The following is a 66,859-nucleotide window of genomic DNA, read 5'->3' on the forward strand; positions in this document are numbered from 1 at the left end:
CCCGGCTGGCAGCCTTGCTGAGGCTTCCGCCCCACCCTGCCGCGGCCCAGCTCTCTCTCTTCGCCAAAGAGGCCTGCACGCGGAAGGCCGCTCGGCGTCAGGCTTGCTTCCCGGCGGTGAGGCTGTGGTGCTCACTCGAGGTGAACAGGCTCAGCGCCGGGGAGGCATCCTTCTCCGGGGAGCGCCGTGTGTGTGGACGGGGACGGGGGATGGCATTCCACCCTGCCTGGTTTCTCACAGGGAGGTCGAGGGGCCTGACCTACCACGTCCCCACCCAAGGCGAGTCAGCCAACCGCTTCCCCGCGGAGGACGCCAGGCGCCGGCCCGGGAGAAGCCGGCCCCACAGCCTGGGCGCCCGGGCCTCCCGAAGCGCGCCCTGCCTCTCTCCTCCCGGCTTCCCTCTTCGCACTCGTCTTTCCCTGGGCGGACGTTCTCCCCGGAGCACGCTGGGGCTCGGAATGGAGGGACCTGCGGTCTCCTTCGGTTGCCAGGCCCAGGCGTGGGACGCCCCGGTCTCCCCGAAGCCGCTGCCGGCCCGGGGGTGCTGGCGGCACGCGCAGGTCCCTGCGGTGGAGGCCCAAGCCGGCAGGGTGCATCGCTCTCAGCGCCCGAGAGAAGGCCTGCTGCTATAGGGGATTGTGGAGCTGACAGAGCCCCCTCCGGGAAGCGCGTTCAAGAGCTGAGGGCCGGGCGCCTTGCTCCGTGCTTCGAACGGGTCACAGCCGCTTCTCTCCTCCCGGGACGGAGTGGGGCTTGCTGGGCCAATGCGTCCTCCGGAAGCAATGCCACGGCAGGGGCTCGGCCCTTCGCCCGTCCGCTTCGGGCTGGCCTCCCCGCTCCGGGCGTCCCCAGAGAGGTGGGCCTGCAGGCCGGCGTCGCCCTCCCGACCTCCCCGCGAGCCGGGTGTGCAGCACGGTGCCCGCTGAACGCCGGCCCCGCTGGGCTCGACTGCGGGCGGGCGCCCGGCTCAGCGAAGCGGGGCTGCTGTCAGAAGGCCTCCCGCAGCCTCAGACCGTGTGTGTTCGCTCTGCTGGGGGTCCGGCCTCTCGGTCCCCGCAGAAGCTGCTTCCCACGTGCTCGCGTGTGCTTCGCCGAGGCCGAGGTCGGAGGCCCCCTTCTAGGACGGCCCCCCACCCGAGGCCCGGCTGGCAGCCTTGCTGAGGCTTCCGCCCCACCCTGCCGCGGCCCAGCTCTCTCTCTTCGCCAAAGAGGCCTGCACGCGGAAGGCCGCTCGGCGTCAGGCTTGCTTCCCGGCGGTGAGGCTGTGGTGCTCACTCGAGGTGAACAGGCTCAGCGCCGGGGAGGCATCCTTCTCCGGGGAGCGCCGTGTGTGTGGACGGGGACGGGGGATGGCATTCCACCCTGCCTGGTTTCTCACAGGGAGGTCGAGGGGCCTGACCTACCACGTCCCCACCCAAGGCGAGTCAGCCAACCGCTTCCCCGCGGAGGACGCGAGGCGCCGGCCCGGGAGAAGCCGGCCCCACAGCCTGGGCGCCCGGGCCTCCCGAAGCGCGCCCTGCCTCTCTCCTCCCGGCTTCCCTCTTCGCACTCGTCTTTCCCTGGGCGGACGTTCTCCCCGGAGCACGCTGGGGCTCGCAATGGAGGGACCTGCGGTCTCCTTCGGTTGCCAGGCCCAGGCGTGGGACGCCCCGGGCTCCCCGAAGCCGCTGCCGGCCCGGGGGTGCTGGCGGCACGTGCAGGTCCCTGCGGTGGAGGCCCAAGCCGGCAGGGTGTCTGCATCGCTCTCCGCGCCCGAGAGAAGGCCTGCTGCTATAGGGGATTGTGGAGCTGACAGAGCCCCCTCCGGGAAGCGCGTTCAAGAGCTGAGGGCCGGGCGCCTTGCTCCGTGCTTCGAACGGGTCACAGCCGCTTCTCTCCTCCCGGGACGGAGTGGGGCTTGCTGGGCCAATGCGTCCTCCGGAAGCAATGCCACGGCAGGGGCTCGGCCCTTCGCCCGTCCGCTTCGGGCTGGCCTCCCCGCTCCGGGCGCCCCCAGAGAGGTGGGCCTGCAGGCCGGCGTCGCCCTCCCGACCTCCCCGCGAGCCGGGTGTGCAGCACGGTGCCCGCTGAACGCCGGCCCCGCTGGGCTCGACTGCGGGCGGGCGCCCGGCTCAGCGAAGCGGGGCTGCTGTCAGATGGCCTCCCGCAGCCTCAGACCGTGTGTGTTCGCTCTGCTGGGGGTCCGGCCTCTCGGTCCCCGCAGAAGCTGCTTCCCACGTGCTCGCGTGTGCTTCGCCGAGGCCGAGGTCGGGGGCCCCCTTCTAGGACGGCCCCCCACCCGAGGCCCGGCTGGCAGCCTTGCTGAGGCTTCCGCCCCACCCTTCCGCGGCCCAGCTCTCTCTCTTCGCCAAAGAGGCCTGCACGCGGAAGGCCGCTCGGCGTCAGGCTTGCTTCCCGGCGGTGAGGCTGTGGTGCTCACTCGAGGTGAACAGGCTCAGCGCCGGGGAGGCATCCTTCTCCGGGGAGCGCCGTGTGTGTGGACGGGGACGGGGGATGGCATTCCACCCTGCCTGGTTTCTCACAGGGAGGTCGAGGGGCCTGACCTACCACGTCCCCACCCAAGGCGAGTCAGCCAACCGCTTCCCCGCGGAGGACGCCAGGCGCCGGCCCGGGAGAAGCCGGCCCCACAGCCTGGGCGCCCGGGCCTCCCGAAGCGCGCCCTGCCTCTCTCCTCCCGGCTTCCCTCTTCGCACTCGTCTTTCCCTGGGCGGACGTTCTCCCCGGAGCACGCTGGGGCTCGCAATGGAGGGACCTGCGGTCTCCTTCGGTTGCCAGGCCCAGGCGTGGGACGCCCCGGGCTCCCCGAAGCCGCTGCCGGCCCGGGGGTGCTGGCGGCACGCGCAGGTCCCTGCGGTGGAGGCCCAAGCCGGCAGGGTGTCTGCATCGCTCTCCGCGCCCGAGAGAAGGCCTGCTGCTATAGGGGATTGTGGAGCTGACAGAGCCCCCTCCGGGAAGCGCGTTCAAGAGCTGAGGGCCGGGCGCCTTGCTCCGTGCTTCGAACGGGTCACAGCCGCTTCTCTCCTCCCGGGACGGAGTGGGGCTTGCTGGGCCAATGCGTCCTCCTGAAGCAATGCCACGGCAGGGGCTCGGCCCTTCGCCCGTCCGCTTCGGGCTGGCCTCCCCGCTCCGGGCGCCCCCAGAGAGGTGGGCCTGCAGGCCGGCGTCGCCCTCCCGACCTCCCCGCGAGCCGGGTGTGCAGCACGGTGCCCGCTGAACGCCGGCCCCGCTGGGCTCGACTGCGGGCGGGCGCCCGGCTCAGCGAAGCGGGGCTGCTGTCAGAAGGCCTCCCGCAGCCTCAGACCGTGTGTGTTCGCTCTGCTGGGGGTCCGGCCTCTCGGTCCCCGCAGAAGCTGCTTCCCACGTGCTCGCGTGTGCTTCGCCGAGGCCGAGGTCGGGGGCCCCCTTCTAGGACGGCCCCCCACCCGAGGCCCGGCTGGCAGCCTTGCTGAGGCTTCCGCCCCACCCTGCCGCGGCCCAGCTCTCTCTCTTCGCCAAAGAGGCCTGCACGCGGAAGGCCGCTCGGCGTCAGGCTTGCTTCCCGGCGGTGAGGCTGTGGTGCTCACTCGAGGTGAACAGGCTCAGCGCCGGGGAGGCATCCTTCTCCGGGGAGCGCCGTGTGTGTGGACGGGGACGGGGGATGGCATTCCACCCTGCCTGGTTTCTCACAGGGAGGTCGAGGGGCCTGACCTACCACGTCCCCACCCAAGGCGAGTCAGCCAACCGCTTCCCCGAGGAGGACGCGAGGCGCCGGCCCGGGAGAAGCCGGCCCCACAGCCTGGGCGCCCGGGCCTCCCGAAGCGCGCCCTGCCTCTCTCCTCCCAGCTTCCCTCTTCGCACTCGTCTTTCCCTGGGCGGACGTTCTCCCCGGAGCACGCTGGGGCTCGGAATGGAGGGACCTGCGGTCTCCTTCGGTTGCCAGGCCCATGCGTGGGATGCCCCGGGCTCCCCGAAGCCGCTGCCGGCCCGGGGGTGCTGGCGGCACGCGCAGGTCCCTGCGGTTGAGGCCCAAGCCGGCAGGGTCTCTGCATCGCTCTCCTCGCCCGAGAGAAGGCCTGGTGCTATAGGCGAATGTGGAGCTGACAGAGCCCCCTCCGGGAAGCGCGTTCAAGAGCTGAGGGCCGGGCGCCTTGCTCCGTGCTTCGAACGGGTCACAGCCGCTTCTCTCCTCCCGGGACGGAGTGGGGCTTGCTGGGCCAATGCGTCCTCCGGAAGCAATGCCACGGCAGGGGCTCGGCCCTTCGCCCGTCCGCTTCGGGCTGGCCTCCCCGCTCCGGGCGCCCCCAGAGAGGTGGGCCTGCAGGCCGGCGTCGCCCTCCCGACCTCCCCGCGAGCCGGGTGTGCAGCACGGTGCCCGCTGAACGCCGGCCCCGCTGGGCTCGACTGCGGGCGGGCGCCCGGCTCAGCGCATCGGGGCTGCTGTCAGAAGGCCTCCCGCAGCCTCAGACCGTGTGTGTTCGCTCTGCTGGGGGTCCGGCCTCTCGGTCCCCGCAGAAGCTGCTTCCCACGTGCTCGCGTGTGCTTCGCCGAGGCCGAGGTCGGGGGCCCCCTTCTAGGACGGCCCCCCACCCGAGGCCCGGCTGGCAGCCTTGCTGAGGCTTCCGCCCCACCCTGCCGCGGCCCAGCTCTCTCTCTTCGCCAAAGAGGCCTGCACGCGGAAGGCCGCTCGGCGTCAGGCTTGCTTCCCGGCGGTGAGGCTGTGGTGCTCACTCGAGGTGAACAGGCTCAGCGCCGGGGAGGCATCCTTCTCCGGGGAGCGCCGTGTGTGTGGACGGGGACGGGGGATGGCATTCCACCCTGCCTGGTTTCTCACAGGGAGGTCGAGGGGCCTGACCTACCACGTCCCCACCCAAGGCGAGTCAGCCAACCGCTTCCCCGCGGAGGACGCCAGGCGCCGGCCCGGGAGAAGCCGGCCCCACAGCCTGGGCGCCCGGGCCTCCCGAAGCGCGCCCTGCCTCTCTCCTCCCGGCTTCCCTCTTCGCACTCGTCTTTCCCTGGGCGGACGTTCTCCCCGGAGCACGCTGGGGCTCGCAATGGAGGGACCTGCGGTCTCCTTCGGTTGCCAGGCCCAGGCGTGGGACGCCCCGGGCTCCCCGAAGCCGTTGCCGGCCCGGGGGTGCTGGCGGCACGCGCAGGTCCCTGCGGTGGAGGCCCAAGCCGGCAGGGTGTCTGCATCGCTCTCCTCGCCCGAGAGAAGGCCTGCTGCTATAGGCGAATGTGGAGCTGACAGAGCCCCCTCCGGGAAGCGCGTTCAAGAGCTGAGGGCCGGGCGCCTTGCTCCGTGCTTCGAACGGGTCACAGCCGCTTCTCTCCTCCCGGGACGGAGTGGGGCTTGCTGGGCCAATGCGTCCTCCTGAAGCAATGCCACGGCAGGGGCTCGGCCCTTCGCCCGTCCGCTTCGGGCTGGCCTCCCCGCTCCGGGCGCCCCCAGAGAGGTGGGCCTGCAGGCCGGCGTCGCCCTCCCGACCTCCCCGCGAGCCGGGTGTGCAGCACGGTGCCCGCTGAACGCCGGCCCCGCTGGGCTCGACTGCGGGCGGGCGCCCGGCTCAGCGAAGCGGGGCTGCTGTCAGAAGGCCTCCCGCAGCCTCAGACCGTGTGTGTTCGCTCTGCTGGGGGTCCGGCCTCTCGGTCCCCGCAGAAGCTGCTTCCCACGTGCTCGCGTGTGCTTCGCCGAGGCCGAGGTCGGGGGCCCCCTTCTAGGACGGCCCCCCACCCGAGGCCCGGCTGGCAGCCTTGCTGAGGCTTCCGCCCCACCCTGCCGCGGCCCAGCTCTCTCTCTTCGCCAAAGAGGCCTGCACGCGGAAGGCCGCTCGGCGTCAGGCTTGCTTCCCGGCGGTGAGGCTGTGGTGCTCACTCGAGGTGAACAGGCTCAGCGCCGGGGAGGCATCCTTCTCCGGGGAGCGCCGTGTGTGTGGACGGGGACGGGGGATGGCATTCCACCCTGCCTGGTTTCTCACAGGGAGGTCGAGGGGCCTGACCTACCACGTCCCCACCCAAGGCGAGTCAGCCAACCGCTTCCCCGCGGAGGACGCCAGGCGCCGGCCCGGGAGAAGCCGGCCCCACAGCCTGGGCGCCCGGGCCTCCCGAAGCGCGCCCTGCCTCTCTCCTCCCGGCTTCCCTCTTCGCACTCGTCTTTCCCTGGGCGGACGTTCTCCCCGGAGCACGCTGGGGCTCGGAATGGAGGGACCTGCGGTCTCCTTCGGTTGCCAGGCCCAGGCGTGGGACGCCCCGGGCTCCCCGAAGCCGCTGCCGGCCCGGGGTTCTGGCGGCACGCGCAGGTCCCTGCGGTGGAGGCCCAAGCCGGCAGGGTGTCTGCATCGCTCTCCGCGCCCGAGAGAAGGCCTGCTGCTATAGGGGAATGTGGAGCTGACAGAGCCCCCTCCGGGAAGCGCGTTCAAGAGCTGAGGGCCGGGCGCCTTGCTCCGTGCTTCGAACGGGTCACAGCCGCTTCTCTCCTCCCGGGACGGAGTGGGGCTTGCTGGGCCAATGCGTCCTCCGGAAGCAATGCCACGGCAGGGGCTCGGCCCTTCGCCCGTCCGCTTCGGGCTGGCCTCCCCGCTCCGGGCGCCCCCAGAGAGGTGGGCCTGCAGGCCGGCGTCGCCCTCCCGACCTCCCCGCGAGCCGGGTGTGCAGCACGGTGCCCGCTGAACGCCGGCCCCGCTGGGCTCGACTGCGGGCGGGCGCCCGGCTCAGCGAAGCGGGGCTGCTGTCAGAAGGCCTCCCGCAGCCTCAGACCGTGTGTGTTCGCTCTGCTGGGGGTCCGGCCTCTCGGTCCCCGCAGAAGCTGCTTCCCACGTGCTCGCGTGTGCTTCGCCGAGGCCGAGGTCGGGGGCCCCCTTCTAGGACGGCCCCCCACCCGAGGCCCGGCTGGCAGCCTTGCTGAGGCTTCCGCCCCACCCTGCCGCGGCCCAGCTCTCTCTCTTCGCCAAAGAGGCCTGCACGCGGAAGGCCGCTCGGCGTCAGGCTTGCTTCCCGGCGGTGAGGCTGTGGTGCTCACTCGAGGTGAACAGGCTCAGCGCCGGGGAGGCATCCTTCTCCGGGGAGCGCCGTGTGTGTGGACGGGGACGGGGGATGGCATTCCACCCTGCCTGGTTTCTCACAGGGAGGTCGAGGGGCCTGACCTACCACGTCCCCACCCAAGGCGAGTCAGCCAACCGCTTCCCCGCGGAGGACGCCAGGCGCCGGCCCGGGAGAAGCCGGCCCCACAGCCTGGGCGCCCGGGCCTCCCGAAGCGCGCCCCGCCTCTCTCCTCCCGGCTTCCCTCTTCGCACTCGTCTTTCCCTGGGCGGACGTTCTCCCCGGAGCACGCTGGGGCTCGGAATGGAGGGACCTGCGGTCTCCTTCGGTTGCCAGGCCCAGGCGTGGGACGCCCCGGGCTCCACGAAGCCGCTGCCGGCACCGGGGTGCTGGCGGCACGCGCAGGTCCCTGCGGTGGAGGCCCAAGCCGGCAGGGTGTCTGCATCGCTCTCCGCGCCCGAGAGAAGGCCTGCTGCTATAGGGGATTGTGGAGCTGACAGAGCCCCCTCCGGGAAGCGCGTTCAAGAGCTGAGGGCCGGGCGCCTTGCTCCGTGCTTCGAACGGGTCACAGCCGCTTCTCTCCTCCCGGGACGGAGTGGGGCTTGCTGGGCCAATGCGTCCTCCTGAAGCAATGCCACGGCAGGGGCTCGGCCCTTCGCCCGTCCGCTTCGGGCTGGCCTCCCCGCTCCGGGCGCCCCCACAGAGGTGGGCCTGCAGGCCGGCGTCGCCCTCCCGACCTCCCCGCGAGCCGGGTGTGCAGCACGGTGCCCGCTGAACGCCGGCCCCGCTGGGCTCGACTGCGGGCGGGCGCCCGGCTCAGCGAAGCGGGGCTGCTGTCAGAAGGCCTCCCGCAGCCTCAGACCGTGTGTGTTCGCTCTGCTGGGGGTCCGGCCTCTCGGTCCCCGCAGAAGCTGCTTCCCACGTGCTCGCGTGTGCTTCGCCGAGGCCGAGGTCGGGGGCCCCCTTCTAGGACGGCCCCCCACCCGAGGCCCGGCTGGCAGCCTTGCTGAGGCTTCCGCCCCACCCTGCCGCGGCCCAGCTCTCTCTCTTCGCCAAAGAGGCCTGCACGCGGAAGGCCGCTCGGCGTCAGGCTTGCTTCCCGGCGGTGAGGCTGTGGTGCTCACTCGAGGTGAACAGGCTCAGCGCCGGGGAGGCATCCTTCTCCGGGGAGCGCCGTGTGTGTGGACGGGGACGGGGGATGGCATTCCACCCTGCCTGGTTTCTCACAGGGAGGTCGAGGGGCCTGACCTACCACGTCCCCACCCAAGGCGAGTCAGCCAACCGCTTCCCCGCGGAGGACGCCAGGCGCCGGCCCGGGAGAAGCCGGCCCCACAGCCTGGGCGCCCGGGCCTCCCGAAGCGCGCCCTTCCTCTATCCTCCCGGCTTCCCTCTTCGCACTCGTCTTTCCCTGGGCGGACGTTCTCCCCGGAGCACGCTGGGGCTCGGAATGGAGGGACCTGCGGTCTCCTTCGGTTGCCAGGCCCAGGCGTGGGACGCCCCGGGCTCCCCGAAGCCGCTGCCGGCCCGGGGGTGCTGGCGGCACGCGCAGGTCCCTGCGGTGGAGGCCCAAGCCGGCAGGGTGTCTGCATCGCTCTCCTCGCCCGAGAGAAGGCCTGGTGCTATAGGCGAAAGTGGAGCTGACAGAGCCCCCTCCGGGAAGCGCGTTCAAGAGCTGAGGGCCGGGCGCCTTGCTCCGTGCTTCGAACGGGTCACAGCCGCTTCTCTCCTCCCGGGACGGAGTGGGGCTTGCTGGGCCAATGCGTCCTCCTGAAGCAATGCCACGGCAGGGGCTCGGCCCTTCGCCCGTCCGCTTCGGGCTGGCCTCCCCGCTCCGGGCGCCCCCAGAGAGGTGGGCCTGCAGGCCGGCGTCGCCCTCCCGACCTCCCCGCGAGCCGGGTGTGCAGCACGGTGCCCGCTGAACGCCGGCCCCGCTGGGCTCGACTGCGGGCGGGCGCCCGGCTCAGCGCATCGGGGCTGCTGTCAGAAGGCCTCCCGCAGCCTCAGACCGTGTGTGTTCGCTCTGCTGGGGGTCCGGCCTCTCGGTCCCCGCAGAAGCTGCTTCCCACGTGCTCGCGTGTGCTTCGCCGAGGCCGAGGTCGGGGGCCCCCTTCTAGGACGGCCCCCCACCCGAGGCCCGGCTGGCAGCCTTGCTGAGGCTTCCGCCCCACCCTGCCGCGGCCCAGCTCTCTCTCTTCGCCAAAGAGGCCTGCACGCGGAAGGCCGCTCGGCGTCAGGCTTGCTTCCCGGCGGTGAGGCTGTGGTGCTCACTCGAGGTGAACAGGCTCAGCGCCGGGGAGGCATCCTTCTCCGGGGAGCGCCGTGTGTGTGGACGGGGACGGGGGATGGCATTCCACCCTGCCTGGTTTCTCACAGGGAGGTCGAGGGGCCTGACCTACCACGTCCCCACCCAAGGCGAGTCAGCCAACCGCTTCCCCGCGGAGGACGCCAGGCGCCGGCCCGGGAGAAGCCGGCCCCACAGCCTGGGCGCCCGGGCCTCCCGAAGCGCGCCCTGCCTCTCTCCTCCCGGCTTCCCTCTTCGCACTCGTCTTTCCCTGGGCGGACGTTCTCCCCGGAGCACGCTGGGGCTCGCAATGGAGGGACCTGCGGTCTCCTTCGGTTGCCAGGCCCAGGCGTGGGACGCCCCGGGCTCCCCGAAGCCGTTGCCGGCCCGGGGGTGCTGGCGGCACGCGCAGGTCCCTGCGGTGGAGGCCCAAGCCGGCAGGGTCTCTGCATCGCTCTCCTCGCCCGAGAGAAGGCCTGCTGCTATAGGCGAATGTGGAGCTGACAGAGCCCCCTCCGGGAAGCGCGTTCAAGAGCTGAGGGCCGGGCGCCTTGCTCCGTGCTTCGAACGGGTCACAGCCGCTTCTCTCCTCCCGGGACGGAGTGGGGCTTGCTGGGCCAATGCGTCCTCCTGAAGCAATGCCACGGCAGGGGCTCGGCCCTTCGCCCGTCCGCTTCGGGCTGGCCTCCCCGCTCCGGGCGCCCCCAGAGAGGTGGGCCTGCAGGCCGGCGTCGCCCTCCCGACCTCCCCGCGAGCCGGGTGTGCAGCACGGTGCCCGCTGAACGCCGGCCCCGCTGGGCTCGACTGCGGGCGGGCGCCCGGCTCAGCGAAGCGGGGCTGCTGTCAGAAGGCCTCCCGCAGCCTCAGACCGTGTGTGTTCGCTCTGCTGGGGGTCCGGCCTCTCGGTCCCCGCAGAAGCTGCTTCCCACGTGCTCGCGTGTGCTTCGCCGAGGCCGAGGTCGGGGGCCCCCTTCTAGGACGGCCCCCCACCCGAGGCCCGGCTGGCAGCCTTGCTGAGGCTTCCGCCCCACCCTGCCGCGGCCCAGCTCTCTCTCTTCGCCAAAGAGGCCTGCACGCGGAAGGCCGCTCGGCGTCAGGCTTGCTTCCCGGCGGTGAGGCTGTGGTGCTCACTCGAGGTGAACAGGCTCAGCGCCGGGGAGGCATCCTTCTCCGGGGAGCGCCGTGTGTGTGGACGGGGACGGGGGATGGCATTCCACCCTGCCTGGTTTCTCACAGGGAGGTCGAGGGGCCTGACCTACCACGTCCCCACCCAAGGCGAGTCAGCCAACCGCTTCCCCGCGGAGGACGCCAGGCGCCGGCCCGGGAGAAGCCGGCCCCACAGCCTGGGCGCCCGGGCCTCCCGAAGCGCGCCCCGCCTCTCTCCTCCCGGCTTCCCTCTTCGCACTCGTCTTTCCCTGGGCGGACGTTCTCCCCGGAGCACGCTGGGGCTCGGAATGGAGGGACCTGCGGTCTCCTTCGGTTGCCAGGCCCAGGCGTGGGACGCCCCGGGCTCCACGAAGCCGCTGCCGGCACCGGGGTGCTGGCGGCACGCGCAGGTCCCTGCGGTGGAGGCCCAAGCCGGCAGGGTGTCTGCATCGCTCTCCGCGCCCGAGAGAAGGCCTGCTGCTATAGGGGATTGTGGAGCTGACAGAGCCCCCTCCGGGAAGCGCGTTCAAGAGCTGAGGGCCGGGCGCCTTGCTCCGTGCTTCGAACGGGTCACAGCCGCTTCTCTCCTCCCGGGACGGAGTGGGGCTTGCTGGGCCAATGCGTCCTCCTGAAGCAATGCCACGGCAGGGGCTCGGCCCTTCGCCCGTCCGCTTCGGGCTGGCCTCCCCGCTCCGGGCGCCCCCACAGAGGTGGGCCTGCAGGCCGGCGTCGCCCTCCCGACCTCCCCGCGAGCCGGGTGTGCAGCACGGTGCCCGCTGAACGCCGGCCCCGCTGGGCTCGACTGCGGGCGGGCGCCCGGCTCAGCGAAGCGGGGCTGCTGTCAGAAGGCCTCCCGCAGCCTCAGACCGTGTGTGTTCGCTCTGCTGGGGGTCCGGCCTCTCGGTCCCCGCAGAAGCTGCTTCCCACGTGCTCGCGTGTGCTTCGCCGAGGCCGAGGTCGGGGGCCCCCTTCTAGGACGGCCCCCCACCCGAGGCCCGGCTGGCAGCCTTGCTGAGGCTTCCGCCCCACCCTGCCGCGGCCCAGCTCTCTCTCTTCGCCAAAGAGGCCTGCACGCGGAAGGCCGCTCGGCGTCAGGCTTGCTTCCCGGCGGTGAGGCTGTGGTGCTCACTCGAGGTGAACAGGCTCAGCGCCGGGGAGGCATCCTTCTCCGGGGAGCGCCGTGTGTGTGGACGGGGACGGGGGATGGCATTCCACCCTGCCTGGTTTCTCACAGGGAGGTCGAGGGGCCTGACCTACCACGTCCCCACCCAAGGCGAGTCAGCCAACCGCTTCCCCGCGGAGGACGCCAGGCGCCGGCCCGGGAGAAGCCGGCCCCACAGCCTGGGCGCCCGGGCCTCCCGAAGCGCGCACTGCCTCTCTCCTCCCGGCTTCCCTCTTCGCACTCGTCTTTCCCTGGGCGGACGTTCTCCCCGGAGCACGCTGGGGCTCGGAATGGAGGGACCTGCGGTCTCCTTCGGTTGCCAGGCCCAGGCGTGGGACGCCCCGGGCTCCCCGAAGCCGCTGCCGGCCCGGGGTTCTGGCGGCACGCGCAGGTCCCTGCGGTGGAGGCCCAAGCCGGCAGGGTGTCTGCATCGCTCTCCGCGCCCGAGAGAAGGCCTGCTGCTATAGGGGAATGTGGAGCTGACAGAGCCCCCTCCGGGAAGCGCGTTCAAGAGCTGAGGGCCGGGCGCCTTGCTCCGTGCTTCGAACGGGTCACAGCCGCTTCTCTCCTCCCGGGACGGAGTGGGGCTTGCTGGGCCAATGCGTCCTCCGGAAGCAATGCCACGGCAGGGGCTCGGCCCTTCGCCCGTCCGCTTCGGGCTGGCCTCCCCGCTCCGGGCGCCCCCAGAGAGGTGGGCCTGCAGGCCGGCGTCGCCCTCCCGACCTCCCCGCGAGCCGGGTGTGCAGCACGGTGCCCGCTGAACGCCGGCCCCGCTGGGCTCGACTGCGGGCGGGCGCCCGGCTCAGCGAAGCGGGGCTGCTGTCAGAAGGCCTCCCGCAGCCTCAGACCGTGTGTGTTCGCTCTGCTGGGGGTCCGGCCTCTCGGTCCCCGCAGAAGCTGCTTCCCACGTGCTCGCGTGTGCTTCGCCGAGGCCGAGGTCGGGGGCCCCCTTCTAGGACGGCCCCCCACCCGAGGCCCGGCTGGCAGCCTTGCTGAGGCTTCCGCCCCACCCTGCCGCGGCCCAGCTCTCTCTCTTCGCCAAAGAGGCCTGCACGCGGAAGGCCGCTCGGCGTCAGGCTTGCTTCCCGGCGGTGAGGCTGTGGTGCTCACTCGAGGTGAACAGGCTCAGCGCCGGGGAGGCATCCTTCTCCGGGGAGCGCCGTGTGTGTGGACGGGGACGGGGGATGGCATTCCACCCTGCCTGGTTTCTCACAGGGAGGTCGAGGGGCCTGACCTACCACGTCCCCACCCAAGGCGAGTCAGCCAACCGCTTCCCCGCGGAGGACGCCAGGCGCCGGCCCGGGAGAAGCCGGCCCCACAGCCTGGGCGCCCGGGCCTCCCGAAGCGCGCCCCGCCTCTCTCCTCCCGGCTTCCCTCTTCGCACTCGTCTTTCCCTGGGCGGACGTTCTCCCCGGAGCACGCTGGGGCTCGGAATGGAGGGACCTGCGGTCTCCTTCGGTTGCCAGGCCCAGGCGTGGGACGCCCCGGGCTCCACGAAGCCGCTGCCGGCACCGGGGTGCTGGCGGCACGCGCAGGTCCCTGCGGTGGAGGCCCAAGCCGGCAGGGTGTCTGCATCGCTCTCCGCGCCCGAGAGAAGGCCTGCTGCTATAGGGGATTGTGGAGCTGACAGAGCCCCCTCCGGGAAGCGCGTTCAAGAGCTGAGGGCCGGGCGCCTTGCTCCGTGCTTCGAACGGGTCACAGCCGCTTCTCTCCTCCCGGGACGGAGTGGGGCTTGCTGGGCCAATGCGTCCTCCTGAAGCAATGCCACGGCAGGGGCTCGGCCCTTCGCCCGTCCGCTTCGGGCTGGCCTCCCCGCTCCGGGCGCCCCCACAGAGGTGGGCCTGCAGGCCGGCGTCGCCCTCCCGACCTCCCCGCGAGCCGGGTGTGCAGCACGGTGCCCGCTGAACGCCGGCCCCGCTGGGCTCGACTGCGGGCGGGCGCCCGGCTCAGCGAAGCGGGGCTGCTGTCAGAAGGCCTCCCGCAGCCTCAGACCGTGTGTGTTCGCTCTGCTGGGGGTCCGGCCTCTCGGTCCCCGCAGAAGCTGCTTCCCACGTGCTCGCGTGTGCTTCGCCGAGGCCGAGGTCGGGGGCCCCCTTCTAGGACGGCCCCCCACCCGAGGCCCGGCTGGCAGCCTTGCTGAGGCTTCCGCCCCACCCTGCCGCGGCCCAGCTCTCTCTCTTCGCCAAAGAGGCCTGCACGCGGAAGGCCGCTCGGCGTCAGGCTTGCTTCCCGGCGGTGAGGCTGTGGTGCTCACTCGAGGTGAACAGGCTCAGCGCCGGGGAGGCATCCTTCTCCGGGGAGCGCCGTGTGTGTGGACGGGGACGGGGGATGGCATTCCACCCTGCCTGGTTTCTCACAGGGAGGTCGAGGGGCCTGACCTACCACGTCCCCACCCAAGGCGAGTCAGCCAACCGCTTCCCCGCGGAGGACGCCAGGCGCCGGCCCGGGAGAAGCCGGCCCCACAGCCTGGGCGCCCGGGCCTCCCGAAGCGCGCCCTTCCTCTATCCTCCCGGCTTCCCTCTTCGCACTCGTCTTTCCCTGGGCGGACGTTCTCCCCGGAGCACGCTGGGGCTCGGAATGGAGGGACCTGCGGTCTCCTTCGGTTGCCAGGCCCAGGCGTGGGACGCCCCGGGCTCCCCGAAGCCGCTGCCGGCCCGGGGGTGCTGGCGGCACGCGCAGGTCCCTGCGGTGGAGGCCCAAGCCGGCAGGGTGTCTGCATCGCTCTCCTCGCCCGAGAGAAGGCCTGGTGCTATAGGCGAAAGTGGAGCTGACAGAGCCCCCTCCGGGAAGCGCGTTCAAGAGCTGAGGGCCGGGCGCCTTGCTCCGTGCTTCGAACGGGTCACAGCCGCTTCTCTCCTCCCGGGACGGAGTGGGGCTTGCTGGGCCAATGCGTCCTCCTGAAGCAATGCCACGGCAGGGGCTCGGCCCTTCGCCCGTCCGCTTCGGGCTGGCCTCCCCGCTCCGGGCGCCCCCAGAGAGGTGGGCCTGCAGGCCGGCGTCGCCCTCCCGACCTCCCCGCGAGCCGGGTGTGCAGCACGGTGCCCGCTGAACGCCGGCCCCGCTGGGCTCGACTGCGGGCGGGCGCCCGGCTCAGCGCATCGGGGCTGCTGTCAGAAGGCCTCCCGCAGCCTCAGACCGTGTGTGTTCGCTCTGCTGGGGGTCCGGCCTCTCGGTCCCCGCAGAAGCTGCTTCCCACGTGCTCGCGTGTGCTTCGCCGAGGCCGAGGTCGGGGGCCCCCTTCTAGGACGGCCCCCCACCCGAGGCCCGGCTGGCAGCCTTGCTGAGGCTTCCGCCCCACCCTGCCGCGGCCCAGCTCTCTCTCTTCGCCAAAGAGGCCTGCACGCGGAAGGCCGCTCGGCGTCAGGCTTGCTTCCCGGCGGTGAGGCTGTGGTGCTCACTCGAGGTGAACAGGCTCAGCGCCGGGGAGGCATCCTTCTCCGGGGAGCGCCGTGTGTGTGGACGGGGACGGGGGATGGCATTCCACCCTGCCTGGTTTCTCACAGGGAGGTCGAGGGGCCTGACCTACCACGTCCCCACCCAAGGCGAGTCAGCCAACCGCTTCCCCGCGGAGGACGCCAGGCGCCGGCCCGGGAGAAGCCGGCCCCACAGCCTGGGCGCCCGGGCCTCCCGAAGCGCGCCCTGCCTCTCTCCTCCCGGCTTCCCTCTTCGCACTCGTCTTTCCCTGGGCGGACGTTCTCCCCGGAGCACGCTGGGGCTCGCAATGGAGGGACCTGCGGTCTCCTTCGGTTGCCAGGCCCAGGCGTGGGACGCCCCGGGCTCCCCGAAGCCGTTGCCGGCCCGGGGGTGCTGGCGGCACGCGCAGGTCCCTGCGGTGGAGGCCCAAGCCGGCAGGGTCTCTGCATCGCTCTCCTCGCCCGAGAGAAGGCCTGCTGCTATAGGCGAATGTGGAGCTGACAGAGCCCCCTCCGGGAAGCGCGTTCAAGAGCTGAGGGCCGGGCGCCTTGCTCCGTGCTTCGAACGGGTCACAGCCGCTTCTCTCCTCCCGGGACGGAGTGGGGCTTGCTGGGCCAATGCGTCCTCCTGAAGCAATGCCACGGCAGGGGCTCGGCCCTTCGCCCGTCCGCTTCGGGCTGGCCTCCCCGCTCCGGGCGCCCCCAGAGAGGTGGGCCTGCAGGCCGGCGTCGCCCTCCCGACCTCCCCGCGAGCCGGGTGTGCAGCACGGTGCCCGCTGAACGCCGGCCCCGCTGGGCTCGACTGCGGGCGGGCGCCCGGCTCAGCGAAGCGGGGCTGCTGTCAGAAGGCCTCCCGCAGCCTCAGACCGTGTGTGTTCGCTCTGCTGGGGGTCCGGCCTCTCGGTCCCCGCAGAAGCTGCTTCCCACGTGCTCGCGTGTGCTTCGCCGAGGCCGAGGTCGGGGGCCCCCTTCTAGGACGGCCCCCCACCCGAGGCCCGGCTGGCAGCCTTGCTGAGGCTTCCGCCCCACCCTGCCGCGGCCCAGCTCTCTCTCTTCGCCAAAGAGGCCTGCACGCGGAAGGCCGCTCGGCGTCAGGCTTGCTTCCCGGCGGTGAGGCTGTGGTGCTCACTCGAGGTGAACAGGCTCAGCGCCGGGGAGGCATCCTTCTCCGGGGAGCGCCGTGTGTGTGGACGGGGACGGGGGATGGCATTCCACCCTGCCTGGTTTCTCACAGGGAGGTCGAGGGGCCTGACCTACCACGTCCCCACCCAAGGCGAGTCAGCCAACCGCTTCCCCGCGGAGGACGCCAGGCGCCGGCCCGGGAGAAGCCGGCCCCACAGCCTGGGCGCCCGGGCCTCCCGAAGCGCGCCCTGCCTCTCTCCTCCCGGCTTCCCTCTTCGCACTCGTCTTTCCCTGGGCGGACGTTCTCCCCGGAGCACGCTGGGGCTCGGAATGGAGGGACCTGCGGTCTCCTTCGGTTGCCAGGCCCAGGCGTGGGACGCCCCGGGCTCCCCGAAGCCGCTGCCGGCCCGGGGTTCTGGCGGCACGCGCAGGTCCCTGCGGTGGAGGCCCAAGCCGGCAGGGTGTCTGCATCGCTCTCCGCGCCCGAGAGAAGGCCTGCTGCTATAGGGGAATGTGGAGCTGACAGAGCCCCCTCCGGGAAGCGCGTTCAAGAGCTGAGGGCCGGGCGCCTTGCTCCGTGCTTCGAACGGGTCACAGCCGCTTCTCTCCTCCCGGGACGGAGTGGGGCTTGCTGGGCCAATGCGTCCTCCGGAAGCAATGCCACGGCAGGGGCTCGGCCCTTCGCCCGTCCGCTTCGGGCTGGCCTCCCCGCTCCGGGCGCCCCCAGAGAGGTGGGCCTGCAGGCCGGCGTCGCCCTCCCGACCTCCCCGCGAGCCGGGTGTGCAGCACGGTGCCCGCTGAACGCCGGCCCCGCTGGGCTCGACTGCGGGCGGGCGCCCGGCTCAGCGAAGCGGGGCTGCTGTCAGAAGGCCTCCCGCAGCCTCAGACCGTGTGTGTTCGCTCTGCTGGGGGTCCGGCCTCTCGGTCCCCGCAGAAGCTGCTTCCCACGTGCTCGCGTGTGCTTCGCCGAGGCCGAGGTCGGGGGCCCCCTTCTAGGACGGCCCCCCACCCGAGGCCCGGCTGGCAGCCTTGCTGAGGCTTCCGCCCCACCCTGCCGCGGCCCAGCTCTCTCTCTTCGCCAAAGAGGCCTGCACGCGGAAGGCCGCTCGGCGTCAGGCTTGCTTCCCGGCGGTGAGGCTGTGGTGCTCACTCGAGGTGAACAGGCTCAGCGCCGGGGAGGCATCCTTCTCCGGGGAGCGCCGTGTGTGTGGACGGGGACGGGGGATGGCATTCCACCCTGCCTGGTTTCTCACAGGGAGGTCGAGGGGCCTGACCTACCACGTCCCCACCCAAGGCGAGTCAGCCAACCGCTTCCCCGCGGAGGACGCCAGGCGCCGGCCCGGGAGAAGCCGGCCCCACAGCCTGGGCGCCCGGGCCTCCCGAAGCGCGCCCCGCCTCTCTCCTCCCGGCTTCCCTCTTCGCACTCGTCTTTCCCTGGGCGGACGTTCTCCCCGGAGCACGCTGGGGCTCGGAATGGAGGGACCTGCGGTCTCCTTCGGTTGCCAGGCCCAGGCGTGGGACGCCCCGGGCTCCACGAAGCCGCTGCCGGCACCGGGGTGCTGGCGGCACGCGCAGGTCCCTGCGGTGGAGGCCCAAGCCGGCAGGGTGTCTGCATCGCTCTCCGCGCCCGAGAGAAGGCCTGCTGCTATAGGGGATTGTGGAGCTGACAGAGCCCCCTCCGGGAAGCACGTTCAAGAGCTGAGGGCCGGGCGCCTTGCTCCGTGCTTCGAACGGGTCACAGCCGCTTCTCTCCTCCCGGGACGGAGTGGGGCTTGCTGGGCCAATGCGTCCTCCTGAAGCAATGCCACGGCAGGGGCTCGGCCCTTCGCCCGTCCGCTTCGGGCTGGCCTCCCCGCTCCGGGCGCCCCCACAGAGGTGGGCCTGCAGGCCGGCGTCGCCCTCCCGACCTCCCCGCGAGCCGGGTGTGCAGCACGGTGCCCGCTGAACGCCGGCCCCGCTGGGCTCGACTGCGGGCGGGCGCCCGGCTCAGCGAAGCGGGGCTGCTGTCAGAAGGCCTCCCGCAGCCTCAGACCGTGTGTGTTCGCTCTGCTGGGGGTCCGGCCTCTCGGTCCCCGCAGAAGCTGCTTCCCACGTGCTCGCGTGTGCTTCGCCGAGGCCGAGGTCGGGGGCCCCCTTCTAGGACGGCCCCCCACCCGAGGCCCGGCTGGCAGCCTTGCTGAGGCTTCCGCCCCACCCTGCCGCGGCCCAGCTCTCTCTCTTCGCCAAAGAGGCCTGCACGCGGAAGGCCGCTCGGCGTCAGGCTTGCTTCCCGGCGGTGAGGCTGTGGTGCTCACTCGAGGTGAACAGGCTCAGCGCCGGGGAGGCATCCTTCTCCGGGGAGCGCCGTGTGTGTGGACGGGGACGGGGGATGGCATTCCACCCTGCCTGGTTTCTCACAGGGAGGTCGAGGGGCCTGACCTACCACGTCCCCACCCAAGGCGAGTCAGCCAACCGCTTCCCCGCGGAGGACGCCAGGCGCCGGCCCGGGAGAAGCCGGCCCCACAGCCTGGGCGCCCGGGCCTCCCGAAGCGCGCCCTTCCTCTATCCTCCCGGCTTCCCTCTTCGCACTCGTCTTTCCCTGGGCGGACGTTCTCCCCGGAGCACGCTGGGGCTCGGAATGGAGGGACCTGCGGTCTCCTTCGGTTGCCAGGCCCAGGCGTGGGACGCCCCGGGCTCCCCGAAGCCGCTGCCGGCCCGGGGGTGCTGGCGGCACGCGCAGGTCCCTGCGGTGGAGGCCCAAGCCGGCAGGGTGTCTGCATCGCTCTCCTCGCCCGAGAGAAGGCCTGGTGCTATAGGCGAAAGTGGAGCTGACAGAGCCCCCTCCGGGAAGCGCGTTCAAGAGCTGAGGGCCGGGCGCCTTGCTCCGTGCTTCGAACGGGTCACAGCCGCTTCTCTCCTCCCGGGACGGAGTGGGGCTTGCTGGGCCAATGCGTCCTCCTGAAGCAATGCCACGGCAGGGGCTCGGCCCTTCGCCCGTCCGCTTCGGGCTGGCCTCCCCGCTCCGGGCGCCCCCAGAGAGGTGGGCCTGCAGGCCGGCGTCGCCCTCCCGACCTCCCCGCGAGCCGGGTGTGCAGCACGGTGCCCGCTGAACGCCGGCCCCGCTGGGCTCCACTGCGGGCGGGCGCCCGGCTCAGCGAAGCGGGGCTGCTGTCAGAAGGCCTCCCGCAGCCTCAGACCGTGTGTGTTCGCTCTGCTGGGGGTCCGGCCTCTCGGTCCCCGCAGAAGCTGCTTCCCACGTGCTCGCGTGTGCTTCGCCGAGGCCGAGGTCGGGGGCCCCCTTCTAGGACGGCCCCCCACCCGAGGCCCGGCTGGCAGCCTTGCTGAGGCTTCCGCCCCACCCTGCCGCGGCCCAGCTCTCTCTCTTCGCCAAAGAGGCCTGCACGCGGAAGGCCGCTCGGCGTCAGGCTTGCTTCCCGGCGGTGAGGCTGTGGTGCTCACTCGAGGTGAACAGGCTCAGCGCCGGGGAGGCATCCTTCTCCGGGGAGCGCCGTGTGTGTGGACGGGGACGGGGGATGGCATTCCACCCTGCCTGGTTTCTCACAGGGAGGTCGAGGGGCCTGACCTACCACGTCCCCACCCAAGGCGAGTCAGCCAACCGCTTCCCCGCGGAGGACGCCAGGCGCCGGCCCGGGAGAAGCCGGCCCCACAGCCTGGGCGCCCGGGCCTCCCGAAGCGCGCCCTGCCTCTCTCCTCCCGGCTTCCCTCTTCGCACTCGTCTTTCCCTGGGCGGACGTTCTCCCCGGAGCACGCTGGGGCTCGCAATGGAGGGACCTGCGGTCTCCTTCGGTTGCCAGGCCCAGGCGTGGGACGCCCCGGGCTCCCCGAAGCCGCTGCCGGCCCGGGGGTGCTGGCGGCACGCGCAGGTCCCTGCGGTGGAGGCCCAAGCCGGCAGGGTGCATCGCTCTCAGCGCCCGAGAGAAGGCCTGCTGCTATAGGGGATTGTGGAGCTGACAGAGCCCCCTCCGGGAAGCGCGTTCAAGAGCTGAGGGCCGGGCGCCTTGCTCCGTGCTTCGAACGGGTCACAGCCGCTTCTCTCCTCCCGGGACGGAGTGGGGCTTGCTGGGCCAATGCGTCCTCCTGAAGCAATGCCACGGCAGGGGCTCGGCCCTTCGCCCGTCCGCTTCGGGCTGGCCTCCCCGCTCCGGGCGTCCCCAGAGAGGTGGGCCTGCAGGCCGGCGTCGCCCTCCCGACCTCCCCGCGAGCCGGGTGTGCAGCACGGTGCCCGCTGAACGCCGGCCCCGCTGGGCTCGACTGCGGGCGGGCGCCCGGCTCAGCGAAGCGGGGCTGCTGTCAGAAGGCCTCCCGCAGCCTCAGACCGTGTGTGTTCGCTCTGCTGGGGGTCCGGCCTCTCGGTCCCCGCAGAAGCTGCTTCCCACGTGCTCGCGTGTGCTTCGCCGAGGCCGAGGTCGGAGGCCCCCTTCTAGGACGGCCCCCCACCCGAGGCCCGGCTGGCAGCCTTGCTGAGGCTTCCGCCCCACCCTGCCGCGGCCCAGCTCTCTCTCTTCGCCAAAGAGGCCTGCACGCGGAAGGCCGCTCGGCGTCAGGCTTGCTTCCCGGCGGTGAGGCTGTGGTGCTCACTCGAGGTGAACAGGCTCAGCGCCGGGGAGGCATCCTTCTCCGGGGAGCGCCGTGTGTGTGGACGGGGACGGGGGATGGCATTCCACCCTGCCTGGTTTCTCACAGGGAGGTCGAGGGGCCTGACCTACCACGTCCCCACCCAAGGCGAGTCAGCCAACCGCTTCCCCGCGGAGGACGCCAGGCGCCGGCCCGGGAGAAGCCGGCCCCACAGCCTGGGCGCCCGGGCCTCCCGAAGCGCGCCCTGCCTCTCTCCTCCCGGCTTCCCTCTTCGCACTCGTCTTTCCCTGGGCGGACGTTCTCCCCGGAGCACGCTGGGGCTCGCAATGGAGGGACCTGCGGTCTCCTTCGGTTGCCAGGCCCAGGCGTGGGACGCCCCGGGCTCCCCGAAGCCGCTGCCGGCCCGGGGGTGCTGGCGGCACGCGCAGGTCCCTGCGGTGGAGGCCCAAGCCGGCAGGGTGTCTGCATCGCTCTCCTCGCCCGAGAGAAGGCCTGCTGCTATAGGCGAATGTGGAGCTGACAGAGCCCCCTCCGGGAAGCGCGTTCAAGAGCTGAGGGCCGGGCGCCTTGCTCCGTGCTTCGAACGGGTCACAGCCGCTTCTCTCCTCCCGGGACGGAGTGGGGCTTGCTGGGCCAATGCGTCCTCCTGAAGCAATGCCACGGCAGGGGCTCGGCCCTTCGCCCGTCCGCTTCGGGCTGGCCTCCCCGCTCCGGGCGCCCCCAGAGAGGTGGGCCTGCAGGCCGGCGTCGCCCTCCCGACCTCCCCGCGAGCCGGGTGTGCAGCACGGTGCCCGCTGAACGCCGGCCCCGCTGGGCTCGACTGCGGGCGGGCGCCCGGCTCAGCGAAGCGGGGCTGCTGTCAGAAGGCCTCCCGCAGCCTCAGACCGTGTGTGTTCGCTCTGCTGGGGGTCCGGCCTCTCGGTCCCCGCAGAAGCTGCTTCCCACGTGCTCGCGTGTGCTTCGCCGAGGCCGAGGTCGGGGGCCCCCTTCTAGGACGGCCCCCCACCCGAGGCCCGGCTGGCAGCCTTGCTGAGGCTTCCGCCCCACCCTGCCGCGGCCCAGCTCTCTCTCTTCGCCAAAGAGGCCTGCACGCGGAAGGCCGCTCGGCGTCAGGCTTGCTTCCCGGCGGTGAGGCTGTGGTGCTCACTCGAGGTGAACAGGCTCAGCGCCGGGGAGGCATCCTTCTCCGGGGAGCGCCGTGTGTGTGGACGGGGACGGGGGATGGCATTCCACCCTGCCTGGTTTCTCACAGGGAGGTCGAGGGGCCTGACCTACCACGTCCCCACCCAAGGCGAGTCAGCCAACCGCTTCCCCGCGGAGGACGCCAGGCGCCGGCCCGGGAGAAGCCGGCCCCACAGCCTGGGCGCCCGGGCCTCCCGAAGCGCGCCCTGCCTCTCTCCTCCCGGCTTCCCTCTTCGCACTCGTCTTTCCCTGGGCGGACGTTCTCCCCGGAGCACGCTGGGGCTCGGAATGGAGGGACCTGCGGTCTCCTTCGGTTGCCAGGCCCAGGCGTGGGACGCCCCGGGCTCCCCGAAGCCGCTGCCGGCCCGGGGGTGCTGGCGGCACGCGCAGGTCCCTGCGGTGGAGGCCCAAGCCGGCAGGGTGTCTGCATCGCTCTCCTCGCCCGAGAGAAGGCCTGCTGCTATAGGCGAATGTGGAGCTGACAGAGCCCCCTCCGGGAAGCACGTTCAAGAGCTGAGGGCCGGGCGCCTTGCTCCGTGCTTCGAACGGGTCACAGCCGCTTCTCTCCTCCCGGGACGGAGTGGGGCTTGCTGGGCCAATGCGTCCTCCTGAAGCAATGCCACGGCAGGGGCTCGGCCCTTCGCCCGTCCGCTTCGGGCTGGCCTCCCCGCTCCGGGCGCCCCCAGAGAGGTGGGCCTGCAGGCCGGCGTCGCCCTCCCGACCTCCCCGCGAGCCGGGTGTGCAGCACGGTGCCCGCTGAACGCCGGCCCCGCTGGGCTCGACTGCGGGCGGGCGCCCGGCTCAGCGAAGCGGGGCTGCTGTCAGAAGGCCTCCCGCAGCCTCAGACCGTGTGTGTTCGCTCTGCTGGGGGTCCGGCCTCTCGGTCCCCGCAGAAGCTGCTTCCCACGTGCTCGCGTGTGCTTCGCCGAGGCCGAGGTCGGGGGCCCCCTTCTAGGACGGCCCCCCACCCGAGGCCCGGCTGGCAGCCTTGCTGAGGCTTCCGCCCCACCCTGCCGCGGCCCAGCTCTCTCTCTTCGCCAAAGAGGCCTGCACGCGGAAGGCCGCTCGGCGTCAGGCTTGCTTCCCGGCGGTGAGGCTGTGGTGCTCACTCGAGGTGAACAGGCTCAGCGCCGGGGAGGCATCCTTCTCCGGGGAGCGCCGTGTGTGTGGACGGGGACGGGGGATGGCATTCCACCCTGCCTGGTTTCTCACAGGGAGGTCGAGGGGCCTGACCTACCACGTCCCCACCCAAGGCGAGTCAGCCAACCGCTTCCCCGCGGAGGACGCCAGGCGCCGGCCCGGGAGAAGCCGGCCCCACAGCCTGGGCGCCCGGGCCTCCCGAAGCGCGCCCTGCCTCTCTCCTCCCGGCTTCCCTCTTCGCACTCGTCTTTCCCTGGGCGGACGTTCTCCCCGGAGCACGCTGGGGCTCGCAATGGAGGGACCTGCGGTCTCCTTCGGTTGCCAGGCCCAGGCGTGGGACGCCCCGGGCTCCCCGAAGCCGCTGCCGGCCCGGGGGTGCTGGCGGCACGCGCAGGTCCCTGCGGTGGAGGCCCAAGCCGGCAGGGTGTCTGCATCGCTCTCCTCGCCCGAGAGAAGGCCTGCTGCTATAGGCGAATGTGGAGCTGACAGAGCCCCCTCCGGGAAGCGCGTTCAAGAGCTGAGGGCCGGGCGCCTTGCTCCGTGCTTCGAACGGGTCACAGCCGCTTCTCTCCTCCCGGGACGGAGTGGGGCTTGCTGGGCCAATGCGTCCTCCGGAAGCAATGCCACGGCAGGGGCTCGGCCCTTCGCCCGTCCGCTTCGGGCTGGCCTCCCCGCTCCGGGCGCCCCCAGAGAGGTGGGCCTGCAGGCCGGCGTCGCCCTCCCGACCTCCCCGCGAGCCGGGTGTGCAGCACGGTGCCCGCTGAACGCCGGCCCCGCTGGGCTCGACTGCGGGCGGGCGCCCGGCTCAGCGAAGCGGGGCTGCTGTCAGAAGGCCTCCCGCAGCCTCAGACCGTGTGTGTTCGCTCTGCTGGGGGTCCGGCCTCTCGGTCCCCGCAGAAGCTGCTTCCCACGTGCTCGCGTGTGCTTCGCCGAGGCCGAGGTCGGGGGCCCCCTTCTAGGACGGCCCCCCACCCGAGGCCCGGCTGGCAGCCTTGCTGAGGCTTCCGCCCCACCCTGCCGCGGCCCAGCTCTCTCTCTTCGCCAAAGAGGCCTGCACGCGGAAGGCCGCTCGGCGTCAGGCTTGCTTCCCGGCGGTGAGGCTGTGGTGCTCACTCGAGGTGAACAGGCTCAGCGCCGGGGAGGCATCCTTCTCCGGGGAGCGCCGTGTGTGTGGACGGGGACGGGGGATGGCATTCCACCCTGCCTGGTTTCTCACAGGGAGGTCGAGGGGCCTGACCTACCACGTCCCCACCCAAGGCGAGTCAGCCAACCGCTTCCCCGCGGAGGACGCCAGGCGCCGGCCCGGGAGAAGCCGGCCCCACAGCCTGGGCGCCCGGGCCTCCCGAAGCGCGCCCTGCCTCTCTCCTCCCGGCTTCCCTCTTCGCACTCGTCTTTCCCTGGGCGGACGTTCTCCCCGGAGCACGCTGGGGCTCGCAATGGAGGGACCTGCGGTCTCCTTCGGTTGCCAGGCCCAGGCGTGGGACGCCCCGGGCTCCCCGAAGCCGCTGCCGGCCCGGGGGTGCTGGCGGCACGCGCAGGTCCCTGCGGTGGAGGCCCAAGCCGGCAGGGTGTCTGCATCGCTCTCCTCGCCCGAGAGAAGGCCTGCTGCTATAGGCGAATGTGGAGCTGACAGAGCCCCCTCCGGGAAGCGCGTTCAAGAGCTGAGGGCCGGGCGCCTTGCTCCGTGCTTCGAACGGGTCACAGCCGCTTCTCTCCTCCCGGGACGGAGTGGGGCTTGCTGGGCCAATGCGTCCTCCTGAAGCAATGCCACGGCAGGGGCTCGGCCCTTCGCCCGTCCGCTTCGGGCTGGCCTCCCCGCTCCGGGCGCCCCCAGAGAGGTGGGCCTGCAGGCCGGCGTCGCCCTCCCGACCTCCCCGCGAGCCGGGTGTGCAGCACGGTGCCCGCTGAACGCCGGCCCCGCTGGGCTCGACTGCGGGCGGGCGCCCGGCTCAGCGAAGCGGGGCTGCTGTCAGAAGGCCTCCCGCAGCCTCAGACCGTGTGTGTTCGCTCTGCTGGGGGTCCGGCCTCTCGGTCCCCGCAGAAGCTGCTTCCCACGTGCTCGCGTGTGCTTCGCCGAGGCCGAGGTCGGGGGCCCCCTTCTAGGACGGCCCCCCACCCGAGGCCCGGCTGGCAGCCTTGCTGAGGCTTCCGCCCCACCCTGCCGCGGCCCAGCTCTCTCTCTTCGCCAAAGAGGCCTGCACGCGGAAGGCCGCTCGGCGTCAGGCTTGCTTCCCGGCGGTGAGGCTGTGGTGCTCACTCGAGGTGAACAGGCTCAGCGCCGGGGAGGCATCCTTCTCCGGGGAGCGCCGTGTGTGTGGACGGGGACGGGGGATGGCATTCCACCCTGCCTGGTTTCTCACAGGGAGGTCGAGGGGCCTGACCTACCACGTCCCCACCCAAGGCGAGTCAGCCAACCGCTTCCCCGCGGAGGACGCCAGGCGCCGGCCCGGGAGAAGCCGGCCCCACAGCCTGGGCGCCCGGGCCTCCCGAAGCGCGCACTGCCTCTCTCCTCCCGGCTTCCCTCTTCGCACTCGTCTTTCCCTGGGCGGACGTTCTCCCCGGAGCACGCTGGGGCTCGCAATGGAGGGACCTGCGGTCTCCTTCGGTTGCCAGGCCCAGGCGTGGGACGCCCCGGGCTCCCCGAAGCCGCTGCCGGCCCGGGGGTGCTGGCGGCACGCGCAGGTCCCTGCGGTGGAGGCCCAAGCCGGCAGGGTGTCTGCATCGCTCTCCTCGCCCGAGAGAAGGCCTGCTGCTATAGGCGAATGTGGAGCTGACAGAGCCCCCTCCGGGAAGCGCGTTCAAGAGCTGAGGGCCGGGCGCCTTGCTCCGTGCTTCGAACGGGTCACAGCCGCTTCTCTCCTCCCGGGACGGAGTGGGGCTTGCTGGGCCAATGCGTCCTCCTGAAGCAATGCCACGGCAGGGGCTCGGCCCTTCGCCCGTCCGCTTCGGGCTGGCCTCCCCGCTCCGGGCGCCCCCAGAGAGGTGGGCCTGCAGGCCGGCGTCGCCCTCCCGACCTCCCCGCGAGCCGGGTGTGCAGCACGGTGCCCGCTGAACGCCGGCCCCGCTGGGCTCGACTGCGGGCGGGCGCCCGGCTCAGCGAAGCGGGGCTGCTGTCAGAAGGCCTCCCGCAGCCTCAGACCGTGTGTGTTCGCTCTGCTGGGGGTCCGGCCTCTCGGTCCCCGCAGAAGCTGCTTCCCACGTGCTCGCGTGTGCTTCGCCGAGGCCGAGGTCGGGGGCCCCCTTCTAGGACGGCCCCCCACCCGAGGCCCGGCTGGCAGCCTTGCTGAGGCTTCCGCCCCACCCTGCCGCGGCCCAGCTCTCTCTCTTCGCCAAAGAGGCCTGCACGCGGAAGGCCGCTCGGCGTCAGGCTTGCTTCCCGGCGGTGAGGCTGTGGTGCTCACTCGAGGTGAACAGGCTCAGCGCCGGGGAGGCATCCTTCTCCGGGGAGCGCCGTGTGTGTGGACGGGGACGGGGGATGGCATTCCACCCTGCCTGGTTTCTCACAGGGAGGTCGAGGGGCCTGACCTACCACGTCCCCACCCAAGGCGAGTCAGCCAACCGCTTCCCCGCGGAGGACGCCAGGCGCCGGCCCGGGAGAAGCCGGCCCCACAGCCTGGGCGCCCGGGCCTCCCGAAGCGCGCACTGCCTCTCTCCTCCCGGCTTCCCTCTTCGCACTCGTCTTTCCCTGGGCGGACGTTCTCCCCGGAGCACGCTGGGGCTCGCAATGGAGGGACCTGCGGTCTCCTTCGGTTGCCAGGCCCAGGCGTGGGACGCCCCGGGCTCCCCGAAGCCGCTGCCGGCCCGGGGGTGCTGGCGGCACGCGCAGGTCCCTGCGGTGGAGGCCCAAGCCGGCAGGGTGTCTGCATCGCTCTCCTCGCCCGAGAGAAGGCCTGCTGCTATAGGCGAATGTGGAGCTGACAGAGCCCCCTCCGGGAAGCGCGTTCAAGAGCTGAGGGCCGGGCGCCTTGCTCCGTGCTTCGAACGGGTCACAGCCGCTTCTCTCCTCCCGGGACGGAGTGGGGCTTGCTGGGCCAATGCGTCCTCCTGAAGCAATGCCACGGCAGGGGCTCGGCCCTTCGCCCGTCCGCTTCGGGCTGGCCTCCCCGCTCCGGGCGCCCCCAGAGAGGTGGGCCTGCAGGCCGGCGTCGCCCTCCCGACCTCCCCGCGAGCCGGGTGTGCAGCACGGTGCCCGCTGAACGCCGGCCCCGCTGGGCTCGACTGCGGGCGGGCGCCCGGCTCAGCGAAGCGGGGCTGCTGTCAGAAGGCCTCCCGCAGCCTCAGACCGTGTGTGTTCGCTCTGCTGGGGGTCCGGCCTCTCGGTCCCCGCAGAAGCTGCTTCCCACGTGCTCGCGTGTGCTTCGCCGAGGCCGAGGTCGGGGGCCCCCTTCTAGGACGGCCCCCCACCCGAGGCCCGGCTGGCAGCCTTGCTGAGGCTTCCGCCCCACCCTGCCGCGGCCCAGCTCTCTCTCTTCGCCAAAGAGGCCTGCACGCGGAAGGCCGCTCGGCGTCAGGCTTGCTTCCCGGCGGTGAGGCTGTGGTGCTCACTCGAGGTGAACAGGCTCAGCGCCGGGGAGGCATCCTTCTCCGGGGAGCGCCGTGTGTGTGGACGGGGACGGGGGATGGCATTCCACCCTGCCTGGTTTCTCACAGGGAGGTCGAGGGGCCTGACCTACCACGTCCCCACCCAAGGCGAGTCAGCCAACCGCTTCCCCGCGGAGGACGCCAGGCGCCGGCCCGGGAGAAGCCGGCCCCACAGCCTGGGCGCCCGGGCCTCCCGAAGCGCGCCCTGCCTCTCTCCTCCCGGCTTCCCTCTTCGCACTCGTCTTTCCCTGGGCGGACGTTCTCCCCGGAGCACGCTGGGGCTCGGAATGGAGGGACCTGCGGTCTCCTTCGGTTGCCAGGCCCAGGCGTGGGACGCCCCGGGCTCCCCGAAGCCGCTGCCGGCCCGGGGGTGCTGGCGGCACGCGCAGGTCCCTGCGGTGGAGGCCCAAGCCGGCAGGGTGTCTGCATCGCTCTCCGCGCCCGAGAGAAGGCCTGCTGCTATAGGGGATTGTGGAGCTGACAGAGCCCCCTCCGGGAAGCGCGTTCAAGAGCTGAGGGCCGGGCGCCTTGCTCCGTGCTTCGAACGGGTCACAGCCGCTTCTCTCCTCCCGGGACGGAGTGGGGCTTGCTGGGCCAATGCGTCCTCCTGAAGCAATGCCACGGCAGGGGCTCGGCCCTTCGCCCGTCCGCTTCGGGCTGGCCTCCCCGCTCCGGGCGCCCCCAGAGAGGTGGGCCTGCAGGCCGGCGTCGCCCTCCCGACCTCCCCGCGAGCCGGGTGTGCAGCACGGTGCCCGCTGAACGCCGGCCCCGCTGGGCTCGACTGCGGGCGGGCGCCCGGCTCAGCGAAGCGTGGCTGCTGTCAGAAGGCCTCCCGCAGCCTCAGACCGTGTGTGTTCGCTCTGCTGGGGGTCCGGCCTCTCGGTCCCCGCAGAAGCTGCTTCCCACGTGCTCGCGTGTGCTTCGCCGAGGCCGAGGTCGGGGGCCCCCTTCTAGGACGGCCCCCCACCCGAGGCCCGGCTGGCAGCCTTGCTGAGGCTTCCGCCCCACCCTGCCGCGGCCCAGCTCTCTCTCTTCGCCAAAGAGGCCTGCACGCGGAAGGCCGCTCGGCGTCAGGCTTGCTTCCCGGCGGTGAGGCTGTGGTGCTCACTCGAGGTGAACAGGCTCAGCGCCGGGGAGGCATCCTTCTCCGGGGAGCGCCGTGTGTGTGGACGGGGACGGGGGATGGCATTCCACCCTGCCTGGTTTCTCACAGGGAGGTCGAGGGGCCTGACCTACCACGTCCCCACCCAAGGCGAGTCAGCCAACCGCTTCCCCGCGGAGGACGCCAGGCGCCGGCCCGGGAGAAGCCGGCCCCACAGCCTGGGCGCCCGGGCCTCCCGAAGCGCGCACTGCCTCTCTCCTCCCGGCATCCCTCTTCGCACTCGTCTTTCCCTGGGCGGACGTTCTCCCCGGAGCACGCTGGGGCTCGCAATGGAGGGACCTGCGGTCTCCTTCGGTTGCCAGGCCCAGGCGTGGGACGCCCCGGGCTCCCCGAAGCCGCTGCCGGCCCGGGGGTGCTGGCGGCACGCGCAGGTCCCTGCGGTGGAGGCCCAAGCCGGCAGGGTGTCTGCATCGCTCTCCTCGCCCGAGAGAAGGCCTGCTGCTATAGGCGAATGTGGAGCTGACAGAGCCCCCTCCGGGAAGCGCGTTCAAGAGCTGAGGGCCGGGCGCCTTGCTCCGTGCTTCGAACGGGTCACAGCCGCTTCTCTCCTCCCGGGACGGAGTGGGGCTTGCTGGGCCAATGCGTCCTCCTGAAGCAATGCCACGGCAGGGGCTCGGCCCTTCGCCCGTCCGCTTCGGGCTGGCCTCCCCGCTCCGGGCGCCCCCAGAGAGGTGGGCCTGCAGGCCGGCGTCGCCCTCCCGACCTCCCCGCGAGCCGGGTGTGCAGCACGGTGCCCGCTGAACGCCGGCCCCGCTGGGCTCGACTGCGGGCGGGCGCCCGGCTCAGCGAAGCGGGGCTGCTGTCAGAAGGCCTCCCGCAGCCTCAGACCGTGTGTGTTCGCTCTGCTGGGGGTCCGGCCTCTCGGTCCCCGCAGAAGCTGCTTCCCACGTGCTCGCGTGTGCTTCGCCGAGGCCGAGGTCGGGGGCCCCCTTCTAGGACGGCCCCCCACCCGAGGCCCGGCTGGCAGCCTTGCTGAGGCTTCCGCCCCACCCTGCCGCGGCCCAGCTCTCTCTCTTCGCCAAAGAGGCCTGCACGCGGAAGGCCGCTCGGCGTCAGGCTTGCTTCCCGGCGGTGAGGCTGTGGTGCTCACTCGAGGTGAACAGGCTCAGCGCCGGGGAGGCATCCTTCTCCGGGGAGCGCCGTGTGTGTGTTGACGGGGACGGGGGATGGCATTCCACCCTGCCTGGTTTCTCACAGGGAGGTCGAGGGGCCTGACCTACCACGTCCCCACCCAAGGCGAGTCAGCCAACCGCTTCCCCGCGGAGGACGCCAGGCGCCGGCCCGGGAGAAGCCGGCCCCACAGCCTGGGCGCCCGGGCCTCCCGAAGCGCGCCCTGCCTCTCTCCTCCCGGCTTCCCTCTTCGCACTCGTCTTTCCCTGGGCGGACGTTCTCCCCGGAGCACGCTGGGGCTCGGAATGGAGGGACCTGCGGTCTCCTTCGGTTGCCAGGCCCAGGCGTGGGACGCCCCGGGCTCCCCGAAGCCGCTGCCGGCCCGGGGGTGCTGGCGGCACGCGCAGGTCCCTGCGGTGGAGGCCCAAGCCGGCAGGGTGTCTGCATCGCTCTCCGCGCCCGAGAGAAGGCCTGCTGCTATAGGGGATTGTGGAGCTGACAGAGCCCCCTCCGGGAAGCGCGTTCAAGAGCTGAGGGCCGGGCGCCTTGCTCCGTGCTTCGAACGGGTCACAGCCGCTTCTCTCCTCCCGGGACGGAGTGGGGCTTGCTGGGCCAATGCGTCCTCCGGAAGCAATGCCACGGCAGGGGCTCGGCCCTTCGCCCGTCCGCTTCGGGCTGGCCTCCCCGCTCCGGGCGCCCCCAGAGAGGTGGGCCTGCAGGCCGGCGTCGCCCTCCCGACCTCCCCGCGAGCCGGGTGTGCAGCACGGTGCCCGCTGAACGCCGGCCCCGCTGGGCTCGACTGCGGGCGGGCGCCCGGCTCAGCGAAGCGGGGCTGCTGTCAGATGGCCTCCCGCAGCCTCAGACCGTGTGTGTTCGCTCTGCTGGGGGTCCGGCCTCTCGGTCCCCGCAGAAGCTGCTTCCCACGTGCTCGCGTGTGCTTCGCCGAGGCCGAGGTCGGGGGCCCCCTTCTAGGACGGCCCCCCACCCGAGGCCCGGCTGGCAGCCTTGCTGAGGCTTCCGCCCCACCCTGCCGCGGCCCAGCTCTCTCTCTTCGCCAAAGAGGCCTGCACGCGGAAGGCCGCTCGGCGTCAGGCTTGCTTCCCGGCGGTGAGGCTGTGGTGCTCACTCGAGGTGAACAGGCTCAGCGCCGGGGAGGCATCCTTCTCCGGGGAGCGCCGTGTGTGTGGACGGGGACGGGGGATGGCATTCCACCCTGCCTGGTTTCTCACAGGGAGGTCGAGGGGCCTGACCTACCACGTCCCCACCCAAGGCGAGTCAGCCAACCGCTTCCCCGCGGAGGACGCCAGGCGCCGGCCCGGGAGAAGCCGGCCCCACAGCCTGGGCGCCCGGGCCTCCCGAAGCGCGCCCTGCCTCTCTCCTCCCGGCTTCCCTCTTCGCACTCGTCTTTCCCTGGGCGGACGTTCTCCCCGGAGCACGCTGGGGCTCGCAATGGAGGGACCTGCGGTCTCCTTCGGTTGCCAGGCCCAGGCGTGGGACGCCCCGGGCTCCCCGAAGCCGCTGCCGGCCCGGGGGTGCTGGCGGCACGCGCAGGTCCCTGCGGTGGAGGCCCAAGCCGGCAGGGTGCATCGCTCTCAGCGCCCGAGAGAAGGCCTGCTGCTATAGGGGATTGTGGAGCTGACAGAGCCCCCTCCGGGAAGCGCGTTCAAGAGCTGAGGGCCGGGCGCCTTGCTCCGTGCTTCGAACGGGTCACAGCCGCTTCTCTCCTCCCGGGACGGAGTGGGGCTTGCTGGGCCAATGCGTCCTCCTGAAGCAATGCCACGGCAGGGGCTCGGCCCTTCGCCCGTCCGCTTCGGGCTGGCCTCCCCGCTCCGGGCGCCCCCACAGAGGTGGGCCTGCAGGCCGGCGTCGCCCTCCCGACCTCCCCGCGAGCCGGGTGTGCAGCACGGTGCCCGCTGAACGCCGGCCCCGCTGGGCTCGACTGCGGGCGGGCGCCCGGCTCAGCGAAGCGGGGCTGCTGTCAGAAGGCCTCCCGCAGCCTCAGACCGTGTGTGTTCGCTCTGCTGGGGGTCCGGCCTCTCGGTCCCCGCAGAAGCTGCTTCCCACGTGCTCGCGTGTGCTTCGCCGAGGCCGAGGTCGGGGGCCCCCTTCTAGGACGGCCCCCCACCCGAGGCCCGGCTGGCAGCCTTGCTGAGGCTTCCGCCCCACCCTGCCGCGGCCCAGCTCTCTCTCTTCGCCAAAGAGGCCTGCACGCGGAAGGCCGCTCGGCGTCAGGCTTGCTTCCCGGCGGTGAGGCTGTGGTGCTCACTCGAGGTGAACAGGCTCAGCGCCGGGGAGGCATCCTTCTCCGGGGAGCGCCGTGTGTGTGGACGGGGACGGGGGATGGCATTCCACCCTGCCTGGTTTCTCACAGGGAGGTCGAGGGGCCTGACCTACCACGTCCCCACCCAAGGCGAGTCAGCCAACCGCTTCCCCGCGGAGGACGCCAGGCGCCGGCCCGGGAGAAGCCGGCCCCACAGCCTGGGCGCCCGGGCCTCCCGAAGCGCGCCCTGCCTCTCTCCTCCCGGCTTCCCTCTTCGCACTCGTCTTTCCCTGGGCGGACGTTCTCCCCGGAGCACGCTGGGGCTCGCAATGGAGGGACCTGCGGTCTCCTTCGGTTGCCAGGCCCAGGCGTGGGACGCCCCGGGCTCCCCGAAGCCGCTGCCGGCCCGGGGGTGCTGGCGGCACGCGCAGGTCCCTGCGGTGGAGGCCCAAGCCGGCAGGGTGTCTGCATCGCTCTCCTCGCCCGAGAGAAGGCCTGCTGCTATAGGCGAATGTGGAGCTGACAGAGCCCCCTCCGGGAAGCGCGTTCAAGAGCTGAGGGCCGGGCGCCTTGCTCCGTGCTTCGAACGGGTCACAGCCGCTTCTCTCCTCCCGGGACGGAGTGGGGCTTGCTGGGCCAATGCGTCCTCCTGAAGCAATGCCACGGCAGGGGCTCGGCCCTTCGCCCGTCCGCTTCGGGCTGGCCTCCCCGCTCCGGGCGCCCCCAGAGAGGTGGGCCTGCAGGCCGGCGTCGCCCTCCCGACCTCCCCGCGAGCCGGGTGTGCAGCACGGTGCCCGCTGAACGCCGGCCCCGCTGGGCTCGACTGCGGGCGGGCGCCCGGCTCAGCGAAGCGGGGCTGCTGTCAGAAGGCCTCCCGCAGCCTCAGACCGTGTGTGTTCGCTCTGCTGGGGGTCCGGCCTCTCGGTCCCCGCAGAAGCTGCTTCCCACGTGCTCGCGTGTGCTTCGCCGAGGCCGAGGTCGGAGGCCCCCTTCTAGGACGGCCCCCCACCCGAGGCCCGGCTGGCAGCCTTGCTGAGGCTTCCGCCCCACCCTGCCGCGGCCCAGCTCTCTCTCTTCGCCAAAGAGGCCTGCACGCGGAAGGCCGCTCGGCGTCAGGCTTGCTTCCCGGCGGTGAGGCTGTGGTGCTCACTCGAGGTGAACAGGCTCAGCGCCGGGGAGGCATCCTTCTCCGGGGAGCGCCGTGTGTGTGGACGGGGACGGGGGATGGCATTCCACCCTGCCTGGTTTCTCACAGGGAGGTCGAGGGGCCTGACCTACCACGTCCCCACCCAAGGCGAGTCAGCCAACCGCTTCCCCGCGGAGGACGCCAGGCGCCGGCCCGGGAGAAGCCGGCCCCACAGCCTGGGCGCCCGGGCCTCCCGAAGCGCGCCCTGCCTCTCTCCTCCCGGCTTCCCTCTTCGCACTCGTCTTTCCCTGGGCGGACGTTCTCCCCGGAGCACGCTGGGGCTCGCAATGGAGGGACCTGCGGTCTCCTTCGGTTGCCAGGCCCAGGCGTGGGACGCCCCGGGCTCCCCGAAGCCGCTGCCGGCCCGGGGGTGCTGGCGGCACGCGCAGGTCCCTGCGGTGGAGGCCCAAGCCGGCAGGGTGTCTGCATCGCTCTCCTCGCCCGAGAGAAGGCCTGCTGCTATAGGCGAATGTGGAGCTGACAGAGCCCCCTCCGGGAAGCGCGTTCAAGAGCTGAGGGCCGGGCGCCTTGCTCCGTGCTTCGAACGGGTCACAGCCGCTTCTCTCCTCCCGGGACGGAGTGGGGCTTGCTGGGCCAATGCGTCCTCCTGAAGCAATGCCACGGCAGGGGCTCGGCCCTTCGCCCGTCCGCTTCGGGCTGGCCTCCCCGCTCCGGGCGCCCCCAGAGAGGTGGGCCTGCAGGCCGGCGTCGCCCTCCCGACCTCCCCGCGAGCCGGGTGTGCAGCACGGTGCCCGCTGAACGCCGGCCCCGCTGGGCTCGACTGCGGGCGGGCGCCCGGCTCAGCGAAGCGGGGCTGCTGTCAGAAGGCCTCCCGCAGCCTCAGACCGTGTGTGTTCGCTCTGCTGGGGGTCCGGCCTCTCGGTCCCCGCAGAAGCTGCTTCCCACGTGCTCGCGTGTGCTTCGCCGAGGCCGAGGTCGGGGGCCCCCTTCTAGGACGGCCCCCCACCCGAGGCCCGGCTGGCAGCCTTGCTGAGGCTTCCGCCCCACCCTGCCGCGGCCCAGCTCTCTCTCTTCGCCAAAGAGGCCTGCACGCGGAAGGCCGCTCGGCGTCAGGCTTGCTTCCCGGCGGTGAGGCTGTGGTGCTCACTCGAGGTGAACAGGCTCAGCGCCGGGGAGGCATCCTTCTCCGGGGAGCGCCGTGTGTGTGGACGGGGACGGGGGATGGCATTCCACCCTGCCTGGTTTCTCACAGGGAGGTCGAGGGGCCTGACCTACCACGTCCCCACCCAAGGCGAGTCAGCCAACCGCTTCCCCGCGGAGGACGCCAGGCGCCGGCCCGGGAGAAGCCGGCCCCACAGCCTGGGCGCCCGGGCCTCCCGAAGCGCGCCCTGCCTCTCTCCTCCCGGCTTCCCTCTTCGCACTCGTCTTTCCCTGGGCGGACGTTCTCCCCGGAGCACGCTGGGGCTCGCAATGGAGGGACCTGCGGTCTCCTTCGGTTGCCAGGCCCAGGCGTGGGACGCCCCGGGCTCCCCGAAGCCGCTGCCGGCCCGGGGGTGCTGGCGGCACGCGCAGGTCCCTGCGGTGGAGGCCCAAGCCGGCAGGGTGTCTGCATCGCTCTCCTCGCCCGAGAGAAGGCCTGCTGCTATAGGCGAATGTGGAGCTGACAGAGCCCCCTCCGGGAAGCGCGTTCAAGAGCTGAGGGCCGGGCGCCTTGCTCCGTGCTTCGAACGGGTCACAGCCGCTTCTCTCCTCCCGGGACAGAGTGGGGCTTGCTGGGCCAATGCGTCCTCCTGAAGCAATGCCACGGCAGGGGCTCGGCCCTTCGCCCGTCCGCTTCGGGCTGGCCTCCCCGCTCCGGGCGCCCCCAGAGAGGTGGGCCTGCAGGCCGGCGTCGCCCTCCCGACCTCCCCGCGAGCCGGATGTGCAGCACGGTGCCCGCTGAACGCCGGCCCCGCTGGGCTCGACTGCGGGCGGGCGCCCGGCTCAGCGAAGCGGGGCTGCTGTCAGAAGGCCTCCCGCAGCCTCAGACCGTGTGTGTTCGCTCTGCTGGGGGTCCGGCCTCTCGGTCCCCGCAGAAGCTGCTTCCCACGTGCTCGCGTGTGCTTCGCCGAGGCCGAGGTCGGGGGCCCCCTTCTAGGACGGCCCCCCACCCGAGGCCCGGCTGGCAGCCTTGCTGAGGCTTCCGCCCCACCCTGCCGCGGCCCAGCTCTCTCTCTTCGCCAAAGAGGCCTGCACGCGGAAGGCCGCTCGGCGTCAGGCTTGCTTCCCGGCGGTGAGGCTGTGGTGCTCACTCGAGGTGAACAGGCTCAGCGCCGGGGAGGCATCCTTCTCCGGGGAGCGCCGTGTGTGTGGACGGGGACGGGGGATGGCATTCCACCCTGCCTGGTTTCTCACAGGGAGGTCGAGGGGCCTGACCTACCACGTCCCCACCCAAGGCGAGTCAGCCAACCGCTTCCCCGCGGAGGACGCCAGGCGCCGGCCCGGGAGAAGCCGGCCCCACAGCCTGGGCGCCCGGGCCTCCCGAAGCGCGCCCTGCCTCTCTCCTCCCGGCTTCCCTCTTCGCACTCGTCTTTCCCTGGGCGGACGTTCTCCCCGGAGCACGCTGGGGCTCGCAATGGAGGGACCTGCGGTCTCCTTCGGTTGCCAGGCCCAGGCGTGGGACGCCCCGGGCTCCCCGAAGCCGCTGCCGGCCCGGGGGTGCTGGCGGCACGCGCAGGTCCCTGCGGTGGAGGCCCAAGCCGGCAGGGTGTCTGCATCGCTCTCCTCGCCCGAGAGAAGGCCTGCTGCTATAGGCGAATGTGGAGCTGACAGAGCCCCCTCCGGGAAGCGCGTTCAAGAGCTGAGGGCCGGGCGCCTTGCTCCGTGCTTCGAACGGGTCACAGCCGCTTCTCTCCTCCCGGGACGGAGTGGGGCTTGCTGGGCCAATGCGTCCTCCTGAAGCAATGCCACGGCAGGGGCTCGGCCCTTCGCCCGTCCGCTTCGGGCTGGCCTCCCCGCTCCGGGCGCCCCCAGAGAGGTGGGCCTGCAGGCCGGCGTCGCCCTCCCGACCTCCCCGCGAGCCGGGTGTGCAGCACGGTGCCCGCTGAACGCCGGCCCCGCTGGGCTCGACTGCGGGCGGGCGCCCGGCTCAGCGAAGCGGGGCTGCTGTCAGAAGGCCTCCCGCAGCCTCAGACCGTGTGTGTTCGCTCTGCTGGGGGTCCGGCCTCTCGGTCCCCGCAGAAGCTGCTTCCCACGTGCTCGCGTGTGCTTCGCCGAGGCCGAGGTCGGGGGCCCCCTTCTAGGACGGCCCCCCACCCGAGGCCCGGCTGGCAGCCTTGCTGAGGCTTCCGCCCCACCCTGCCGCGGCCCAGCTCTCTCTCTTCGCCAAAGAGGCCTGCACGCGGAAGGCCGCTCGGCGTCAGGCTTGCTTCCCGGCGGTGAGGCTGTGGTGCTCACTCGAGGTGAACAGGCTCAGCGCCGGGGAGGCATCCTTCTCCGGGGAGCGCCGTGTGTGTGGACGGGGACGGGGGATGGCATTCGACCCTGCCTGGTTTCTCACAGGGAGGTCGAGGGGCCTGACCTACCACGTCCCCACCCAAGGCGAGTCAGCCAACCGCTTCCCCGCGGAGGACGCCAGGCGCCGGCCCGGGAGAAGCCGGCCCCACAGCCTGGGCGCCCGGGCCTCCCGAAGCGCGCCCTGCCTCTCTCCTCCCGGCTTCCCTCTTCGCACTCGTCTTTCCCTGGGCGGACGTTCTCCCCGGAGCACGCTGGGGCTCGGAATGGAGGGACCTGCGGTCTCCTTCGGTTGCCAGGCCCAGGCGTGGGACGCCCCGGGCTCCCCGAAGCTGCTGCCGGCCCGGGGGTGCTGGCGGCACGCGCAGGTCCCTGCGGTGGAGGCCCAAGCCGGCAGGGTGTCTGCATCGCTCTCCTCGCCCGAGAGAAGGCCTGCTGCTATAGGCGAATGTGGAGCTGACAGAGCCCCCTCCGGGAAGCGCGTTCAAGAGCTGAGGGCCGGGCGCCTTGCTCCGTGCTTCGAACGGGTCACAGCCGCTTCTCTCCTCCCGGGACGGAGTGGGGCTTGCTGGGCCAATGCGTCCTCCTGAAGCAATGCCACGGCAGGGGCTCGGCCCTTCGCCCGTCCGCTTCGGGCTGGCCTCCCCGCTCCGGGCGCCCCCAGAGAGGTGGGCCTGCAGGCCGGCGTCGCCCTCCCGACCTCCCCGCGAGCCGGGTGTGCAGCACGGTGCCCGCTGAACGCCGGCCCCGCTGGGCTCGACTGCGGGCGGGCGCCCGGCTCAGCGAAGCGGGGCTGCTGTCAGAAGGCCTCCCGCAGCCTCAGACCGTGTGTGTTCGCTCTGCTGGGGGTCCGGCCTCTCGGTCCCCGCAGAAGCTGCTTCCCACGTGCTCGCGTGTGCTTCGCCGAGGCCGAGGTCGGGGGCCCCCTTCTAGGACGGCCCCCCACCCGAGGCCCGGCTGGCAGCCTTGCTGAGGCTTCCGCCCCACCCTGCCGCGGCCCAGCTCTCTCTCTTCGCCAAAGAGGCCTGCACGCGGAAGGCCGCTCGGCGTCAGGCTTGCTTCCCGGCGGTGAGGCTGTGGTGCTCACTCGAGGTGAACAGGCTCAGCGCCGGGGAGGCATCCTTCTCCGGGGAGCGCCGTGTGTGTGGACGGGGACGGGGGATGGCATTCCACCCTGCCTGGTTTCTCACAGGGAGGTCGAGGGGCCTGACCTACCACGTCCCCACCCAAGGCGAGTCAGCCAACCGCTTCCCCGCGGAGGACGCCAGGCGCCGGCCCGGGAGAAGCCGGCCCCACAGCCTGGGCGCCCGGGCCTCCCGAAGCGCGCACTGCCTCTCTCCTCCCGGCTTCCCTCTTCGCACTCGTCTTTCCCTGGGCGGACGTTCTCCCCGGAGCACGCTGGGGCTCGCAATGGAGGGACCTGCGGTCTCCTTCGGTTGCCAGGCCCAGGCGTGGGACGCCCCGGGCTCCCCGAAGCCGCTGCCGGCCCGGGGGTGCTGGCGGCACGCGCAGGTCCCTGCGGTGGAGGCCCAAGCCGGCAGGGTGTCTGCATCGCTCTCCTCGCCCGAGAGAAGGCCTGCTGCTATAGGCGAATGTGGAGCTGACAGAGCCCCCTCCGGGAAGCGCGTTCAAGAGCTGAGGGCCGGGCGCCTTGCTCCGTGCTTCGAACGGGTCACAGCCGCTTCTCTCCTCCCGGGACGGAGTGGGGCTTGCTGGGCCAATGCGTCCTCCTGAAGCAATGCCACGGCAGGGGCTCGGCCCTTCGCCCGTCCGCTTCGGGCTGGCCTCCCCGCTCCGGGCGCCCCCAGAGAGGTGGGCCTGCAGGCCGGCGTCGCCCTCCCGACCTCCCCGCGAGCCGGGTGTGCAGCACGGTGCCCGCTGAACGCCGGCCCCGCTGGGCTCGACTGCGGGCGGGCGCCCGGCTCAGCGAAGCGGGGCTGCTGTCAGAAGGCCTCCCGCAGCCTCAGACCGTGTGTGTTCGCTCTGCTGGGGGTCCGGCCTCTCGGTCCCCGCAGAAGCTGCTTCCCACGTGCTCGCGTGTGCTTCGCCGAGGCCGAGGTCGGGGGCCCCCTTCTAGGACGGCCCCCCACCCGAGGCCCGGCTGGCAGCCTTGCTGAGGCTTCCGCCCCACCCTGCCGCGGCCCAGCTCTCTCTCTTCGCCAAAGAGGCCTGCACGCGGAAGGCCGCTCGGCGTCAGGCTTGCTTCCCGGCGGTGAGGCTGTGGTGCTCACTCGAGGTGAACAGGCTCAGCGCCGGGGAGGCATCCTTCTCCGGGGAGCGCCGTGTGTGTGTTGACGGGGACGCGGGATGGCATTCCACCCTGCCTGGTTTCTCACAGGGAGGTCGAGGGGCCTGACCTACCACGTCCCCACCCAAGGCGAGTCAGCCAACCGCTTCCCCGCGGAGGACGCCAGGCGCCGGCCCGGGAGAAGCCGGCCCCACAGCCTGGGCGCCCGGGCCTCCCGAAGCGCGCCCTGCCTCTCTCCTCCCGGCTTCCCTCTTCGCACTCGTCTTTCCCTGGGCGGACGTTCTCCCCGGAGCACGCTGGGGCTCGGAATGGAGGGACCTGCGGTCTCCTTCGGTTGCCAGGCCCAGGCGTGGGACGCCCCGGGCTCCCCGAAGCCGCTGCCGGCCCGGGGGTGCTGGCGGCACGCGCAGGTCCCTGCGGTGGAGGCCCAAGCCGGCAGGGTGTCTGCATCGCTCTCCGCGCCCGAGAGAAGGCCTGCTGCTATAGGGGATTGTGGAGCTGACAGAGCCCCCTCCGGGAAGCGCGTTCAAGAGCTGAGGGCCGGGCGCCTTGCTCCGTGCTTCGAACGGGTCACAGCCGCTTCTCTCCTCCCGGGACGGAGTGGGGCTTGCTGGGCCAATGCGTCCTCCGGAAGCAATGCCACGGCAGGGGCTCGGCCCTTCGCCCGTCCGCTTCGGGCTGGCCTCCCCGCTCCGGGCGCCCCCAGAGAGGTGGGCCTGCAGGCCGGCGTCGCCCTCCCGACCTCCCCGCGAGCCGGGTGTGCAGCACGGTGCCCGCTGAACGCCGGCCCCGCTGGGCTCGACTGCGGGCGGGCGCCCGGCTCAGCGAAGCGGGGCTGCTGTCAGATGGCCTCCCGCAGCCTCAGACCGTGTGTGTTCGCTCTGCTGGGGGTCCGGCCTCTCGGTCCCCGCAGAAGCTGCTTCCCACGTGCTCGCGTGTGCTTCGCCGAGGCCGAGGTCGGGGGCCCCCTTCTAGGACGGCCCCCCACCCGAGGCCCGGCTGGCAGCCTTGCTGAGGCTTCCGCCCCACCCTGCCGCGGCCCAGCTCTCTCTCTTCGCCAAAGAGGCCTGCACGCGGAAGGCCGCTCGGCGTCAGGCTTGCTTCCCGGCGGTGAGGCTGTGGTGCTCACTCGAGGTGAACAGGCTCAGCGCCGGGGAGGCATCCTTCTCCGGGGAGCGCCGTGTGTGTGGACGGGGACGGGGGATGGCATTCCACCCTGCCTGGTTTCTCACAGGGAGGTCGAGGGGCCTGACCTACCACGTCCCCACCCAAGGCGAGTCAGCCAACCGCTTCCCCGCGGAGGACGCCAGGCGCCGGCCCGGGAGAAGCCGGCCCCACAGCCTGGGCGCCCGGGCCTCCCGAAGCGCGCCCTGCCTCTCTCCTCCCGGCTTCCCTCTTCGCACTCGTCTTTCCCTGGGCGGACGTTCTCCCCGGAGCACGCTGGGGCTCGCAATGGAGGGACCTGCGGTCTCCTTCGGTTGCCAGGCCCAGGCGTGGGACGCCCCGGGCTCCCCGAAGCCGCTGCCGGCCCGGGGGTGCTGGCGGCACGCGCAGGTCCCTGCGGTGGAGGCCCAAGCCGGCAGGGTGCATCGCTCTCAGCGCCCGAGAGAAGGCCTGCTGCTATAGGGGATTGTGGAGCTGACAGAGCCCCCTCCGGGAAGCGCGTTCAAGAGCTGAGGGCCGGGCGCCTTGCTCCGTGCTTCGAACGGGTCACAGCCGCTTCTCTCCTCCCGGGACGGAGTGGGGCTTGCTGGGCCAATGCGTCCTCCTGAAGCAATGCCACGGCAGGGGCTCGGCCCTTCGCCCGTCCGCTTCGGGCTGGCCTCCCCGCTCCGGGCGTCCCCAGAGAGGTGGGCCTGCAGGCCGGCGTCGCCCTCCCGACCTCCCCGCGAGCCGGGTGTGCAGCACGGTGCCCGCTGAACGCCGGCCCCGCTGGGCTCGACTGCGGGCGGGCGCCCGGCTCAGCGAAGCGGGGATGCTGTCAGAAGGCCTCCCGCAGCCTCAGACCGTGTGTGTTCGCTCTGCTGGGGGTCCGGCCTCTCGGTCCCCGCAGAAGCTGCTTCCCACGTGCTCGCGTGTGCTTCGCCGAGGCCGAGGTCGGGGGCCCCCTTCTAGGACGGCCCCCCACCCGAGGCCCGGCTGGCAGCCTTGCTGAGGCTTCCGCCCCACCCTGCCGCGGCCCAGCTCTCTCTCTTCGCCAAAGAGGCCTGCACGCGGAAGGCCGCTCGGCGTCAGGCTTGCTTCCCGGCGGTGAGGCTGTGGTGCTCACTCGAGGTGAACAGGCTCAGCGCCGGGGAGGCATCCTTCTCCGGGGAGCGCCGTGTGTGTGGACGGGGACGGGGGATGGCATTCCACCCTGCCTGGTTTCTCACAGGGAGGTCGAGGGGCCTGACCTACCACGTCCCCACCCAAGGCGAGTCAGCCAACCGCTTCCCCGCGGAGGACGCCAGGCGCCGGCCCGGGAGAAGCCGGCCCCACAGCCTGGGCGCCCGGGCCTCCCGAAGCGCGCCCTGCCTCTCTCCTCCCGGCTTCCCTCTTCGCACTCGTCTTTCCCTGGGCGGACGTTCTCCCCGGAGCACGCTGGGGCTCGGAATGGAGGGACCTGCGGTCTCCTTCGGTTGCCAGGCCCAGGCGTGGGACGCCCCGGGCTCCCCGAAGCCGCTGCCGGCCCGGGGTTCTGGCGGCACGCGCAGGTCCCTGCGGTGGAGGCCCAAGCCGGCAGGGTGTCTGCATCGCTCTCCGCGCCCGAGAGAAGGCCTGCTGCTATAGGGGAATGTGGAGCTGACAGAGCCCCCTCCGGGAAGCGCGTTCAAGAGCTGAGGGCCGGGCGCCTTGCTCCGTGCTTCGAACGGGTCACAGCCGCTTCTCTCCTCCCGGGACGGAGTGGGGCTTGCTGGGCCAATGCGTCCTCCTGAAGCAATGCCACGGCAGGGGCTCGGCCCTTCGCCCGTCCGCTTCGGGCTGGCCTCCCCGCTCCGGGCGCCCCCAGAGAGGTGGGCCTGCAGGCCGGCGTCGCCCTCCCGACCTCCCCGCGAGCCGGGTGTGCAGCACGGTGCCCGCTGAACGCCGGCCCCGCTGGGCTCCACTGCGGGCGGGCGCCCGGCTCAGCGAAGCGGGGCTGCTGTCAGAAGGCCTCCCGCAGCCTCAGACCGTGTGTGTTCGCTCTGCTGGGGGTCCGGCCTCTCGGTCCCCGCAGAAGCTGCTTCCCACGTGCTCGCGTGTGCTTCGCCGAGGCCGAGGTCGGGGGCCCCCTTCTAGGACGGCCCCCCACCCGAGGCCCGGCTGGCAGCCTTGCTGAGGCTTCCGCCCCACCCTGCCGCGGCCCAGCTCTCTCTCTTCGCCAAAGAGGCCTGCACGCGGAAGGCCGCTCGGCGTCAGGCTTGCTTCCCGGCGGTGAGGCTGTGGTGCTCACTCGAGGTGAACAGGCTCAGCGCCGGGGAGGCATCCTTCTCCGGGGAGCGCCGTGTGTGTGGACGGGGACGGGGGATGGCATTCCACCCTGCCTGGTTTCTCACAGGGAGGTCGAGGGGCCTGACCTACCACGTCCCCACCCAAAGCGAGTCAGCCAACCGCTTCCCCGCGGAGGACGCCAGGCGCCGGCCCGGGAGAAGCCGGCCCCACAGCCTGGGCGCCCGGGCCTCCCGAAGCGCGCACTGCCTCTCTCCTCCCGGCTTCCCTCTTCGCACTCGTCTTTCCCTGGGCGGACGTTCTCCCCGGAGCACGCTGGGGCTCGCAATGGAGGGACCTGCGGTCTCCTTCGGTTGCCAGGCCCAGGCGTGGGACGCCCCGGGCTCCCCGAAGCCGCTGCCGGCCCGGGGGTGCTGGCGGCACGCGCAGGTCCCTGCGGTGGAGGCCCAAGCCGGCAGGGTGTCTGCATCGCTCTCCTCGCCCGAGAGAAGGCCTGCTGCTATAGGCGAATGTGGAGCTGACAGAGCCCCCTCCGGGAAGCGCGTTCAAGAGCTGAGGGCCGGGCGCCTTGCTCCGTGCTTCGAACGGGTCACAGCCGCTTCTCTCCTCCCGGGACGGAGTGGGGCTTGCTGGGCCAATGCGTCCTCCGGAAGCAATGCCACGGCAGGGGCTCGGCCCTTCGCCCGTCCGCTTCGGGCTGGCCTCCCCGCTCCGGGCGCCCCCAGAGAGGTGGGCCTGCAGGCCGGCGTCGCCCTCCCGACCTCCCCGCGAGCCGGGTGTGCAGCACGGTGCCCGCTGAACGCCGGCCCCGCTGGGCTCGACTGCGGGCGGGCGCCCGGCTCAGCGAAGCGGGGCTGCTGTCAGAAGGCCTCCCGCAGCCTCAGACCGTGTGTGTTCGCTCTGCTGGGGGTCCGGCCTCTCGGTCCCCGCAGAAGCTGCTTCCCACGTGCTCGCGTGTGCTTCGCCGAGGCCGAGGTCGGGGGCCCCCTTCTAGGACGGCCCCCCACCCGAGGCCCGGCTGGCAGCCTTGCTGAGGCTTCCGCCCCACCCTGCCGCGGCCCAGCTCTCTCTCTTCGCCAAAGAGGCCTGCACGCGGAAGGCCGCTCGGCGTCAGGCTTGCTTCCCGGCGGTGAGGCTGTGGTGCTCACTCGAGGTGAACAGGCTCAGCGCCGGGGAGGCATCCTTCTCCGGGGAGCGCCGTGTGTGTGTTGACGGGGACGGGGGATGGCATTCCACCCTGCCTGGTTTCTCACAGGGAGGTCGAGGGGCCTGACCTACCACGTCCCCACCCAAGGCGAGTCAGCCAACCGCTTCCCCGCGGAGGACGCCAGGCGCCGGCCCGGGAGAAGCCGGCCCCACAGCCTGGGCGCCCGGGCCTCCCGAAGCGCGCCCTGCCTCTCTCCTCCCGGCTTCCCTCTTCGCACTCGTCTTTCCCTGGGCGGACGTTCTCCCCGGAGCACGCTGGGGCTCGGAATGGAGGGACCTGCGGTCTCCTTCGGTTGCCAGGCCCAGGCGTGGGACGCCCCGGGCTCCCCGAAGCCTCTGCCGGCCCGGGGGTGCTGGCGGCACGCGCAGGTCCCTGCGGTGGAGGCCCAAGCCGGCAGGGTGTCTGCATCGCTCTCCGCGCCCGAGAGAAGGCCTGCTGCTATAGGGGATTGTGGAGCTGACAGAGCCCCCTCCGGGAAGCGCGTTCAAGAGCTGAGGGCCGGGCGCCTTGCTCCGTGCTTCGAACGGGTCACAGCCGCTTCTCTCCTCCCGGGACGGAGTGGGGCTTGCTGGGCCAATGCGTCCTCCGGAAGCAATGCCACGGCAGGGGCTCGGCCCTTCGCCCGTCCGCTTCGGGCTGGCCTCCCCGCTCCGGGCGCCCCCAGAGAGGTGGGCCTGCAGGCCGGCGTCGCCCTCCCGACCTCCCCGCGAGCCGGGTGTGCAGCACGGTGCCCGCTGAACGCCGGCCCCGCTGGGCTCGACTGCGGGCGGGCGCCCGGCTCAGCGAAGCGGGGCTGCTGTCAGATGGCCTCCCGCAGCCTCAGACCGTGTGTGTTCGCTCTGCTGGGGGTCCGGCCTCTCGGTCCCCGCAGAAGCTGCTTCCCACGTGCTCGCGTGTGCTTCGCCGAGGCCGAGGTCGGGGGCCCCCTTCTAGGACGGCCCCCCACCCGAGGCCCGGCTGGCAGCCTTGCTGAGGCTTCCGCCCCACCCTGCCGCGGCCCAGCTCTCTCTCTTCGCCAAAGAGGCCTGCACGCGGAAGGCCGCTCGGCGTCAGGCTTGCTTCCCGGCGGTGAGGCTGTGGTGCTCACTCGAGGTGAACAGGCTCAGCGCCGGGGAGGCATCCTTCTCCGGGGAGCGCCGTGTGTGTGGACGGGGACGGGGGATGGCATTCCACCCTGCCTGGTTTCTCACAGGGAGGTCGAGGGGCCTGACCTACCACGTCCCCACCCAAGGCGAGTCAGCCAACCGCTTCCCCGCGGAGGACGCCAGGCGCCGGCCCGGGAGAAGCCGGCCCCACAGCCTGGGCGCCCGGGCCTCCCGAAGCGCGCCCTGCCTCTCTCCTCCCGGCTTCCCTCTTCGCACTCGTCTTTCCCTGGGCGGACGTTCTCCCCGGAGCACGCTGGGGCTCGGAATGGAGGGACCTGCGGTCTCCTTCGGTTGCCAGGCCCAGGCGTGGGACGCCCCGGGCTCCCCGAAGCCGCTGCCGGCCCGGGGGTGCTGGCGGCACGCGCAGGTCCCTGCGGTGGAGGCCCAAGCCGGCAGGGTGCATCGCTCTCAGCGCCCGAGAGAAGGCCTGCTGCTATAGGGGATTGTGGAGCTGACAGAGCCCCCTCCGGGAAGCGCGTTCAAGAGCTGAGGGCCGGGCGCCTTGCTCCGTGCTTCGAACGGGTCACAGCCGCTTCTCTCCTCCCGGGACGGAGTGGGGCTTGCTGGGCCAATGCGTCCTCCTGAAGCAATGCCACGGCAGGGGCTCGGCCCTTCGCCCGTCCGCTTCGGGCTGGCCTCCCCGCTCCGGGCGTCCCCAGAGAGGTGGGCCTGCAGGCCGGCGTCGCCCTCCCGACCTCCCCGCGAGCCGGGTGTGCAGCACGGTGCCCGCTGAACGCCGGCCCCGCTGGGCTCGACTGCGGGCGGGCGCCCGGCTCAGCGAAGCGGGGATGCTGTCAGAAGGCCTCCCGCAGCCTCAGACCGTGTGTGTTCGCTCTGCTGGGGGTCCGGCCTCTCGGTCCCCGCAGAAGCTGCTTCCCACGTGCTCGCGTGTGCTTCGCCGAGGCCGAGGTCGGAGGCCCCCTTCTAGGACGGCCCCCCACCCGAGGCCCGGCTGGCAGCCTTGCTGAGGCTTCCGCCCCACCCTGCCGCGGCCCAGCTCTCTCTCTTCGCCAAAGAGGCCTGCACGCGGAAGGCCGCTCGGCGTCAGGCTTGCTTCCCGGCGGTGAGGCTGTGGTGCTCACTCGAGGTGAACAGGCTCAGCGCCGGGGAGGCATCCTTCTCCGGGGAGCGCCGTGTGTGTGGACGGGGACGGGGGATGGCATTCCACCCTGCCTGGTTTCTCACAGGGAGGTCGAGGGGCCTGACCTACCACGTCCCCACCCAAGGCGAGTCAGCCAACCGCTTCCCCGAGGAGGACGCGAGGCGCCGGCCCGGGAGAAGCCGGCCCCACAGCCTGGGCGCCCGGGCCTCCCGAAGCGCGCCCTGCCTCTCTCCTCCCAGCTTCCCTCTTCGCACTCGTCTTTCCCTGGGCGGACGTTCTCCCCGGAGCACGCTGGGGCTCGGAATGGAGGGACCTGCGGTCTCCTTCGGTTGCCAGGCCCAGGCGTGGGATGCCCCGGGCTCCCCGAAGCCGCTGCCGGCCCGGGGGTGCTGGCGGCACGCGCAGGTCCCTGCGGTGGAGGCCCAAGCCGGCAGGGTCTCTGCATCGCTCTCCTCGCCCGAGAGAAGGCCTGGTGCTATAGGCGAATGTGGAGCTGACAGAGCCCCCTCCGGGAAGCGCGTTCAAGAGCTGAGGGCCGGGCGCCTTGCTCCGTGCTTCGAACGGGTCACAGCCGCTTCTCTCCTCCCGGGACGGAGTGGGGCTTGCTGGGCCAATGCGTCCTCCGGAAGCAATGCCACGGCAGGGGCTCGGCCCTTCGCCCGTCCGCTTCGGGCTGGCCTCCCCGCTCCGGGCGCCCCCAGAGAGGTGGGCCTGCAGGCCGGCGTCGCCCTCCCGACCTCCCCGCGAGCCGGGTGTGCAGCACGGTGCCCGCTGAACGCCGGCCCCGCTGGGCTCGACTGCGGGCGGGCGCCCGGCTCAGCGCATCGGGGCTGCTGTCAGAAGGCCTCCCGCAGCCTCAGACCGTGTGTGTTCGCTCTGCTGGGGGTCCGGCCTCTCGGTCCCCGCAGAAGCTGCTTCCCACGTGCTCGCGTGTGCTTCGCCGAGGCCGAGGTCGGGGGCCCCCTTCTAGGACGGCCCCCCACCCGAGGCCCGGCTGGCAGCCTTGCTGAGGCTTCCGCCCCACCCTGCCGCGGCCCAGCTCTCTCTCTTCGCCAAAGAGGCCTGCACGCGGAAGGCCGCTCGGCGTCAGGCTTGCTTCCCGGCGGTGAGGCTGTGGTGCTCACTCGAGGTGAACAGGCTCAGCGCCGGGGAGGCATCCTTCTCCGGGGAGCGCCGTGTGTGTGGACGGGGACGGGGGATGGCATTCCACCCTGCCTGGTTTCTCACAGGGAGGTCGAGGGGCCTGACCTACCACGTCCCCACCCAAGGCGAGTCAGCCAACCGCTTCCCCGCGGAGGACGCCAGGCGCCGGCCCGGGAGAAGCCGGCCCCACAGCCTGGGCGCCCGGGCCTCCCGAAGCGCGCCCTGCCTCTCTCCTCCCGGCTTCCCTCTTCGCACTCGTCTTTCCCTGGGCGGACGTTCTCCCCGGAGCACGCTGGGGCTCGGAATGGAGGGACCTGCGGTCTCCTTCGGTTGCCAGGCCCAGGCGTGGGACGCCCCGGGCTCCCCGAAGCCGCTGCCGGCCCGGGGTTCTGGCGGCACGCGCAGGTCCCTGCGGTGGAGGCCCAAGCCGGCAGGGTGTCTGCATCGCTCTCCGCGCCCGAGAGAAGGCCTGCTGCTATAGGGGAATGTGGAGCTGACAGAGCCCCCTCCGGGAAGCGCGTTCAAGAGCTGAGGGCCGGGCGCCTTGCTCCGTGCTTCGAACGGGTCACAGCCGCTTCTCTCCTCCCGGGACGGAGTGGGGCTTGCTGGGCCAATGCGTCCTCCTGAAGCAATGCCACGGCAGGGGCTCGGCCCTTCGCCCGTCCGCTTCGGGCTGGCCTCCCCGCTCCGGGCGCCCCCAGAGAGGTGGGCCTGCAGGCCGGCGTCGCCCTCCCGACCTCCCCGCGAGCCGGGTGTGCAGCACGGTGCCCGCTGAACGCCGGCCCCGCTGGGCTCGACTGCGGGCGGGCGCCCGGCTCAGCGAAGCGGGGCTGCTGTCAGAAGGCCTCCCGCAGCCTCAGACCGTGTGTGTTCGCTCTGCTGGGGGTCCGGCCTCTCGGTCCCCGCAGAAGCTGCTTCCCACGTGCTCGCGTGTGCTTCGCCGAGGCCGAGGTCGGGGGCCCCCTTCTAGGACGGCCCCCCACCCGAGGCCCGGCTGGCAGCCTTGCTGAGGCTTCCGCCCCACCCTGCCGCGGCCCAGCTCTCTCTCTTCGCCAAAGAGGCCTGCACGCGGAAGGCCGCTCGGCGTCAGGCTTGCTTCCCGGCGGTGAGGCTGTGGTGCTCACTCGAGGTGAACAGGCTCAGCGCCGGGGAGGCATCCTTCTCCGGGGAGCGCCGTGTGTGTGGACGGGGACGGGGGATGGCATTCCACCCTGCCTGGTTTCTCACAGGGAGGTCGAGGGGCCTGACCTACCACGTCCCCACCCAAAGCGAGTCAGCCAACCGCTTCCCCGCGGAGGACGCCAGGCGCCGGCCCGGGAGAAGCCGGCCCCACAGCCTGGGCGCCCGGGCCTCCCGAAGCGCGCACTGCCTCTCTCCTCCCGGCTTCCCTCTTCGCACTCGTCTTTCCCTGGGCGGACGTTCTCCCCGGAGCACGCTGGGGCTCGCAATGGAGGGACCTGCGGTCTCCTTCGGTTGCCAGGCCCAGGCGTGGGACGCCCCGGGCTCCCCGAAGCCGCTGCCGGCCCGGGGGTGCTGGCGGCACGCGCAGGTCCCTGCGGTGGAGGCCCAAGCCGGCAGGGTGTCTGCATCGCTCTCCTCGCCCGAGAGAAGGCCTGCTGCTATAGGCGAATGTGGAGCTGACAGAGCCCCCTCCGGGAAGCGCGTTCAAGAGCTGAGGGCCGGGCGCCTTGCTCCGTGCTTCGAACGGGTCACAGCCGCTTCTCTCCTCCCGGGACGGAGTGGGGCTTGCTGGGCCAATGCGTCCTCCGGAAGCAATGCCACGGCAGGGGCTCGGCCCTTCGCCCGTCCGCTTCGGGCTGGCCTCCCCGCTCCGGGCGCCCCCAGAGAGGTGGGCCTGCAGGCCGGCGTCGCCCTCCCGACCTCCCCGCGAGCCGGGTGTGCAGCACGGTGCCCGCTGAACGCCGGCCCCGCTGGGCTCGACTGCGGGCGGGCGCCCGGCTCAGCGAAGCGGGGCTGCTGTCAGAAGGCCTCCCGCAGCCTCAGACCGTGTGTGTTCGCTCTGCTGGGGGTCCGGCCTCTCGGTCCCCGCAGAAGCTGCTTCCCACGTGCTCGCGTGTGCTTCGCCGAGGCCGAGGTCGGGGGCCCCCTTCTAGGACGGCCCCCCACCCGAGGCCCGGCTGGCAGCCTTGCTGAGGCTTCCGCCCCACCCTGCCGCGGCCCAGCTCTCTCTCTTCGCCAAAGAGGCCTGCACGCGGAAGGCCGCTCGGCGTCAGGCTTGCTTCCCGGCGGTGAGGCTGTGGTGCTCACTCGAGGTGAACAGGCTCAGCGCCGGGGAGGCATCCTTCTCCGGGGAGCGCCGTGTGTGTGTTGACGGGGACGGGGGATGGCATTCCACCCTGCCTGGTTTCTCACAGGGAGGTCGAGGGGCCTGACCTACCACGTCCCCACCCAAGGCGAGTCAGCCAACCGCTTCCCCGCGGAGGACGCCAGGCGCCGGCCCGGGAGAAGCCGGCCCCACAGCCTGGGCGCCCGGGCCTCCCGAAGCGCGCCCTGCCTCTCTCCTCCCGGCTTCCCTCTTCGCACTCGTCTTTCCCTGGGCGGACGTTCTCCCCGGAGCACGCTGGGGCTCGGAATGGAGGGACCTGCGGTCTCCTTCGGTTGCCAGGCCCAGGCGTGGGACGCCCCGGGCTCCCCGAAGCCTCTGCCGGCCCGGGGGTGCTGGCGGCACGCGCAGGTCCCTGCGGTGGAGGCCCAAGCCGGCAGGGTGTCTGCATCGCTCTCCGCGCCCGAGAGAAGGCCTGCTGCTATAGGGGATTGTGGAGCTGACAGAGCCCCCTCCGGGAAGCGCGTTCAAGAGCTGAGGGCCGGGCGCCTTGCTCCGTGCTTCGAACGGGTCACAGCCGCTTCTCTCCTCCCGGGACGGAGTGGGGCTTGCTGGGCCAATGCGTCCTCCGGAAGCAATGCCACGGCAGGGGCTCGGCCCTTCGCCCGTCCGCTTCGGGCTGGCCTCCCCGCTCCGGGCGCCCCCAGAGAGGTGGGCCTGCAGGCCGGCGTCGCCCTCCCGACCTCCCCGCGAGCCGGGTGTGCAGCACGGTGCCCGCTGAACGCCGGCCCCGCTGGGCTCGACTGCGGGCGGGCGCCCGGCTCAGCGAAGCGGGGCTGCTGTCAGATGGCCTCCCGCAGCCTCAGACCGTGTGTGTTCGCTCTGCTGGGGGTCCGGCCTCTCGGTCCCCGCAGAAGCTGCTTCCCACGTGCTCGCGTGTGCTTCGCCGAGGCCGAGGTCGGGGGCCCCCTTCTAGGACGGCCCCCCACCCGAGGCCCGGCTGGCAGCCTTGCTGAGGCTTCCGCCCCACCCTGCCGCGGCCCAGCTCTCTCTCTTCGCCAAAGAGGCCTGCACGCGGAAGGCCGCTCGGCGTCAGGCTTGCTTCCCGGCGGTGAGGCTGTGGTGCTCACTCGAGGTGAACAGGCTCAGCGCCGGGGAGGCATCCTTCTCCGGGGAGCGCCGTGTGTGTGGACGGGGACGGGGGATGGCATTCCACCCTGCCTGGTTTCTCACAGGGAGGTCGAGGGGCCTGACCTACCACGTCCCCACCCAAGGCGAGTCAGCCAACCGCTTCCCCGCGGAGGACGCCAGGCGCCGGCCCGGGAGAAGCCGGCCCCACAGCCTGGGCGCCCGGGCCTCCCGAAGCGCGCCCTGCCTCTCTCCTCCCGGCTTCCCTCTTCGCACTCGTCTTTCCCTGGGCGGACGTTCTCCCCGGAGCACGCTGGGGCTCGGAATGGAGGGACCTGCGGTCTCCTTCGGTTGCCAGGCCCAGGCGTGGGACGCCCCGGGCTCCCCGAAGCCGCTGCCGGCCCGGGGGTGCTGGCGGCACGCGCAGGTCCCTGCGGTGGAGGCCCAAGCCGGCAGGGTGCATCGCTCTCAGCGCCCGAGAGAAGGCCTGCTGCTATAGGGGATTGTGGAGCTGACAGAGCCCCCTCCGGGAAGCGCGTTCAAGAGCTGAGGGCCGGGCGCCTTGCTCCGTGCTTCGAACGGGTCACAGCCGCTTCTCTCCTCCCGGGACGGAGTGGGGCTTGCTGGGCCAATGCGTCCTCCTGAAGCAATGCCACGGCAGGGGCTCGGCCCTTCGCCCGTCCGCTTCGGGCTGGCCTCCCCGCTCCGGGCGTCCCCAGAGAGGTGGGCCTGCAGGCCGGCGTCGCCCTCCCGACCTCCCCGCGAGCCGGGTGTGCAGCACGGTGCCCGCTGAACGCCGGCCCCGCTGGGCTCGACTGCGGGCGGGCGCCCGGCTCAGCGAAGCGGGGATGCTGTCAGAAGGCCTCCCGCAGCCTCAGACCGTGTGTGTTCGCTCTGCTGGGGGTCCGGCCTCTCGGTCCCCGCAGAAGCTGCTTCCCACGTGCTCGCGTGTGCTTCGCCGAGGCCGAGGTCGGAGGCCCCCTTCTAGGACGGCCCCCCACCCGAGGCCCGGCTGGCAGCCTTGCTGAGGCTTCCGCCCCACCCTGCCGCGGCCCAGCTCTCTCTCTTCGCCAAAGAGGCCTGCACGCGGAAGGCCGCTCGGCGTCAGGCTTGCTTCCCGGCGGTGAGGCTGTGGTGCTCACTCGAGGTGAACAGGCTCAGCGCCGGGGAGGCATCCTTCTCCGGGGAGCGCCGTGTGTGTGGACGGGGACGGGGGATGGCATTCCACCCTGCCTGGTTTCTCACAGGGAGGTCGAGGGGCCTGACCTACCACGTCCCCACCCAAGGCGAGTCAGCCAACCGCTTCCCCGAGGAGGACGCGAGGCGCCGGCCCGGGAGAAGCCGGCCCCACAGCCTGGGCGCCCGGGCCTCCCGAAGCGCGCCCTGCCTCTCTCCTCCCAGCTTCCCTCTTCGCACTCGTCTTTCCCTGGGCGGACGTTCTCCCCGGAGCACGCTGGGGCTCGGAATGGAGGGACCTGCGGTCTCCTTCGGTTGCCAGGCCCAGGCGTGGGATGCCCCGGGCTCCCCGAAGCCGCTGCCGGCCCGGGGGTGCTGGCGGCACGCGCAGGTCCCTGCGGTGGAGGCCCAAGCCGGCAGGGTCTCTGCATCGCTCTCCTCGCCCGAGAGAAGGCCTGGTGCTATAGGCGAATGTGGAGCTGACAGAGCCCCCTCCGGGAAGCGCGTTCAAGAGCTGAGGGCCGGGCGCCTTGCTCCGTGCTTCGAACGGGTCACAGCCGCTTCTCTCCTCCCGGGACGGAGTGGGGCTTGCTGGGCCAATGCGTCCTCCGGAAGCAATGCCACGGCAGGGGCTCGGCCCTTCGCCCGTCCGCTTCGGGCTGGCCTCCCCGCTCCGGGCGCCCCCAGAGAGGTGGGCCTGCAGGCCGGCGTCGCCCTCCCGACCTCCCCGCGAGCCGGGTGTGCAGCACGGTGCCCGCTGAACGCCGGCCCCGCTGGGCTCGACTGCGGGCGGGCGCCCGGCTCAGCGCATCGGGGCTGCTGTCAGAAGGCCTCCCGCAGCCTCAGACCGTGTGTGTTCGCTCTGCTGGGGGTCCGGCCTCTCGGTCCCCGCAGAAGCTGCTTCCCACGTGCTCGCGTGTGCTTCGCCGAGGCCGAGGTCGGGGGCCCCCTTCTAGGACGGCCCCCCACCCGAGGCCCGGCTGGCAGCCTTGCTGAGGCTTCCGCCCCACCCTGCCGCGGCCCAGCTCTCTCTCTTCGCCAAAGAGGCCTGCACGCGGAAGGCCGCTCGGCGTCAGGCTTGCTTCCCGGCGGTGAGGCTGTGGTGCTCACTCGAGGTGAACAGGCTCAGCGCCGGGGAGGCATCCTTCTCCGGGGAGCGCCGTGTGTGTGGACGGGGACGGGGGATGGCATTCCACCCTGCCTGGTTTCTCACAGGGAGGTCGAGGGGCCTGACCTACCACGTCCCCACCCAAGGCGAGTCAGCCAACCGCTTCCCCGCGGAGGACGCCAGGCGCCGGCCCGGGAGAAGCCGGCCCCACAGCCTGGGCGCCCGGGCCTCCCGAAGCGCGCCCTGCCTCTCTCCTCCCGGCTTCCCTCTTCGCACTCGTCTTTCCCTGGGCGGACGTTCTCCCCGGAGCACGCTGGGGCTCGGAATGGAGGGACCTGCGGTCTCCTTCGGTTGCCAGGCCCAGGCGTGGGACGCCCCGGGCTCCCCGAAGCCGCTGCCGGCCCGGGGTTCTGGCGGCACGCGCAGGTCCCTGCGGTGGAGGCCCAAGCCGGCAGGGTGTCTGCATCGCTCTCCGCGCCCGAGAGAAGGCCTGCTGCTATAGGGGAATGTGGAGCTGACAGAGCCCCCTCCGGGAAGCGCGTTCAAGAGCTGAGGGCCGGGCGCCTTGCTCCGTGCTTCGAACGGGTCACAGCCGCTTCTCTCCTCCCGGGACGGAGTGGGGCTTGCTGGGCCAATGCGTCCTCCTGAAGCAATGCCACGGCAGGGGCTCGGCCCTTCGCCCGTCCGCTTCGGGCTGGCCTCCCCGCTCCGGGCGCCCCCAGAGAGGTGGGCCTGCAGGCCGGCGTCGCCCTCCCGACCTCCCCGCGAGCCGGGTGTGCAGCACGGTGCCCGCTGAACGCCGGCCCCGCTGGGCTCCACTGCGGGCGGGCGCCCGGCTCAGCGAAGCGGGGCTGCTGTCAGAAGGCCTCCCGCAGCCTCAGACCGTGTGTGTTCGCTCTGCTGGGGGTCCGGCCTCTCGGTCCCCGCAGAAGCTGCTTCCCACGTGCTCGCGTGTGCTTCGCCGAGGCCGAGGTCGGGGGCCCCCTTCTAGGACGGCCCCCCACCCGAGGCCCGGCTGGCAGCCTTGCTGAGGCTTCCGCCCCACCCTGCCGCGGCCCAGCTCTCTCTCTTCGCCAAAGAGGCCTGCACGCGGAAGGCCGCTCGGCGTCAGGCTTGCTTCCCGGCGGTGAGGCTGTGGTGCTCACTCGAGGTGAACAGGCTCAGCGCCGGGGAGGCATCCTTCTCCGGGGAGCGCCGTGTGTGTGGACGGGGACGGGGGATGGCATTCCACCCTGCCTGGTTTCTCACAGGGAGGTCGAGGGGCCTGACCTACCACGTCCCCACCCAAGGCGAGTCAGCCAACCGCTTCCCCGCGGAGGACGCCAGGCGCCGGCCCGGGAGAAGCCGGCCCCACAGCCTGGGCGCCCGGGCCTCCCGAAGCGCGCCCTGCCTCTCTCCTCCCGGCTTCCCTCTTCGCACTCGTCTTTCCCTGGGCGGACGTTCTCCCCGGAGCACGCTGGGGCTCGGAATGGAGGGACCTGCGGTCTCCTTCGGTTGCCAGGCCCAGGCGTGGGACGCCCCGGGCTCCCCGAAGCCGCTGCCGGCCCGGGGTTCTGGCGGCACGCGCAGGTCCCTGCGGTGGAGGCCCAAGCCGGCAGGGTGTCTGCATCGCTCTCCGCGCCCGAGAGAAGGCCTGCTGCTATAGGGGAATGTGGAGCTGACAGAGCCCCCTCCGGGAAGCGCGTTCAAGAGCTGAGGGCCGGGCGCCTTGCTCCGTGCTTCGAACGGGTCACAGCCGCTTCTCTCCTCCCGGGACGGAGTGGGGCTTGCTGGGCCAATGCGTCCTCCTGAAGCAATGCCACGGCAGGGGCTCGGCCCTTCGCCCGTCCGCTTCGGGCTGGCCTCCCCGCTCCGGGCGCCCCCAGAGAGGTGGGCCTGCAGGCCGGCGTCGCCCTCCCGACCTCCCCGCGAGCCGGGTGTGCAGCACGGTGCCCGCTGAACGCCGGCCCCGCTGGGCTCGACTGCGGGCGGGCGCCCGGCTCAGCGAAGCGGGGCTGCTGTCAGAAGGCCTCCCGCAGCCTCAGACCGTGTGTGTTCGCTCTGCTGGGGGTCCGGCCTCTCGGTCCCCGCAGAAGCTGCTTCCCACGTGCTCGCGTGTGCTTCGCCGAGGCCGAGGTCGGGGGCCCCCTTCTAGGACGGCCCCCCACCCGAGGCCCGGCTGGCAGCCTTGCTGAGGCTTCCGCCCCACCCTGCCGCGGCCCAGCTCTCTCTCTTCGCCAAAGAGGCCTGCACGCGGAAGGCCGCTCGGCGTCAGGCTTGCTTCCCGGCGGTGAGGCTGTGGTGCTCACTCGAGGTGAACAGGCTCAGCGCCGGGGAGGCATCCTTCTCCGGGGAGCGCCGTGTGTGTGGACGGGGACGGGGGATGGCATTCCACCCTGCCTGGTTTCTCACAGGGAGGTCGAGGGGCCTGACCTACCACGTCCCCACCCAAGGCGAGTCAGCCAACCGCTTCCCCGCGGAGGACGCCAGGCGCCGGCCCGGGAGAAGCCGGCCCCACAGCCTGGGCGCCCGGGCCTCCCGAAGCGCGCCCTGCCTCTCTCCTCCCGGCTTCCCTCTTCGCACTCGTCTTTCCCTGGGCGGACGTTCTCCCCGGAGCACGCTGGGGCTCGGAATGGAGGGACCTGCGGTCTCCTTCGGTTGCCAGGCCCAGGCGTGGGACGCCCCGGGCTCCCCGAAGCCGCTGCCGGCCCGGGGGTGCTGGCGGCACGCGCAGGTCCCTGCGGTGGAGGCCCAAGCCGGCAGGGTGTCTGCATCGCTCTCCGCGCCCGAGAGAAGGCCTGCTGCTATAGGGGATTGTGGAGCTGACAGAGCCCCCTCCGGGAAGCGCGTTCAAGAGCTGAGGGCCGGGCGCCTTGCTCCGTGCTTCGAACGGGTCACAGCCGCTTCTCTCCTCCCGGGACGGAGTGGGGCTTGCTGGGCCAATGCGTCCTCCGGAAGCAATGCCACGGCAGGGGCTCGGCCCTTCGCCCGTCCGCTTCGGGCTGGCCTCCCCGCTCCGGGCGCCCCCAGAGAGGTGGGCCTGCAGGCCGGCGTCGCCCTCCCGACCTCCCCGCGAGCCGGGTGTGCAGCACGGTGCCCGCTGAACGCCGGCCCCGCTGGGCTCGACTGCGGGCGGGCGCCCGGCTCAGCGAAGCGGGGCTGCTGTCAGAAGGCCTCCCGCAGCCTCAGACCGTGTGTGTTCGCTCTGCTGGGGGTCCGGCCTCTCGGTCCCCGCAGAAGCTGCTTCCCACGTGCTCGCGTGTGCTTCGCCGAGGCCGAGGTCGGAGGCCCCCTTCTAGGACGGCCCCCCACCCGAGGCCCGGCTGGCAGCCTTGCTGAGGCTTCCGCCCCACCCTGCCGCGGCCCAGCTCTCTCTCTTCGCCAAAGAGGCCTGCACGCGGAAGGCCGCTCGGCGTCAGGCTTGCTTCCCGGCGGTGAGGCTGTGGTGCTCACTCGAGGTGAACAGGCTCAGCGCCGGGGAGGCATCCTTCTCCGGGGAGCGCCGTGTGTGTGGACGGGGACGGGGGATGGCATTCCACCCTGCCTGGTTTCTCACAGGGAGGTCGAGGGGCCTGACCTACCACGTCCCCACCCAAGGCGAGTCAGCCAACCGCTTCCCCGCGGAGGACGCCAGGCGCCGGCCCGGGAGAAGCCGGCCCCACAGCCTGGGCGCCCGGGCCTCCCGAAGCGCGCCCTGCCTCTCTCCTCCCGGCTTCCCTCTTCGCACTCGTCTTTCCCTGGGCGGACGTTCTCCCCGGAGCACGCTGGGGCTCGGAATGGAGGGACCTGCGGTCTCCTTCGGTTGCCAGGCCCAGGCGTGGGACGCCCCGGTCTCCCCGAAGCCGCTGCCGGCCCGGGGGTGCTGGCGGCACGCGCAGGTCCCTGCGGTGGAGGCCCAAGCCGGCAGGGTGCATCGCTCTCAGCGCCCGAGAGAAGGCCTGCTGCTATAGGGGATTGTGGAGCTGACAGAGCCCCCTCCGGGAAGCGCGTTCAAGAGCTGAGGGCCGGGCGCCTTGCTCCGTGCTTCGAACGGGTCACAGCCGCTTCTCTCCTCCCGGGACGGAGTGGGGCTTGCTGGGCCAATGCGTCCTCCGGAAGCAATGCCACGGCAGGGGCTCGGCCCTTCGCCCGTCCGCTTCGGGCTGGCCTCCCCGCTCCGGGCGTCCCCAGAGAGGTGGGCCTGCAGGCCGGCGTCGCCCTCCCGACCTCCCCGCGAGCCGGGTGTGCAGCACGGTGCCCGCTGAACGCCGGCCCCGCTGGGCTCGACTGCGGGCGGGCGCCCGGCTCAGCGAAGCGGGGCTGCTGTCAGAAGGCCTCCCGCAGCCTCAGACCGTGTGTGTTCGCTCTGCTGGGGGTCCGGCCTCTCGGTCCCCGCAGAAGCTGCTTCCCACGTGCTCGCGTGTGCTTCGCCGAGGCCGAGGTCGGAGGCCCCCTTCTAGGACGGCCCCCCACCCGAGGCCCGGCTGGCAGCCTTGCTGAGGCTTCCGCCCCACCCTGCCGCGGCCCAGCTCTCTCTCTTCGCCAAAGAGGCCTGCACGCGGAAGGCCGCTCGGCGTCAGGCTTGCTTCCCGGCGGTGAGGCTGTGGTGCTCACTCGAGGTGAACAGGCTCAGCGCCGGGGAGGCATCCTTCTCCGGGGAGCGCCGTGTGTGTGGACGGGGACGGGGGATGGCATTCCACCCTGCCTGGTTTCTCACAGGGAGGTCGAGGGGCCTGACCTACCACGTCCCCACCCAAGGCGAGTCAGCCAACCGCTTCCCCGCGGAGGACGCCAGGCGCCGGCCCGGGAGAAGCCGGCCCCACAGCCTGGGCGCCCGGGCCTCCCGAAGCGCGCCCTGCCTCTCTCCTCCCGGCTTCCCTCTTCGCACTCGTCTTTCCCTGGGCGGACGTTCTCCCCGGAGCACGCTGGGGCTCGCAATGGAGGGACCTGCGGTCTCCTTCGGTTGCCAGGCCCAGGCGTGGGACGCCCCGGGCTCCCCGAAGCCGCTGCCGGCCCGGGGGTGCTGGCGGCACGTGCAGGTCCCTGCGGTGGAGGCCCAAGCCGGCAGGGTGTCTGCATCGCTCTCCGCGCCCGAGAGAAGGCCTGCTGCTATAGGGGATTGTGGAGCTGACAGAGCCCCCTCCGGGAAGCGCGTTCAAGAGCTGAGGGCCGGGCGCCTTGCTCCGTGCTTCGAACGGGTCACAGCCGCTTCTCTCCTCCCGGGACGGAGTGGGGCTTGCTGGGCCAATGCGTCCTCCGGAAGCAATGCCACGGCAGGGGCTCGGCCCTTCGCCCGTCCGCTTCGGGCTGGCCTCCCCGCTCCGGGCGCCCCCAGAGAGGTGGGCCTGCAGGCCGGCGTCGCCCTCCCGACCTCCCCGCGAGCCGGGTGTGCAGCACGGTGCCCGCTGAACGCCGGCCCCGCTGGGCTCGACTGCGGGCGGGCGCCCGGCTCAGCGAAGCGGGGCTGCTGTCAGATGGCCTCCCGCAGCCTCAGACCGTGTGTGTTCGCTCTGCTGGGGGTCCGGCCTCTCGGTCCCCGCAGAAGCTGCTTCCCACGTGCTCGCGTGTGCTTCGCCGAGGCCGAGGTCGGGGGCCCCCTTCTAGGACGGCCCCCCACCCGAGGCCCGGCTGGCAGCCTTGCTGAGGCTTCCGCCCCACCCTTCCGCGGCCCAGCTCTCTCTCTTCGCCAAAGAGGCCTGCACGCGGAAGGCCGCTCGGCGTCAGGCTTGCTTCCCGGCGGTGAGGCTGTGGTGCTCACTCGAGGTGAACAGGCTCAGCGCCGGGGAGGCATCCTTCTCCGGGGAGCGCCGTGTGTGTGGACGGGGACGGGGGATGGCATTCCACCCTGCCTGGTTTCTCACAGGGAGGTCGAGGGGCCTGACCTACCACGTCCCCACCCAAGGCGAGTCAGCCAACCGCTTCCCCGCGGAGGACGCCAGGCGCCGGCCCGGGAGAAGCCGGCCCCACAGCCTGGGCGCCCGGGCCTCCCGAAGCGCGCCCTGCCTCTCTCCTCCCGGCTTCCCTCTTCGCACTCGTCTTTCCCTGGGCGGACGTTCTCCCCGGAGCACGCTGGGGCTCGCAATGGAGGGACCTGCGGTCTCCTTCGGTTGCCAGGCCCAGGCGTGGGACGCCCCGGGCTCCCCGAAGCCGCTGCCGGCCCGGGGGTGCTGGCGGCACGCGCAGGTCCCTGCGGTGGAGGCCCAAGCCGGCAGGGTGTCTGCATCGCTCTCCGCGCCCGAGAGAAGGCCTGCTGCTATAGGGGATTGTGGAGCTGACAGAGCCCCCTCCGGGAAGCGCGTTCAAGAGCTGAGGGCCGGGCGCCTTGCTCCGTGCTTCGAACGGGTCACAGCCGCTTCTCTCCTCCCGGGACGGAGTGGGGCTTGCTGGGCCAATGCGTCCTCCTGAAGCAATGCCACGGCAGGGGCTCGGCCCTTCGCCCGTCCGCTTCGGGCTGGCCTCCCCGCTCCGGGCGCCCCCAGAGAGGTGGGCCTGCAGGCCGGCGTCGCCCTCCCGACCTCCCCGCGAGCCGGGTGTGCAGCACGGTGCCCGCTGAACGCCGGCCCCGCTGGGCTCGACTGCGGGCGGGCGCCCGGCTCAGCGAAGCGGGGCTGCTGTCAGAAGGCCTCCCGCAGCCTCAGACCGTGTGTGTTCGCTCTGCTGGGGGTCCGGCCTCTCGGTCCCCGCAGAAGCTGCTTCCCACGTGCTCGCGTGTGCTTCGCCGAGGCCGAGGTCGGGGGCCCCCTTCTAGGACGGCCCCCCACCCGAGGCCCGGCTGGCAGCCTTGCTGAGGCTTCCGCCCCACCCTGCCGCGGCCCAGCTCTCTCTCTTCGCCAAAGAGGCCTGCACGCGGAAGGCCGCTCGGCGTCAGGCTTGCTTCCCGGCGGTGAGGCTGTGGTGCTCACTCGAGGTGAACAGGCTCAGCGCCGGGGAGGCATCCTTCTCCGGGGAGCGCCGTGTGTGTGGACGGGGACGGGGGATGGCATTCCACCCTGCCTGGTTTCTCACAGGGAGGTCGAGGGGCCTGACCTACCACGTCCCCACCCAAGGCGAGTCAGCCAACCGCTTGCCCGAGGAGGACGCGAGGCGCCGGCCCGGGAGAAGCCGGCCCCACAGCCTGGGCGCCCGGGCCTCCCGAAGCGCGCCCTGCCTCTCTCCTCCCAGCTTCCCTCTTCGCACTCGTCTTTCCCTGGGCGGACGTTCTCCCCGGAGCACGCTGGGGCTCGGAATGGAGGGACCTGCGGTCTCCTTCGGTTGCCAGGCCCATGCGTGGGATGCCCCGGGCTCCCCGAAGCCGCTGCCGGCCCGGGGGTGCTGGCGGCACGCGCAGGTCCCTGCGGTTGAGGCCCAAGCCGGCAGGGTCTCTGCATCGCTCTCCTCGCCCGAGAGAAGGCCTGGTGCTATAGGCGAATGTGGAGCTGACAGAGCCCCCTCCGGGAAGCGCGTTCAAGAGCTGAGGGCCGGGCGCCTTGCTCCGTGCTTCGAACGGGTCACAGCCGCTTCTCTCCTCCCGGGACGGAGTGGGGCTTGCTGGGCCAATGCGTCCTCCGGAAGCAATGCCACGGCAGGGGCTCGGCCCTTCGCCCGTCCGCTTCGGGCTGGCCTCCCCGCTCCGGGCGCCCCCAGAGAGGTGGGCCTGCAGGCCGGCGTCGCCCTCCCGACCTCCCCGCGAGCCGGGTGTGCAGCACGGTGCCCGCTGAACGCCGGCCCCGCTGGGCTCGACTGCGGGCGGGCGCCCGGCTCAGCGCATCGGGGCTGCTGTCAGAAGGCCTCCCGCAGCCTCAGACCGTGTGTGTTCGCTCTGCTGGGGGTCCGGCCTCTCGGTCCCCGCAGAAGCTGCTTCCCACGTGCTCGCGTGTGCTTCGCCGAGGCCGAGGTCGGGGGCCCCCTTCTAGGACGGCCCCCCACCCGAGGCCCGGCTGGCAGCCTTGCTGAGGCTTCCGCCCCACCCTGCCGCGGCCCAGCTCTCTCTCTTCGCCAAAGAGGCCTGCACGCGGAAGGCCGCTCGGCGTCAGGCTTGCTTCCCGGCGGTGAGGCTGTGGTGCTCACTCGAGGTGAACAGGCTCAGCGCCGGGGAGGCATCCTTCTCCGGGGAGCGCCGTGTGTGTGGACGGGGACGGGGGATGGCATTCCACCCTGCCTGGTTTCTCACAGGGAGGTCGAGGGGCCTGACCTACCACGTCCCCACCCAAGGCGAGTCAGCCAACCGCTTCCCCGCGGAGGACGCCAGGCGCCGGCCCGGGAGAAGCCGGCCCCACAGCCTGGGCGCCCGGGCCTCCCGAAGCGCGCCCTGCCTCTCTCCTCCCGGCTTCCCTCTTCGCACTCGTCTTTCCCTGGGCGGACGTTCTCCCCGGAGCACGCTGGGGCTCGCAATGGAGGGACCTGCGGTCTCCTTCGGTTGCCAGGCCCAGGCGTGGGACGCCCCGGGCTCCCCGAAGCCGTTGCCGGCCCGGGGGTGCTGGCGGCACGCGCAGGTCCCTGCGGTGGAGGCCCAAGCCGGCAGGGTCTCTGCATCGCTCTCCTCGCCCGAGAGAAGGCCTGCTGCTATAGGCGAATGTGGAGCTGACAGAGCCCCCTCCGGGAAGCGCGTTCAAGAGCTGAGGGCCGGGCGCCTTGCTCCGTGCTTCGAACGGGTCACAGCCGCTTCTCTCCTCCCGGGACGGAGTGGGGCTTGCTGGGCCAATGCGTCCTCCTGAAGCAATGCCACGGCAGGGGCTCGGCCCTTCGCCCGTCCGCTTCGGGCTGGCCTCCCCGCTCCGGGCGCCCCCAGAGAGGTGGGCCTGCAGGCCGGCGTCGCCCTCCCGACCTCCCCGCGAGCCGGGTGTGCAGCACGGTGCCCGCTGAACGCCGGCCCCGCTGGGCTCGACTGCGGGCGGGCGCCCGGCTCAGCGAAGCGGGGCTGCTGTCAGAAGGCCTCCCGCAGCCTCAGACCGTGTGTGTTCGCTCTGCTGGGGGTCCGGCCTCTCGGTCCCCGCAGAAGCTGCTTCCCACGTGCTCGCGTGTGCTTCGCCGAGGCCGAGGTCGGGGGCCCCCTTCTAGGACGGCCCCCCACCCGAGGCCCGGCTGGCAGCCTTGCTGAGGCTTCCGCCCCACCCTGCCGCGGCCCAGCTCTCTCTCTTCGCCAAAGAGGCCTGCACGCGGAAGGCCGCTCGGCGTCAGGCTTGCTTCCCGGCGGTGAGGCTGTGGTGCTCACTCGAGGTGAACAGGCTCAGCGCCGGGGAGGCATCCTTCTCCGGGGAGCGCCGTGTGTGTGGACGGGGACGGGGGATGGCATTCCACCCTGCCTGGTTTCTCACAGGGAGGTCGAGGGGCCTGACCTACCACGTCCCCACCCAAGGCGAGTCAGCCAACCGCTTCCCCGCGGAGGACGCCAGGCGCCGGCCCGGGAGAAGCCGGCCCCACAGCCTGGGCGCCCGGGCCTCCCGAAGCGCGCCCTGCCTCTCTCCTCCCGGCTTCCCTCTTCGCACTCGTCTTTCCCTGGGCGGACGTTCTCCCCGGAGCACGCTGGGGCTCGGAATGGAGGGACCTGCGGTCTCCTTCGGTTGCCAGGCCCAGGCGTGGGACGCCCCGGGCTCCCCGAAGCCGCTGCCGGCCCGGGGTTCTGGCGGCACGCGCAGGTCCCTGCGGTGGAGGCCCAAGCCGGCAGGGTGTCTGCATCGCTCTCCGCGCCCGAGAGAAGGCCTGCTGCTATAGGGGAATGTGGAGCTGACAGAGCCCCCTCCGGGAAGCGCGTTCAAGAGCTGAGGGCCGGGCGCCTTGCTCCGTGCTTCGAACGGGTCACAGCCGCTTCTCTCCTCCCGGGACGGAGTGGGGCTTGCTGGGCCAATGCGTCCTCCGGAAGCAATGCCACGGCAGGGGCTCGGCCCTTCGCCCGTCCGCTTCGGGCTGGCCTCCCCGCTCCGGGCGCCCCCAGAGAGGTGGGCCTGCAGGCCGGCGTCGCCCTCCCGACCTCCCCGCGAGCCGGGTGTGCAGCACGGTGCCCGCTGAACGCCGGCCCCGCTGGGCTCGACTGCGGGCGGGCGCCCGGCTCAGCGAAGCGGGGCTGCTGTCAGAAGGCCTCCCGCAGCCTCAGACCGTGTGTGTTCGCTCTGCTGGGGGTCCGGCCTCTCGGTCCCCGCAGAAGCTGCTTCCCACGTGCTCGCGTGTGCTTCGCCGAGGCCGAGGTCGGGGGCCCCCTTCTAGGACGGCCCCCCACCCGAGGCCCGGCTGGCAGCCTTGCTGAGGCTTCCGCCCCACCCTGCCGCGGCCCAGCTCTCTCTCTTCGCCAAAGAGGCCTGCACGCGGAAGGCCGCTCGGCGTCAGGCTTGCTTCCCGGCGGTGAGGCTGTGGTGCTCACTCGAGGTGAACAGGCTCAGCGCCGGGGAGGCATCCTTCTCCGGGGAGCGCCGTGTGTGTGGACGGGGACGGGGGATGGCATTCCACCCTGCCTGGTTTCTCACAGGGAGGTCGAGGGGCCTGACCTACCACGTCCCCACCCAAGGCGAGTCAGCCAACCGCTTCCCCGCGGAGGACGCCAGGCGCCGGCCCGGGAGAAGCCGGCCCCACAGCCTGGGCGCCCGGGCCTCCCGAAGCGCGCCCCGCCTCTCTCCTCCCGGCTTCCCTCTTCGCACTCGTCTTTCCCTGGGCGGACGTTCTCCCCGGAGCACGCTGGGGCTCGGAATGGAGGGACCTGCGGTCTCCTTCGGTTGCCAGGCCCAGGCGTGGGACGCCCCGGGCTCCACGAAGCCGCTGCCGGCACCGGGGTGCTGGCGGCACGCGCAGGTCCCTGCGGTGGAGGCCCAAGCCGGCAGGGTGTCTGCATCGCTCTCCGCGCCCGAGAGAAGGCCTGCTGCTATAGGGGATTGTGGAGCTGACAGAGCCCCCTCCGGGAAGCGCGTTCAAGAGCTGAGGGCCGGGCGCCTTGCTCCGTGCTTCGAACGGGTCACAGCCGCTTCTCTCCTCCCGGGACGGAGTGGGGCTTGCTGGGCCAATGCGTCCTCCTGAAGCAATGCCACGGCAGGGGCTCGGCCCTTCGCCCGTCCGCTTCGGGCTGGCCTCCCCGCTCCGGGCGCCCCCACAGAGGTGGGCCTGCAGGCCGGCGTCGCCCTCCCGACCTCCCCGCGAGCCGGGTGTGCAGCACGGTGCCCGCTGAACGCCGGCCCCGCTGGGCTCGACTGCGGGCGGGCGCCCGGCTCAGCGAAGCGGGGCTGCTGTCAGAAGGCCTCCCGCAGCCTCAGACCGTGTGTGTTCGCTCTGCTGGGGGTCCGGCCTCTCGGTCCCCGCAGAAGCTGCTTCCCACGTGCTCGCGTGTGCTTCGCCGAGGCCGAGGTCGGGGGCCCCCTTCTAGGACGGCCCCCCACCCGAGGCCCGGCTGGCAGCCTTGCTGAGGCTTCCGCCCCACCCTGCCGCGGCCCAGCTCTCTCTCTTCGCCAAAGAGGCCTGCACGCGGAAGGCCGCTCGGCGTCAGGCTTGCTTCCCGGCGGTGAGGCTGTGGTGCTCACTCGAGGTGAACAGGCTCAGCGCCGGGGAGGCATCCTTCTCCGGGGAGCGCCGTGTGTGTGGACGGGGACGGGGGATGGCATTCCACCCTGCCTGGTTTCTCACAGGGAGGTCGAGGGGCCTGACCTACCACGTCCCCACCCAAGGCGAGTCAGCCAACCGCTTCCCCGCGGAGGACGCCAGGCGCCGGCCCGGGAGAAGCCGGCCCCACAGCCTGGGCGCCCGGGCCTCCCGAAGCGCGCCCTGCCTCTCTCCTCCCGGCTTCCCTCTTCGCACTCGTCTTTCCCTGGGCGGACGTTCTCCCCGGAGCACGCTGGGGCTCGCAATGGAGGGACCTGCGGTCTCCTTCGGTTGCCAGGCCCAGGCGTGGGACGCCCCGGGCTCCCCGAAGCCGCTGCCGGCCCGGGGGTGCTGGCGGCACGTGCAGGTCCCTGCGGTGGAGGCCCAAGCCGGCAGGGTGTCTGCATCGCTCTCCGCGCCCGAGAGAAGGCCTGCTGCTATAGGGGATTGTGGAGCTGACAGAGCCCCCTCCGGGAAGCGCGTTCAAGAGCTGAGGGCCGGGCGCCTTGCTCCGTGCTTCGAACGGGTCACAGCCGCTTCTCTCCTCCCGGGACGGAGTGGGGCTTGCTGGGCCAATGCGTCCTCCGGAAGCAATGCCACGGCAGGGGCTCGGCCCTTCGCCCGTCCGCTTCGGGCTGGCCTCCCCGCTCCGGGCGCCCCCAGAGAGGTGGGCCTGCAGGCCGGCGTCGCCCTCCCGACCTCCCCGCGAGCCGGGTGTGCAGCACGGTGCCCGCTGAACGCCGGCCCCGCTGGGCTCGACTGCGGGCGGGCGCCCGGCTCAGCGAAGCGGGGCTGCTGTCAGATGGCCTCCCGCAGCCTCAGACCGTGTGTGTTCGCTCTGCTGGGGGTCCGGCCTCTCGGTCCCCGCAGAAGCTGCTTCCCACGTGCTCGCGTGTGCTTCGCCGAGGCCGAGGTCGGGGGCCCCCTTCTAGGACGGCCCCCCACCCGAGGCCCGGCTGGCAGCCTTGCTGAGGCTTCCGCCCCACCCTTCCGCGGCCCAGCTCTCTCTCTTCGCCAAAGAGGCCTGCACGCGGAAGGCCGCTCGGCGTCAGGCTTGCTTCCCGGCGGTGAGGCTGTGGTGCTCACTCGAGGTGAACAGGCTCAGCGCCGGGGAGGCATCCTTCTCCGGGGAGCGCCGTGTGTGTGGACGGGGACGGGGGATGGCATTCCACCCTGCCTGGTTTCTCACAGGGAGGTCGAGGGGCCTGACCTACCACGTCCCCACCCAAGGCGAGTCAGCCAACCGCTTCCCCGCGGAGGACGCCAGGCGCCGGCCCGGGAGAAGCCGGCCCCACAGCCTGGGCGCCCGGGCCTCCCGAAGCGCGCCCTGCCTCTCTCCTCCCGGCTTCCCTCTTCGCACTCGTCTTTCCCTGGGCGGACGTTCTCCCCGGAGCACGCTGGGGCTCGCAATGGAGGGACCTGCGGTCTCCTTCGGTTGCCAGGCCCAGGCGTGGGACGCCCCGGGCTCCCCGAAGCCGCTGCCGGCCCGGGGGTGCTGGCGGCACGCGCAGGTCCCTGCGGTGGAGGCCCAAGCCGGCAGGGTGTCTGCATCGCTCTCCGCGCCCGAGAGAAGGCCTGCTGCTATAGGGGATTGTGGAGCTGACAGAGCCCCCTCCGGGAAGCGCGTTCAAGAGCTGAGGGCCGGGCGCCTTGCTCCGTGCTTCGAACGGGTCACAGCCGCTTCTCTCCTCCCGGGACGGAGTGGGGCTTGCTGGGCCAATGCGTCCTCCTGAAGCAATGCCACGGCAGGGGCTCGGCCCTTCGCCCGTCCGCTTCGGGCTGGCCTCCCCGCTCCGGGCGCCCCCAGAGAGGTGGGCCTGCAGGCCGGCGTCGCCCTCCCGACCTCCCCGCGAGCCGGGTGTGCAGCACGGTGCCCGCTGAACGCCGGCCCCGCTGGGCTCGACTGCGGGCGGGCGCCCGGCTCAGCGAAGCGGGGCTGCTGTCAGAAGGCCTCCCGCAGCCTCAGACCGTGTGTGTTCGCTCTGCTGGGGGTCCGGCCTCTCGGTCCCCGCAGAAGCTGCTTCCCACGTGCTCGCGTGTGCTTCGCCGAGGCCGAGGTCGGGGGCCCCCTTCTAGGACGGCCCCCCACCCGAGGCCCGGCTGGCAGCCTTGCTGAGGCTTCCGCCCCACCCTGCCGCGGCCCAGCTCTCTCTCTTCGCCAAAGAGGCCTGCACGCGGAAGGCCGCTCGGCGTCAGGCTTGCTTCCCGGCGGTGAGGCTGTGGTGCTCACTCGAGGTGAACAGGCTCAGCGCCGGGGAGGCATCCTTCTCCGGGGAGCGCCGTGTGTGTGGACGGGGACGGGGGATGGCATTCCACCCTGCCTGGTTTCTCACAGGGAGGTCGAGGGGCCTGACCTACCACGTCCCCACCCAAGGCGAGTCAGCCAACCGCTTGCCCGAGGAGGACGCGAGGCGCCGGCCCGGGAGAAGCCGGCCCCACAGCCTGGGCGCCCGGGCCTCCCGAAGCGCGCCCTGCCTCTCTCCTCCCAGCTTCCCTCTTCGCACTCGTCTTTCCCTGGGCGGACGTTCTCCCCGGAGCACGCTGGGGCTCGGAATGGAGGGACCTGCGGTCTCCTTCGGTTGCCAGGCCCATGCGTGGGATGCCCCGGGCTCCCCGAAGCCGCTGCCGGC

The sequence above is a fragment of the Martes martes genome (genome assembly GCF_963455335.1).
Source record: "Martes martes genome assembly, chromosome: 16".
Taxonomy (NCBI): domain Eukaryota; kingdom Metazoa; phylum Chordata; class Mammalia; order Carnivora; family Mustelidae; genus Martes; species Martes martes.